The sequence below is a fragment of the Bombina bombina genome, chromosome 1 (genome assembly GCF_027579735.1).
Source record: "Bombina bombina isolate aBomBom1 chromosome 1, aBomBom1.pri, whole genome shotgun sequence".
Taxonomy (NCBI): Eukaryota; Metazoa; Chordata; class Amphibia; order Anura; family Bombinatoridae; genus Bombina; species Bombina bombina.
The window spans coordinates 469,572,308-469,644,396 of NC_069499.1; the positions used below are offsets into that span (position 1 = coordinate 469,572,308).

The window sequence follows — 72,089 nt, forward strand, 5'->3', positions numbered from 1 at the left end:
ACTGTAAACTATATATATATATATATATATCTATATATATATATATATATATATGGATCCCACTGACACCATTTATTATCATATAATTCCCACTGTTATATATATAAACCTACTGCAACCCACTCCCGATGCTAAAACTTACCGGGCCTTGAGGTCACTTTGGTTGAGAACCACTGGTTTACATGGTATATATAAGAGTTAGCTACATGTTTTGGATAGTTTTTAAACATAAAATTAATTTGATTTCTATTTAGCATGTGCTATGTTTTATGAATACAATGGAAGTATACATGTATCTGTGTATATAATCCTTATGGGCAATTGTTTTGCATGCTAAAGTATGTATACCAATTAGTAAGCTTTCATAGTTTCTGCATTGCTTCAAAACTTTATAATATTAGCACCACAAGCTCTTGACAAATCCCTTTAACGTATCTTAAATATTGCAAAAATAACAACTACATTTATGTTAAATGATATTGATTCTATGGGCCGGATTTAATAAGCAGCGGATGCTGCTGAATCTGCCCGAAGTTTCCGGCTTGCTGGAAACTAAAGTTAAGAAGCAGCGGTTGCAAGACCGCTGCTACTTAACTTATCTGCCACCTTTTAGGTGGCGGACTGCAATCATCCCGATCCGATACGATCGCAATGATTGACACCCCCTGCTAGCAGCCAATTGGCCGTGAATGTGCAGGGGATGGCATTGCACAAGCATTTCACAAGAAATGCTTGTGCAATGTTAAATGCAGACAGCCTAATGCTGTCGGCATTTAGAGATGCCGGGCGGACGTGATTCGCTACAGCAAATCATGTCCACCCAGCACTTGATAAATTGGCCCTATGTCTACAATATGAATTATCAGAATTAAAGAGACACGAAACACTGAGATTTTGATATAAAATGTTTGGTTATTAATAGTAAAGCAACTTTAAAAAAAAATTTTTTTTCATTATTTGCCTCCTTTCCTGAAATTCAATTCGTAAAATTGTCGGTTTTACACTTTAGAAAACAAAAAATGTGCACATAGACATCAAAAGCCTAACCCTGCAACACAAGCATTACCTTGCAGAGATTATCAGGAAAGGAACTGTATTGGCCCATCCAAATAAGGCAAGAGGTTGGTGGAGTTTGGCTATTCCAAACCAATTAAATTAAACTAAATTGAATAAAATAATAAATAAATGAAATGATCCGTGTATGCCATGGCATAACACACATAGCCATGTCTCATCTATATGCAAAATAAAGGTGTTCACCATTCATATGCATAATTAAGGGTAGAATGCACATAGAAGTAGAAAATTAAATGATTCAGTGTTGAACCAACACCTTGACAAACTTTGCATACTGGAAGAGTTTTGTTGATACAACATACAAATAAAAGACTTCTCACACAAACAAAAAGAAGAAAATTGTACCAGTCGCCATCCCATCACCATCAGTAGAATACTATTATTTATTTAAAAAGAAAAAGAAAACAAGAATTGTACATGCTAAAATTGTCATTGGTGGAAGTAGACACTTTTATTACAGCCATGTATAACAATTGGAGACAAATACTAATCTAACCAATTCAATATAAAATAGACAATAATACATTAACACAGTATTGTTTATTCATAGCAAAGATAAGGAAAATAAAACAATGTATATATTACACAAAGTAACCAAGTTATATTCTTTATTCAGAAAAATAAACATTTTTATATGCATGCCTAAAATATTATAAAATACATTGCAAAATAAAGAACAGATCTTCAAAGAATGAATTGCAAATTGTTTTATATATAATTACTAGTCATGAATAAATTCATTCATTAAAAACTCTGTGTAAGTTGATGCATAAAGGACACAACCATACAGCTAGTAATAAATAATATTTCTGACTATCTGAACTTATTTTGGCCTTGCTAAAGAGATTAAACATTACCAAGGAAGGTCAGCTGTTAAAATGATGTATGTCCATTGTTACTATGCTTGCACAAACAAACATTATGGACATGAAATAGATTTACATACTGTATACATAAATCTGTTTGGAGCAGACAAAAATAATTCTTGTGCAAGGCTGCATATGAGATGTCTTAAATCTCTTTTTCTACTGTGTTATAGTATATTTTCAATTGCACATACAAAAAATGTTTTAAAAGAAATTAATACATAAATATATATCATGTTGTACATTCCATTTAGAAGCACCTTCGAGACACACAGAACTATGAAAATACACATAAACACACCAAATAGTTTAAACATATTTTCCATACCTTCAATTCTAATATTGATTGCATCAGAAACAAATTCCCCAATACTACAAACACAAGTCATCTTTATCACTTTACCACTAGAGCAAACAAATGTTTTTTTCCCCATTTATTTAAAGGTTTACCTAAGAAGTGGTCACTAAAAGGGAAACTGACAAAATAATAATAAAAATTTCATAATTATGTTAAAATATGAAACTTAAAGATTTTTGATCTATAATTGATCTATGTAAATATTCCTTCTATGCTAATGTTTATGATGCACAATTTATCACTTTATTCAAATAAATAGACAAAGAGCAATATTTGAAAGGATACAAAATATTTCAACACCAGTACAGTGTTACTATTACTTACCAGATTGTTAATTATTATTTTGTTCAATATATTTGTGTTATTTTACAGGCCACCCATATTATTATTATTTAAATGTAAGGTAATATTTTTCTTCTTATAAGTATTAGACTAGAGTTTTATGTGATTATTGATAGGCTTATTAGATAATTTGTTATGCCCCTTAGTAATCTAATATGGTGTATATGATTGTTTTAAGAATATTACACTTTTCATATTTAACATAGATATGAGTCATTTTTCATCATGACTGAAAATCTGAGACAACGAGAACTCAGTAAATAGGCACTCATGTTCCTTCAAAGGGACAGTCTATTACAAAATTTGTATTGTTTAAAAGATAATCCCTTTATTACCCATTCCTCAGTTTGGGACAACCAACCTTGTATCTAAGCCTCTGCAGACTGCCCCTTATTTCAGCTATTTACAGACTTGCATTTTAGCCAATTAGTGCTGGTTCCTGCATAACTCCACAGAAGTGAGCTCAATGTTATCTATATGGCACACATGAATTAGCAATGTATTGCTGTATTGCTGCTAAAAGCTAATAATGATGTATGAGATAAGAGTTTGTCTGTAGTGGCTTAGAAACAGGCAGAAATGTAGAGGTTTAAACATTATAAAGTATATTAATATAACAATATTGGTTGTGCAAAGCTGGGGAATGGGTAGTAAAGGTGTTAAATATCTTTTTAAACAGTAAGAGCTAGATTACAAGTGAGGCGCTAAATGGTTGTGCGCAAGCAATATTGTGTTTTCGCGAGCAGTTTTAATTGCGCTGATATTACAAGTTGAGCTTCAATCCTTAACGCGATCCCAGAGCTGTGTTTAACTGTTTTCTGAAACTAAAAATTTGCACAAAGCAGTTCAAAAATACATTACAAAGTACAGTTACACTCATAATAATACCATCTAATAAAAAATATTCTCAAAAAATATTGTATAAAAAAGTTATAAGGGCTCAAAGATATGAGAACTTGGGTGTTAGAAAAAAAAGCGGCCAAAGGACTTTAACATAGAGATACATACAGATATATTGCTCAAGATGTATATATATATATATATGTTTAACTAAGTATTTACTGTAAATATTTCACATTCCAATGTTCTGCATATAGCAGATTATGTTCTATGTATGTATGTATGTATATATATATATATATATATATATATATATATCAATACCTATATATAATCATCTTTATATATAATTATAAATATATATTTGTTTAAAAAAACATCAGATATATGTAGAATTATTTATTTATTAATAATTAGAACATATTTTGATATGTAAAGAACATTGGAATATGAAATATTAATATTTTCATGTCGGGTTTGCGATAATGAGAATATGTGATGTTGTTTGCGCGAGAGAGTGGGTGTTAGGTTTTTTTTTCAACTTTTTTTGCTCCATTGACTTCTATGGGGGAATGCGAAAATGCGATAGCAATTTTTTACTTTAAGTGAAATATTGGTTACCACTAGCACAAAGTAAGTTTTTTTTAAACTTGTAATACGAACGCAACCCGACTAGCGCAAAAAGCTTAACGCTAGAGGAGTTTTCGCGATTGCAAAAAAGAATTATACTGCGCCACTTGTAATCTAGCCCTAAACATTTTTAAATTGACTGTCCCTTTAAAGGTGTTCAACAACTGAACACTTCAGCATGAAAAGCTAGCATTAAACTCAGCCATCACTAACAAAGCAATTTCAATTTACTAATTTATTATTTTCAATAAATACCTCAATATACTCAATTGTGCAATCCACCTCTATTTTCTAAGCCCTCCATATAAAACAGTGGAGTCCAATGTTTTAAAATGTGAGCAAAGAATTGATTGTTTGTGGGGTTTTTTTTTTTTTTTTTTTACATTAGGATGGCCATTGTATTTGTATTAATAAAAACAAAAATAAGTATATTATGTATTCCATGTACAAACAATGGGTGCAACTGAAAGAACTAATAACATATAATCATATAAATAAAATGTCCTCAAGGTGATTTTTCCAAGTCTGAGAACTGTGAGAACCCTGTCTCATATCTATCTTCAAAGCAATGAAGAGTTTGCTAATGTAACGATAGTGGCTTGCTGTGTCTATTCCAGTATGAAGCCTTTTTGGCTCTTCCAAACAAGACAAGTGGTGGGCAGAGTTTGGCTATTGAAAAAGAATTGTGAAAAGCAAGTTGGGAACATTGCAAGTTATTTACTGTCTTTTGAAAGGAACATGATGCTACTCAAATATTATCTCTTCCAACTTCCACCTGAAAGAGAATGTTTTATAAACGTATTACAATGTTTTTTTCCTGTGTTAATTTTTTTTTTTTTTTGAATGGGGATTGTTTTGTTGATAGTGCAGACTCACCGCCAGCAGCAAGACAGCTCTATTCCAGGAAGTCTGCAGCCGGAAGGGAGGTCATAATAACTTGGTCCTGCCATTCACAACAAGACCTGCCCTACTATAATCCGCCTGAAAAACCTTTAATGACCAGCAACGTACAGGTTACGTCGCAGTCTTTAAGGGGTTAAATAAAAGTTTGCAGCATTGAATTCAAATGTATAAATAATGCACTTTAGCATACATAAATTTGCAGGTTTTTCCTTCCAGCTGCTGGCCTGGCTACCCCATTTCTGCTTATTAGAAATCAGTTGGGGCGTGTCCGGGCTTGGGCTGAAGATGGCCGCAAAACTGAGAGCTCTGGCAGATTAAATTACATTCCGCCATGTAATTAACATAGTTTGATGCATCCAGCACAGAATCTGGGATCATATGAAAGAGGATAGTTTGCTGGTTAAGGCAATACCTTTATTGTGCAACTTTAGGGTCTCTCAGACCGGACTGCTGTAGTTTATTCTCGGCGGCCTCCACGGAGGGAATTCCTCAGCACCCCCCCCGGGGAACCCGGGTATGTGGAGATATTTCCTAAATCTCCCTTTACACTACCTACCAGATTGGAAATGGAGGACATACTGGAAGCTATACAGGGCTGGATAACTGATCTGGACCGCTCAATACAAGCAAGATGCGACCGCCTTTTATCCCACATGGCCCTCATACATACCAAGATGGAGGTATCCGGCGGCGGCAAAGAGGCAAACATAGATCACTCTATGCTATGTGGCAATATGTTAAATGACACAAACCGGTGCATCGCTAAGGATGTGCCTGTTTGCGTGCAGCCGGGATCTTGTGTGAGTTCCTTACCTGCCTTGGGTCCTAACCGGGGAGATGCGGCCGGCTCTCTGGGGAGGGATCGAGGTGAGGTATGAGAAGAGCTGATGACAGGGGAAGGCCTGAATGCTACACTTGAGCTGCTGGTACCGAGACATTTCTATTCACCGGACATGAGACTTTTGGTGCTGAAAGAAGGAGGGGGTTGGATTATGCACTCACCGCCCGTTAACCCGATACAGCTTGAAGGAGTAGTTTCCTGGCTGCTCACAATACCGGGAGGTACTCTGGATTGGGACAGCTGTGTTAGAGTTGGTGTCGGGTGAAGACTTTGCCATGTAGGTGGTATTTGGAGGACCAGGTTTGACCGCCTATCTTTTTCTTGTGAACTGCACCCTCATTTAAGTCTAGTCCTTGGACGCTATCCTGTGAGATAATAGGCTTGAGCTTAGTTGCGTTTACAAATTACGATATGGTATATGTGTATATGTTCATATGGAGAGGAGGGAAGGTCTGGCTCTGCTTAGTTACTAGATGTGCACCAAAGGTTTAGAGCTCATAGTAATGTATTCACTATATGAATGTTAGTTCTCCTCCTCTCTTCCATACATATTCTTTAATAATCATAAAATAAACATATATATGTTAGGAAACTTAAAAAGAAAGAGAAAAAAAAAAAAGGAAAAAAAAGAAAAAAGAAAAATGTGTACGTGCTCTAATTGTGGCCATATAGCAGGGGTTTTGTGTTATTTTTCATTATTTACTTTTGGGTATGCTGATGCCTGAGTAATATCCCTAAGCCCAATAATTCTTAAGCGAGAGGTGTAATTGATATTTAGGACACTAACCTTCCTTTGAAATATAAAACAACCTCTATGTATATAATGCACTGAATCTCTATCTGTAGTTTGACTGTTAGATGTTCTATACCATATATAGCTAATTTAGGCTTTCCTATTACTGCCTCTCAAAGAGTGGTGGCCATACCCAGAAGTTTTGTATATGATGACTCCCTTGTTAAGTGATACCAAAAGTTAATGTTATGTGTTTGATTAATATAATCCTGCAGGGGGAAAAGCTATAATATTACAGAATTATAATTATTATACTTGGTACTTAAACTTATTGGATATGCAGGTCCAAGACAGGTCTGTTTTACTTAAACGCCCTCAGGTTAGAGGTAAGAGAGATTTGAGGCCCACAATTGACCTATACTAGTAGATACGCTGGCAGCCTGTGTTGCTTAACACCCTAGAAAAAATTGCCATTATATTGAGGGTATACAAAGGAGGTGTATGCAGGCCCTATAGGGGCCTGAATAATTTAAAACCCTCAGAGTTTAGAGGAAACACTAATTGTGGTCCAAGAGTGGCCTTCACTGCATAAGATGGTAAAAAGAGATTAATATGATAATGTACAGGTTGCCTGCATCACTTAATATTCTATAATATTATCGTTATTTGGCTAGATATTGGCCCCTATATTATTTCTTTTGCAATTCTAGAAGGGGTCCAAGAGTGGCCCTGTTAACACCCCCCACAAACTTAATCCCCTACTTATATTCAACACTTACGGCCCAAGAGGGGCTAAAAATTCTTAATTGGGGTTTTACATAACTTGTATTTATTTGTTTATTTTAGGGGGCTAATTCAGGGTAAAGAATATAGTACCATAGCATTGGGTCTTAGAGTGGCCCTGTTAACATCTCTCCCAATCATTGTGGCCTAGATTTGTAGTTTGGCGTTAGCCGTGAAAACCAGCGTTAGAGGCTCCTAACGCTGGTTTTAGGCTACCTCCGGTATTTGGAGTCACTCAAAAAAGGGTCTAACGCTCACTTTTCAGCCGCGACTTTTCCATATCGCAGATCCCCTTACGTAAATTGTGTATCCTATCTTTTCAATGGGATTTTTCTAACTCCGGTATTTAGAGTCGTGTCTGAAGTGAGCGTTAGAATTCTAACGACAAAACTCCAGCCGCAGAAAAAAGTCAGTAGTTAAGAGCTTTCTGGGCTAACGTCGGATCATAAAGCTCTTAACTACTGTACTCTAAAGTACACTAACACCCATAAACTACCTATGTACCCCTAAACCGAGGTCCCCCCACATCGCCACAACTCGATTAAATTTTTTTAACCCCTAATCTGCCGACCGCCACCTACGTTATACTTATGTACCCCTAATCTGCTGCCCCTAACACCGCCGACCCCTATATTATATTTATTAACCCTTAATCTGCCCTCCACAACGTCGCCGCCAGCTACCTACACTTATTAACCCCTAATCTGCCGTCCGCACGCCGCCGCCAGCTACATTATCCCTATGTACCCCTAATCTGCTGCCCCTAACACCGCCGACCCCTATATTATATTTATTAACCCCTAATCTGCCCCCCACAACGTCGCCTCCACCTGCCTACACTTATTAACCCCTAATCTGCCGAGCGGACCTGAGCACTACTATAATAAAGTTATTAACCCCTAATCCCCCTCACTAACCCTATAATAAATAGTATTAACCCCTAATCTGCCCTCCCTAACATCGCTGACACCTAACTTCAATTATTATCCCCTAATCTGCCGACTGGAGCTCACCGCTATTCTAATAAATGTATTAACCCCTAAAGCTAAGTCTAACCCTAACACTAACACCCCCTTAAGTTAAATATAATTTACATCTAACGAAATGAATTATCTCTTATTAAATAAATTATTCCTATTTAAAGCTAAATACTTACCTGTAAAATAAATCCTAATATAGCTACACTATAAATTATAATTATATTATAGCTATTTTAGGATTAATATTTATTTTACAGGTAACTTTGTAATTATTTTAACCAGGTACAATAGCTATTAAATAGTTAAGAACTATTTAATAGTTACCTAGTTAAAATAATAACAAAATTACCTGTAAAATAAATCCTAACCTAAGTTACAATTAAACCTAACACTACACTATCATTAAATTAATTAAATAAAATATCTACAATTACCTACAATTAAACCTAACACTACACTATCAATACATTATTTAAATACAATATCTACAAATAACTACAATGAAATAAACTAACTAAAGTACAAAAAATAAAAAAGAACTAAGTTACAAAAAATAAAAAAATATTTACAAACATAAGGAAAATCTTACAACAATTTTAAACTAATTACACCTACTCTAAGCCCCCTAATAAAATAACAAAGCCCCCCAAAATAAAAAATGCCCTACCCTATTCTAAATTACTAAAGTTCAAAGCTCTTTTACCTTACCAGCCCTGAACAGGGCCCTTTGCGGGGCATGCCCCAAGAAGTTCAGCTCTTTTGCCTGTAAAAAAAAACATACAATACCCCCCCCCAACATTACAACCCACGACCCACATACCCCTAATCTAACCCAAACCCCCCTTAAATAAACCTAACACTAAGCCCCTGAAGATCATCCTACCTTGTCTTCACCTCACCGGGTATCACACCGATCCGTCCTGGCTCCGATATCTTCATCCAACCCAAGCGGGGGCTAGACATCCACTGAAGAAGTCCAGAAGAGGGTCCAAAGTCTTCATCCTATCCGGGAAGAAGAGTAGATCCGGACCGGCAACCATCATCTTCCAAGCGGCATCTTCTATCTTCATCCGATGAGGACCGGCTCCATCCTGAAGACCTCCACCGCGGACCCATCTTCATCCGGCGACGTCCAACTGAAGAATGACGGTTCCTTTAAGGGACGTCATCCAAGATGGCGTCCCTCGAATTCCGATTGGCTGATAGGATTCTATCAGCCAATCGGAATTAAGGTAGGAATATTCTGATTGGCTGATGGAATCAGCCAATCAGAATCAAGATCAATCCGATTGGCTGATCCAATCAACCAATCAGATTGAGCTCGCATTCTATTGGCTGATCGGAACAGCCAATACAATGCGAGCTCAATCTGATTGGCTGATTGGATCAGCCAATCGGATTGAACTTGATTCTGATTGGCTGATTCCATCAGCCAATCAGAATATTCCTACCTTAATTCCGATTGGCTGATAGAATCCTATCAGCCAATCGGAATTCGAGGGACGCCATCTTGGATGACGTCATTTAAAGGAACCGTCATTCGTCGTTCAGTCTTCGGCCAGGATGGATGTTCCGCGTCGGAGGTCTTCAGGATGCTGCCGCTCCGCTCCGGATGGATGACTATAGAAGATCCCGCTTGGATGAAGACTTCAATCGGATGGAAGACCTCTTCTGCCCCGCTTGGATGAAGACTTCTACCGGATGGAGGACCTCTTCTTGCTCCGCTTGGATCAAGACTTCGGACCCTCTTCTGGACCGATCGCTGAACCCGGTGAGGTGAAGACAAGGTAGGGAGATCTTCAGGGGTTTAGTGTTAGGTTTATTTAAGGGGGGTTTGGGTTAGATTAGGGGTATGTGGGTGGTGGGTTGTAATGTTGGGGGGGGTATTGTATGTTTTTTTTTACAGGCAAAAGAGCTGAACTTCTTGGGGCATGCCCCGCAAAGGGCCCTGTTCAGGGCTGGTAAGGTAAAAGAGCTTTGAACTTTAGTAATCTAGAATAGGGTAGGGCATTTTTTTTATTTTGGAGGGCTTTGTTATTTTATTAGGGGGCTTAGAGTAGGTGTAATTAGTTTAAAATTGTTGTAATATTTTTCTTATGTTTGTAAATATTTTTTTATTTTTTGTAACTTAGTTCTTTTTTATTTTTTGTACTTTAGTTAGTTTATTTCATTGTAGTTATTTGTAGGTATTGTATTTAATTAATTTATTGATAGTGTAGTGTTAGGTTTAATTGTAGGTAATTGTAGGTATTTTATTTAATTAATTTATTGATAGTGTAGTGTTAGGTTTAATTGTAACTTAGGTTAGGATTTATTTTACAGGTAAATTTGTAATTATTTTAACTATTTTAGCTATTAAATAGTTCTTAACTATTTAATAGCTATTGTACCTGGTTAAAATAAATACAAAGTTACCTGTAAAATAAATATTAATCCTAAAATAGCTATAACATAATTATAATTTATATTGTAGCTATTATTATTTTACAGGTAAGTATTTAGCTTTAAATAGGAATAATTTATTTAATAAGAGTTAATTAATTTCGTTAGATTAAAATTATATTTAATTTAGGGGGGTGTTAGTGTTAGGGTTAGATTTAGCTTTAGGGGTTAATACATTTATTAGAATAGCGGTGAGCTCAAATCGGCAGATTAGGGGTTAATAATTGAAGTTAGGTGTCGGCGATGTTAGGGAGGGCAGATTAGGGGTTAATACTATTTATTATAGGGTTAGTGAGGCGGATTAGGGGTTAATAACTTTATAATAATAGCGGTGCGGTCCGCTCGGCAGATTAGGGGTTAATAAGTGTAGGCAGGTGGAGGCGACGTTGTGGGGGGCAGATTAGGGGTTAATAAATATAATATAGGGGTCGGCGATGTTAGGGCAGCAGATTAGGGGTACATTGGGATAACGTAGGTGGCGGCGGTTTACGGAGCGGCAGATTAGGGGTTAATAATAATATGCAGGTGTCAGCGATAGCGGGGGCGGCAGATTAGGGGTTAATAAGTGTAAGGCTAGGGGTGTTTAGACTCGGGGTACATGTTAGGGTGTTAGGTGCAGACGTAGGAAGTGTTTCCGCATAGCAAACAATGGGGCTGCGTTAGGAGCTGAACGCGGCTTTTTTGCAGGTGTTAGGTTTTTTTTCAGCTCAAACAGCCCCATTGTTTTCTATGGGGGAATCGTGCACGAGCACGTTTTTGAGGCTGGCCGCTTGCGTAAGCAACTCTGGTATCGAGAGTTGAAGCTGCGTTAAATATGCTCTACGCTCCTTTTTTGGAGCCTAACGCAGACTTTACCAGAGTTATTTTTATGGTGCGGCCAGAAAAAAGCCGGCGTTAGCTTTTCGGGTCGTTACCGACAAAACTCTAAATCTAGCCGTGTATGTTTTATAAGTTCTGTTGGCTATATCAAGGACAAGTACAAGCCTGCATATGTTACGCATTGGTCATTGTAATTAGGCTTATTCTAAGTTGGTTGTTTCAATTTGTGTTACCTGTCCTTTTGTGAATGTACTTAGATAAAATGAGGTAATCCACATGGCTAGACAATGCACCTTTAGATTATGATATCCTTAGATTCTACAGCTGTGAGGACATGCTTGTTTGGACTTAATTCGTAAATCCTGATGTATGTCAAATGGGCATGTTGCCATGATGTTTCTTTTAGAAATTGTATTTTTGCTTGTCATATTACCTCAATAAAAAATTACTTTAAAAAAAAAAAAAAAAAAAAAAAAGAAATCAGTTGGCCACTCTAAGTATTTACCATATGCATGGTCACAAAGACTGAGCTACCCAAAATGCAGCTTCAGTCAAGCAGTCATAAGACATGGAATTTAATTTAGCTGCGCATGCACACATGTCTGTGGACGCCACTTTAACAATAAAAGGGAGGCTAACCAGGCTGCCGTCAAAATTTTCTAACGATGTTCTCACGCTTTTAATTACGTAATTGTATTCCACACATTCTTTTCAAATATATGTGGAATGCAATTACATAATTCTGAGCATGCACTCATGAAGGTAGCAAATTTCGATGAGGGAGCAAAATCCGTCAGAACACAGGAGTTACAGTTCTCACTGAACTGCAAAAAGATGCTAAAAATGTTTAACGATTTATAACATTGTTGCTATATAGTAGTCATGGAACATGCACACTTCGGAGTCTTGTCAGATAAATAGGTAAATTTCATAATATATAAATTTGAGCGTTTTTTTAATTGTTCTCTGTGCATAAAATGACTAGTGCGCATTATGTAAGTGCAGGCATACCTCAGAGATATTGTGGGTTTGGTTCCAGACCACCACACTAAAGTGAGTCACACACATTTTTTGGTTTCCCAGTGCATATACAAGTTATGTTTATACTATACTGTAGTCTATTAAGTGTGCAATTAGCATTATGTCTAAAAAAAACTATGTAAATAGCTTAATTAAAGGGACATGAAACCCAAAATTTTTCTTTCATGAGTCTGATAGAGAATACAATTTTAAACAGCTTTCCAATTTACTTCTATTATTTAATTTGCTTTCTTCTCTTGTTATCCTTTGCTGAAAAGTTTCTCCATGAAAGATCAGGAGCAGCAAATAACCTAGGTTCTAGTTGCTGATTGGTGGATGCATATATACCGATTGTCATTGGCTCATGCATGTGTTCAGTCAGCAACCAGAAGTGCATTACTGCTCATTCAACAAAGCATACCAAGAGAACGGAGAAAAATTGTTAATAGGGGTAAATTAGAAAGTTGCTTAAAATTTCCTGCTCTATCTGAATCATGAAAGAAAAAATGTTGGGTTCCATATCCCTTTAACCTCTTAACCCATAATGATGCATAGATACATTGTGCAGTACTTTGCTTATTGTACTGAACGATATATATATATATATATATATATATATATATATATATGTATATATATATATATATATATATATATATATATATATAGTATTAGAAGAAAGAAAGACGAGGAACTGCAGACTCTGTTCCAAAGTGGTTAATTTAATGAACAGTCAAGTGAGAGACACAGTCACAGTGTGCAGGGCTGGATCTGACGCGTTTCCCGCATGCTCACATGCGCTTCATCAGAGATCAGACAAATTGTAGTTTGGGAGTGCTGAAAGCTGAATAAGATAGTCTGGAGACTGATATACAGTATAGCAGAAATACATTTATTTAAAACATATAAAATATATCATTATAAGTAAAATCAGACCCTTTTGAGGTTGAGAAACGCGTCATAAGTATTAAAAGTCATTTTTATTTGAAGTTGTCTGTGTTGTGGTTTATCAATACCAACTGAACAACACACAAAAGATTACACCTTTGCAGCACCTGAAGTCCAGTCAACAGGAGACATATACAAAGTTGCAACCAGGACAAGTGCCTTTGGAGCTTGGCTTCCACAGTGTACTAGCCACGGATAAGTGCTAGCCTGCTCTTTTGCACTGGTCACAGCACAGTGCCACACTATTTGGTAAGCATAATACTTACTTTTATCTGTACCTGCATTCCAGACGGTATCACGCTATTGTAAGGCCCTCTCTCTACTCTTTATATTTTAACAGTTGTTCCACACTCTCTGGGATCAAGAGGAGCAGCCTGACTCACCATACCCATTTGGAGGATACCTTTATCCCTTCAATTTACCACCAGCTTATGGACATTAAACAGGACTAATACGGTAGATCTGATCTACTATATTTAAAGTGTTTGACCTTGTTTTATTGAATATTGTTTTCCTTTTTTTTTAACATCAGCGCTCTTTTATATCCCTTTATTGGGATATGTTCATAAGTAAAATCAGACCTTGGGATGTCTCCCTTTGGGGTTATAAAAAAGAACAAAGTTGTGAAAACAATCAATCTAATATATTTTCTAAAAATGACACCTTGATAGAATAGTAAATTCTCTTATAATTTCACCTTGAATCGGATACTATTTTGTCAACAATTTTGCAACAAGAACGTAATTGTTAAACACTTGATTAAAATAGTAAATTCTCTTATAATTTCCACCTTAAATCGGATACTATTTTATCCACACTTTTGCAGCAAGAACTTAGTTGTTAAACACTTGACATTTCTTTGGCCTTTTTATCTTTTAGTAGTCAACTTAGTTTGCTACTTTATACAAAAAAGAAAGAGCGTTTGTTTCACAGTCCAATACTAAATTATCTTTGGCTGATTAAGTTGTTACAATTAACATGGCAATGTCTCTTAGTATATATTTATGCTGCAGTGATATCCGTGCTTGCAAGAGTTCGGTATATGATTTAATATTTTTAGAAGGGCTTACCGGGTCTTCTGACACAACTGTGTCTAACGATGTCTCGTTCTTTCTTACCGGTCGTGTGTTATGCCTCTCCTTCAAACTTGTATGATACAAGTGTCACCTGAGATAGGAAACCTAGACCACGCTCCTGCATGTATGGGTTTCTTACTCTCTCTCGGCTTGAAGTGACTCTGGCCCCTGTATTTGGATTTTATTTTCCCGGGCAGCTTCTTGAGGCAGGTTTGTGAGGCACGCTCCAGTGTGTATATAAAAACTCAGACTTGAAGTACAAACGGCCGTTTGCTTTAGACTTTATTTCTCTCCGCTCCTCTCGATAGGGGATAGATAAAGTTGTTGTCCAGTTCTTTGAAATGTAGATAACGTCTACGCGTTTCACCAGCAGGCTTTATCAAGATGTTATTTGCATATAATCAAAAGGTAATCATAGGGAAGATCACCTGTGAGGGAGCTTTAAGATAAAATACCTGGCGCTGTTCTTAATATATCTATTTTAGCCAAATCTTTATTTGTCACCATCTGTAACGATCACCTGCTGGTACGGGGGAGGGGGGAGGTGTGGGAGGGAATCCGGGATGCAGGTGGGCCGTATAGCAGCAGAGGGGGGAGGGAGTGGGAGGGCCCTACAACACAAAAAAATAAAATAAAGGGAGGGGAAGCTATGCTAGAAGAATAAGGTGGAGTGGGGGGTGTCCCTAACCAACGATCGTTGGAGAGGGGAGGTATGGGGACCACTACACCACAGATTTATATATTAAAAAAAATAAATAAATATATATATATATATATATATATATATATATATATAAGCAAAGATGAATCAGTTGCACTCTCACAAACACTTTTCCAAGAGCCAGGGTGCTAGAGTAGGTGAAATGTAGTAGAAAAGAAAACAGCACTCTCTGGGCTTAACTTAAACAGATGGTTTAATCGGTAACGTTTCGGGGAATGCTCCCCTTCATCAGACCAACAACATACAAGTGCAACAAACATTTAAAGCTACATAGACCCCTCCCCCTTGTGAAAAAACCGCCAAACCTGGTTGCCATGGCAACTACACAAAAAAAAAAAAATACAAGTGATAAATGGTAAAGCAATATTGATGTCACAGAGCCCACACAAGTAAATATATACACAAATGATCATGATATATGGGCAGCTAAGCTAAGGATCCTTACACTGTACAGTATAGAGCCCCAGAATAATATAGATTAGAACAGTGCTAGTTAGTGTATATCATACACGGAGATCTGATACAATGCCATTCAGCCTTAGGCTGTATACACAAATCCTATTTACCATAATTAGAAGACCAGAGTGTAACCATTAATAACTGTTATATGTGTCAAACCTATCTACTACTGCACATTAAAGTGCTATAGTCACGATCCGGCTATACAGTGATCTATGATCATTACTCCTAAGCATAGTGCAAATATGTTATTAGAACTCCCCATAAGTGACTACCTGGCCGAGTAACAGGCGTTGAGGATAATCTAATCGTCCAACCTGATCATAACTGTGGCCCAGAGCAGACATCGGATGCAGTCCTGTGTCAGAGCTTACAGTGTGCCCCGTATGCCGTACGTATTAAGTAATGCGCATGCGTATCGCGCCGGCCCGAACCGCCCCCGATGAGACCCAACTATGTTCTAATTGGTTCTAGTGGACAAGCCCCCAAAAATATCTATGTGCACTCTTAAACTACGGGGATTTAGCCATAACAGTGGTTAATCTTAGCGCAGCGTCTGTGCTCACATATGGTATACACCCATCTGTGCAGGGGTAAATTAGAAACAAGAAGTCAGGGACAACATAATAGGCCAATGATAGATATGCAAGTTCATATTGTAGATAGTAAAGTGACAAAGCCCGTAATGCATATAGGCCCCCATATAGGATCAGAAGTACTCATACCGCTCAGTCATGGGATCTATATTTTGATTGGTTCCGGTGGGACAAGGCCCACCACATCATAGTGGAATGTCAAAACTATCCGGATGGCACCCACAGAATAAATGCATCAATGAAACCTGAGTCAGATCCAAGCTTACTCCAAGCAGTTGCACGAGCAGTTGAAATAAACATAAATAAAACAAACCATATCTAGAAAAATACATTTTGCAAAACTGAATTACATAATCCCCAGACCCATCATAACTAAACATCACCCATTTCTCCCGGCCAGGAACTCGTAATGCGGCCAGCTCCAAGAAGAGTATGATATGTTCAAGATTAGGAGGGGGTATGGGTTATGTGGACGGAGGATGTATGGCATACACTAGTCCATCTGTGACTCTGGTTAGTCAAAGGACACTAATGGCCGCATGGAGAGTACCCCCAACATCCTATATACGAAGGGCAGGACAAGTCATATGAATCAGAGAAGAGTACTTAGTCCCAACACATCTACATAATACGATTAAATGCACACTGTTTTAGTGCACATGTAGTAGTTAGATATTGAACAATCATAAAAAACAATGCCAGTCTATTCCCATATTCAAACCTCTGGGGTGTATGGTGTCCAATTTAAAGATCCACTCAGCTTCTTTTTGCAGGAGACGAGTGTCTCTATCCCCGCCCCTAGGGAGAGGTGGTACGTGGTCAATAAGCTTAAATCTGAGGTCAGCGACAGAGTGACCCTCCTCCATGAAATGTCTGGCCACCGGCTGATCACTCTTCCCTTTTTCAATTGCTGTCCGGATCGCACTCCTGTGGTTGGCCATCCTTTTCTTGATGTCGTCAGAGGTCTTACCAATATAGAACAGTCCACAGCTGCAATTCAACATATATATGACAAATTCCGTAGTGCACGTCAGATAGTGCCTAATTTTGTAGGTTGTATTGTTGTGTGGATGTCTGAATTGTTTGCATTGTAACATGGAGTTGCAGGTTACACAACTGGGGCATTTGTAGGAACCTCTTTTAGTAATTGGAGTGACTTTACTGTAGCTGTCGATGGGGTCTGTTTTCATCAGAATATCTTTGAGGTTCCTTCCCCTCTTGTACCCAATCCTGGGTGGTCCATGTTGTTGGTAAGGTAATGATGGGTCCGTCTGGATAATCTCCCATTTTTCTTTCAGAGTAATCCCCAGTGTTCTTGTGCTGGGAGTATATGCTGTGACGAAATTCATTCTCTTCTGGTGATCCCTCTTGCAAGACTCCAGATACACCTGAGCCCTTGCTTCCTTTACAATGTTGCTTTTGTATCCTCTGCTGTAGAATCTTGCTTCCATTTCATTCAATTGTATCTCCCTTTTCTCATCAGAAGTATTATTGCGGCAAACTCTCAGCATCTGTGCCCTGGGGATTGCCTTAATGAGTGATCTGGGATGGTAGCTGGAGGCGTGCAGTAATGTATTTCTATCAGTAGACTTTTTAAAAAGAGTCGTTCCAAGTCTGTTGTTAACTTTAAAGATTCTTAGGTCTAGGAAGTCCACTTCATTGTAGCTGGAAACCTCTTTAAGCTGTACCTGTCCACCTACTTCATTCAAGGATCTGACCCATTCACCAAAGGACTCAATCGTTCCTCGCCAGATTATCACGATATCATCAATATACCGCTTGTAGAACTGTACCTGTTGGTTGTCATATACCTTAAATAAGCTCTCTTCAACATACTCCATAAAGAGATTTGCAAACGCAGGTGCCATATTAGAGCCCATGGCCGTCCCCATGAGCTGCAGGTAAAATCTCCTCTCAAATTTAAAATAGTTCAATTTGAGGCATAAGGATAAAAGTTCCACAATAAAACTGGTTGGTGGTCCGACATATGGGCATCTCTCAAGGGAGTTGGTAATTATCTCCATCCCCATTTCATGCGGTATAATGGTGTACAAGCTTGTGACATCAAGGCTGGCAAGTACATCACCTGGTTGAATGTCAGTCAGTGTGGTAAGACACGTGATAAGGGCAGAAGAGTCACGTAAATAGGACCGCATATTCACAACTAGAGGTTGTAGCAGAGAGTCGACAAACTTGGCCAGGGGTTGTAACAATGACCCCCGTGCAGAAACTATGGGGCGACCAGGTGGGTGTACCAATTGTTTGTGTATTTTAGGTAGCGTATACAGTATTGGTCTCACTGGATAGGCTGTAGTCAACCATTCCTTAGTAGTTGAATCTATCCAATTCATGCTTGCTGCATGTTCAATGACTGAATCGATCTGTGCTTTATAAGCAATTGTCGGATCACATGGTAAAGCCATATATGTAGAGCTGTCAGCCAGTTGTCTGTCTATTTCAGTCTTGTAATCCTGATAGTCCTGAAGGACAATTGCACCACCCTTGTCCGCTGGGCGTATGACTATTGTAGAGTCATTTCTCAGGGATTGTACAGCTTCCCAATCACTTGTTGTCATGTTATTTCTTGTGGGACCATGTTCACCCTTTCTTAATCTCTGTTGCACCATGCGGGTATAGGTTTTGATACTTGGATTCGTTGTGGGAGGTTCAAACTTGCTTGATTTCTTAAAGGGGTGTCCGCTATCTTCCAGCACCTTTCCCTGAAAGAAGTCCCCCAATTTCAATTGTCTCTGGAAGCGCATAGAATCAATGTATGTGGTAAAGTCATCCTGTTTAGTTGTCGGCACAAAAGAGAGGCCCTTCATAAGTACTCGTCTTTCATTCTCATTCAGGATATGTTGACTAAGGTTGACAGTCACATCCTCCTCCTTCTGCGTTGTATTGGGGGTCTTCTTCCAAAAACCGCCCCTGCGGGTGTGTGGTCTTCGCCCCTTCCCCTGGAGCGGGTGGTAATGCCTAAAAAAGGCTGTGTATTGTGCTGATTCTCCGTCTCCTGTAGCCGGTCACTGGAATACTCAGTATCTGAGCCAGAGCTAGAGTCCACAGTGTTTAGTTGCCGGTGTGCATAGGTTCTGAATCTCCTTTGTCTTCTTGGCTGGTACTGGGCTCTTTCCACAGGTCCCAGCGTCCACCGGTACACTTTTTTATCTTTATAATCCTCCATGACATAGCCCAGTTTTTTATTTTTAAAGGCAATTAAGGCATTGTTATAGTCACGTAATTGGGTATTGATTTTTTCCATCCAGTTCTCTGACTTGTCTTGTGTTAAGATATGCCCTTTGATCTCCTCCAGATTGCTGATATCCTCCTTTGCTTTTTGCATCTGACTTCTGACTTCTTCGACTACCAGTAAGATTAGGTCCAAGGAGCATTTATTCAATATTGCCACCCATTTCCTGCAAAAATCAGAATTTTGTCTGCCTATGGTAGGCACATTGTTGATTCTAAAGCCCCTTGGTATCAGTCTTTTTCTGTGGTATTCTGAGAGGTAGATGCCATGAAGTTTAAGATCTACCTCTCTTTTCTTTAGTTTGATCAGTTGGTTGTATACAGTCACCGCATTTTCTGCCGGATCATCTGGTAGGATGGTGTCAAACAGTATCCTTGCTGCATCCAAGTCACTCATGGATAGTGTCTCAGCACCCTCCACATCCGCTGGGATGGTTGCTGTGGCCTGCGTGGGTTCAATATGCTCCATTACTGCTTTTAGTGGTGAAACAATCCCCAGTGAATATCCACACCGTGGTGATGATATGAGTTTTAGAACACAAGTCCGGTAATACAACAGAGTGAGGGATCTGAAGTTGACTTTGCTGGTGGGTGCATCAGAATGGTGAATATAAGCAAAGATGAATCAGTTGCACTCTCACAAACACTTTTCCAAGAGCCAGGGTGCTAGAGTAGGTGAAATGTAGTAGAAAAGAAAACAGCACTCTCTGGGCTTAACTTAAACAGATGGTTTAATCGGTAACGTTTCGGGGAATGCTCCCCTTCATCAGACCAACAACATACAAGTGCAACAAACATTTAAAGCTACATAGACCCCTCCCCCTTGTGAAAAAACCGCCAAACCTGGTTGCCATGGCAACTACACAAAAAAAAAAAATACAAGTGATAAATGGTAAAGCAATATTGATGTCACAGAGCCCACACAAGTAAATATATACACAAATGATCATGATATATGGGCAGCTAAGCTAAGGATCCTTACACTGTACAGTATAGAGCCCCAGAATAATATAGATTAGAACAGTGCTAGTTAGTGTATATCATACACGGAGATCTGATACAATGCCATTCAGCCTTAGGCTGTATACACAAATCCTATTTACCATAATTAGAAGACCAGAGTGTAACCATTAATAACTGTTATATGTGTCAAACCTATCTACTACTGCACATTAAAGTGCTATAGTCACGATCCGGCTATACAGTGATCTATGATCATTACTCCTAAGCATAGTGCAAATATGTTATTAGAACTCCCCATAAGTGACTACCTGGCCGAGTAACAGGCGTTGAGGATAATCTAATCGTCCAACCTGATCATAACTGTGGCCCAGAGCAGACATCGGATGCAGTCCTGTGTCAGAGCTTACAGTGTGCCCCGTATGCCGTACGTATTAAGTAATGCGCATGCGTATCGCGCCGGCCCGAACCGCCCCCGATGAGACCCAACTATGTTCTAATTGGTTCTAGTGGACAAGCCCCCAAAAAATATCTATGTGCACTCTTAAACTACGGGGATTTAGCCATAACAGTGGTTAATCTTAGCGCAGCGTCTGTGCTCACATATGGTATACACCCATCTGTGCAGGGGTAAATTAGAAACAAGAAGTCAGGGACAACATAATAGGCCAATGATAGATATGCAAGTTCATATTGTAGATAGTAAAGTGACAAAGCCCGTAATGCATATAGGCCCCCATATAGGATCAGAAGTACTCATACCGCTCAGTCATGGGATCTATATTTTGATTGGTTCCGGTGGGACAAGGCCCACCACATCATAGTGGAATGTCAAAACTATCCGGATGGCACCCACAGAATAAATGCATCAATGAAACCTGAGTCAGATCCAAGCTTACTCCAAGCAGTTGCACGAGCAGTTGAAATAAACATAAATAAAACAAACCATATCTAGAAAAATACATTTTGCAAAACTGAATTACATAATCCCCAGACCCATCATAACTAAACATCACCCATTTCTCCCGGCCAGGAACTCGTAATGCGGCCAGCTCCAAGAAGAGTATGATATGTTCAAGATTAGGAGGGGGTATGGGTTATGTGGACGGAGGATGTATGGCATACACTAGTCCATCTGTGACTCTGGTTAGTCAAAGGACACTAATGGCCGCATGGAGAGTACCCCCAACATCCTATATACGAAGGGCAGGACAAGTCATATGAATCAGAGAAGAGTACTTAGTCCCAACACATCTACATAATACGATTAAATGCACACTGTTTTAGTGCACATGTAGTAGTTAGATATTGAACAATCATAAAAAACAATGCCAGTCTATTCCCATATTTATATATATATATATATAAAAAGTGGTTTATAGGTATTGGCTGGCAGCTGCCAGTACCAAAGATGGCGGACACTAGTTAGAGGGGGAGGGTTACAGAGCTGTTTGGGACATATCAGGGAAGTTGGAGGGTAAGGGGGGATCCTACACTGCAGAAAATATTCGAAAATATAAAAAATATTTAATAAAAAAAAAGGCTGCCAGATGGTGGTGACCAGTGGGGGTGAGGGAGGGAAAGAGAGTTGTTTGGGAGGGATCAGTGGGTGGGAAGTGACAGGTGTGATGGTAATCTCTACATTAAAGGTAAAATTAACCTTACAAGCTACCTGATTAACCCCTTCATTGACAGTAATAATAGAAGTGTGGTGCGCAGCTGCTATTAGCGTCCTTTCATATATGTCTGCTATTTCTGAACAAAGGAGATCCCAGAGAAGCTTTTATAATCATTTGTGCTATGATTGCACAAGCAGTATGTAAATAATTTCAGTGAGAAAACCAAAGTTTGTAAAAAAGTTAGCGGGTTTTTTTTTTTTTTAAATCACATATGACAGGGAAATGGTGGCATGAAATATACCAAAATGGGCCTAGATCAATACCTTGAGTTGTCTATTTACAAAAATATATATAGTTTTGACAGGTAAACAAAAAAACAAGGCTCTATTTCTGTTTAACCTTTTAACGCTGTTAGAACGTTGTATTCCGTCCGAATTTTGCTGGGCTTTAGCGCAGATGGACAGAATACGAATTCCAATTCCAATACTCCACAGCACCAAGGAATTTTATAAATCTTCTTTTATTGTTTTACAGCATTTAAAAACATAGACAGTGTAGATATGCATATCTACACTGTCTATGTTTTTGAATGCTGTAAAACAATAAAAGAAGATTTATAAAATTCCTTGGTGCTGTGGAGTATTGGAATTGGAATTCGTATTTGTGGGCTGGAGGTCGCCAGCTTGTCCACTTTGCACCGTGTCCCAGAAAGGGGATTGCCCATTGCCGGTCTCTATGTGTTTTGATGGACAGAATACAACGTCCTAACCGCTTGGCTTTCCTGGAGCCACTGGCACTTCCCTGATGGGATTGCGGTCTGGAGGGTGTGCCTAGCATCATAGGGACGCCCCCCTGATGCGATCCCCTCATTGAAATCTCGTGATCACGTACACGATCTCAAGATTTCAATTTGTTTACATCGGAACAGTTGTTTTGATGTAGACATGGCATGAAAGGGTTAAATTGAGTGATAGCAAAAATGCAAAAAATTCTCTGGTAATTTGGGCAAGTTCTACTCTGAAAGAAACAGTAGTGAAGGGGTTAAAACATACTTTATTGCTAAAAAAATGCAAAGCATCACCTGAGGCTTCAATAAATCGTAAACTTTTTGCTGGTGGTGTGCATGTATATGTGTGTGTGTATATATATATATATATATACCTGTATATGTATATATGTGTGTGTGTATATACGCACATTTGCTCGACACAGGGTTGGCAAAAAACCTCCAATCTGCAAAAAACACAATATCTGCAAACCGCAGTAAAACGAAGTACACCTGTATTGACCTAGGATACCAATCTAGTATTTTTGTATTGTGTAAAATGTTAAGATTTTGCAATTGGTCTGTGCAAGCTTTGCAAAAGCCAACCACGCAAACTCTTCTAATAACCAATTTATACTGACTCTTAAAGGGACACTGAAACCAATTTTTTTATTTTGTGATTCAGATAGAGCATACTATTTTAAGCAACTTTCTAATTTACTCCTATTATCAAATTTTCCCAATTTTACTCCTATTATCAACCTGGGTTGTCCTTGCTGATTGGACAGCACCAATAAACAAGTGCTGTCCATGGTTCTGAACCAAAAATTTGCTGGCTCCTTAGCTTAGATGCCTTCTTTTTCAAATAAAGATAGCAAGAGATGAAGAAAAATTGAAAATAGGAGTAAAATAGAAAGTTGATTAAAATTGCATGCTCTATCTGAATCATGAAAGAAAAAAAAATGGGTTCAGTGTCCCTTTAATAAATAATTTCAAAGTTATTACAAGATGGAGGGGAGCTACCCTACATATATTCATAGCGAAATCAGTGGCCCAATGGCCATTAACTCTTTGTAAACATCAGTTACTTATTCAAAATTGTCTGATGACCGCTGCTTCATAAATACGGACTGTCTCTTGTGAGAACCTGCAGTCGTAGGCAGGCAAAGGGGTGGATAAATCGACCCCTTACCCTTTGTTTTTAGTTTGTTTACACGATTGTATAAAGACAATTCATCTCTGTGTAACCACATTATATGAATAAGAATTTTATTTAAATAAAACCTATATTTTTATTTTAATATCAATTTATAGCTGTCTGGCAAAAAATAATCTGAATAAGAAACCAAATTGCATGAATAAGAAACAGCTTGAATAAGAAACCAACTTATTTATCGTAGTCTCTCAAATGTAAACTACATTTAAAGCAGAATTTGAAAAACTTTCTGACAAAAAAAAGTCTGATTTTGATTGGGAACATTGTTTTGGAACGTCATTAACTGCTGTTGACGATAAAACGTTTAAGAAATGTTTTAAGTGCTCAGATATATTAGTGTGTGTGTGGTGGGGGGGGGGGGTATACCGCAAGAAAATATTTTTTTTAGTACATGCCATTTTACTAGATTGACAAGCCTATAGCATATTTCCTTACTATATTGTGTGACACTTTAAGACTACAGGTGTATATGTGGGTGTGGGTGTAAATAAATTAATATATATTATTGGTACATTATTTTGAATGAACAAAAATACTTGTATAAACCGTCTAATTACAAACAAAATGGCGCCACCTAGATGACGCGCTCAAAAAAATTGCAAAAACCGGAACTTAACGTTTGGTGGGAGGAGCTTTTACAAAGAAAGGCGGGCGGAGTTAACGCACTAGAGCGTCCTTCCTTGACGTGATTGCGAGCGCGCTTTCTCCCTTTTTCTGTAGTGGTGGACGTGAGCGAACTAGTGGAGAACGATGCCCCGTGGAGGAATGGACGTGAGTAATTTGAATGTTTCTGGTTGCGCTTGAATTTGTTTATAGTTATTGCATAGGGCATGGCTGTTTTTATCTTGTGTATAGATATATATTTTTTTCCCCAATTCCCGCGTATACGTTCCGGCAAGCAAATGTATTCCCCGTTTGGTTGGCCTATAAAGCCGTTCTAATAAAGGGATTTAAATATATTTATGTCTATAGATAGAAGCGGTAGTATACAAGGTTGTGTGCCTCTTAAATTTGTTTATAATGGAGACCACGAGGCTTATTCGCCAGCTACACGGCTAAGGCCTGCAAATGGCCGCCAACAGGAAGCGAGGCGGGCAGTAGGGAAAATGGGAGCTGCATCCATGTTTGGCCTGTAATCGTTATGTAAAGATAACATGCTGCATTGGATTTACATTTTACGTTTGATATTTGACCTGTATGGCTATTTTCGTTTATCGGTTCTTTCAAATTACCATTATGTGGCCCTTAATTATGTCGCCGCCTAGGCTCTGGTTAAAAACGCATGCTTTTTTAGTTTCCCATGAACGAATGAATATATATATATATATTTCCCACCTGCATTTTATAATATGAAAATGTTTTGCGTTTCTTTAGGAATCATGGACTTCAGAAGAACAGGTACCTATATTTCACTTTTGTTAAGTGGTGTTACTTTATACACAGTGGGTTAAACTAAAGACTTGTTATACTGAATAAAGAGCAGCAGTAAAACTGTACGTTAAAGGGCATGCTTAATTGAAGGGACACTATACCCAAACATTTTCTTTCATGATTAAGGTAGAGAATACAATTTTAAAGGGACATGAAACCCAATTTTTTTTTCTTTCAAAATTTAGAAAGAGTACAATTTTAATCAACTTTCTAATTTACTTCTGTTACTTAATTGTCTTAATATACTTTGGTGAAAAGCATATCTAGATATGCTCAGTGGCTGCTGATTGTTTGCTGCACATAGATGCCTTGTGTGATTGGCTCACACATGGGAATTGCTATTTCTTCAGCTAACAATATCTAAGGAATGAAGCAAATTAGATAATACAAGTAAATGGGAATGTTTAAAATGGTATTCTCTACTTGAATCTTTTTTTTTTTGCGGTTTAGTGTCCCTTTAAACAACATTCCAATTTACTTCTATTACCTAATTTGCTTCATTCTTTAGATATACTTTAATGAAGAAATAGCAATGCACACAGTGAACCAATCACAGGAGGCATCTATGTGCAGTTAACAATCAGCAGCTACTAAGCATATCTATATGCTTTTCAGCAAAGAATATCAAGAGAATGAAGCAAAATAGATAATAGAAATAAATTAGAAAGTCGTTTATAATGGTATGCTCTTTCTAAATCATGTATAAAAAAAATTGGTGGGTTTCATGTCCCTTTAAGATAAGCAAATGTAAAATACTTGTGCTTTGTCTTCACGTGTATACCAGGGCTTAGAAAATCCCTTAAAATTAGAATCTTTACATATATTTAAGGGACGCTGAACCCACATTTTTTTTTGTGAATCAGAGCATGCAACCATCTAATTTACTACTATTACATTTTCTTCATTCTCTTGGTATCTTTATTTACAAAGCAAAAATGTAAGTTTAGATGCTGGGCCATTTTTGGTCAACAACCTGGGTTCTTGCTGATTGGTGGATAAATTCACACAAACAAGTGCTGTCCAGGGTTCTGAGCCAAAAATTGTCTGGCACATTAGCTTAGGTGCCTTTTTCAAATAAATATAGCAAGAGAACAAAAAAATAGGAGTAAATTAGAAAGTTGCTTACAATTGCATGCTCTATCTGAATCATGAAATAAAAGTTGGGTTCAGTGTCACTATTATAAGCAAACAGTGCCCTGCTATAATTAAAAATATAATTATTTAATCTATTAAAAAATAAAAAAGGCACACATGATACAGAATATAAACAGTCTGACTTGTTTCGGCTGACAACAGCCTTAATCGTAGACTTAATCATTACACATTTCTGTGCAGCTTAAAGTGATGGTAAAGTTCCGTTAATCGCTATCAAGTATTGCATTAATTGATTAAAATCAATAAGTTTCATTTATCGTTTTTAATAAATGTGGGTTTCAATCAAGTTATAACCTTTATAAAGGCAATTTCTGAACCTCATATACTCAACCCATTATATTTTTTTTCTACCTGTCGATCACGTTTTTTACTAAACCAATTGAAATTTAGGCCATTATGCGGCTGCCACTCCGCGTCATCCGCCCCTTCAAGCAACTGCGCATGCGCTATTTCATTTCTCACGGCATGCCGCCCGTGTAATGCATGCTAATTACAGGTAGGAATCCCTTACTATTTCATCGGCATCTTGTAAAAGATACCGACAAGCGCTTCACTTTACTACTGCGCATTATAAGTAAGAAATTGCAAAACTTCTATTTCCACGCATGCGCAAAAACATTTTTTTTTGGAGCGAGCAGATGGCTGCGGCGTAGGAGTGGGTGGGACCACTCTGTAGTATAAGTAGATATCGGAGCAGGAAGTGTAAGATGCGAAGAGTGGTAAGGGAAAAAGTTTTAAACATTGCGATTTATTGTCAATTTACAAGCTTTGAAAACTTAGCCACTAAGCTTACAAAGTGACAGACAAACTAGTTTGTGTACATAATCTGATAAAATTTACCATCACTTTAAATACACTCCCTCACAATCTAATTGGTACAAAATTCAGCCTGTTCATCTCATTGCAGAAAGTAAAAAAAAAAATTCTGCCTCTGGGGCTAGCCTTCAATAGTGCATTGTTGCTCCTTCAACAAAGGATAAAAAGATAATGGAGCAAAACTGATAAGTAAACTGGAAAGTTGTTTAAAACTGTTCGGTCTTAAACACAAGAAAATTGTGGGTTCAATGTCCCTTTATCATTTAGCAATTTTATGTCCCTGCAATTGACTATTAAAGTGATTGTAAACTTTAAATGGACAGTATACACCAATTTCTATAGAACTGCATGTAATAGAAACTTCTATAAAGAATATGGACAAATACCAATCTAAAAATAGAGTACAAAACCTTTTTAAAAACTTAGAAGTTTTTAAGTTATCACTGTTGATGACTGGGACATTCAGTGAAAAGAGCTGGGCAAAGAATTAGCTCACACCCCTCCCCCAATTTAATGCATATGAAAAGTTGATTAACTTAAACAGGTGTCTGTAAACGTGTACAGTTATGCTCATAAGTTTACATACCCTGACAGAATTTGATTTCTTGGCCATTTTTCATAGAAGATAAATGTTTCTTTCACTCATGGTTGGTGTTTGGCTGAAGCCATTTATTAATCAACTGTTTACTTTTTTTTTTAAATCGTAACAACAAACTACCCAAATAACCCTGATCAAAAGTTTTACATACCTCAGTTCTTAATACAGTGTATTGCCCCCTATCAATGACAGCTTGAAGTCTTTTGTGGTATTTGTGGATGAGGCGCTTTATCTTCTCAGATGGTAAAGCTGTATATTCCTGACACAAAGCCTCCAGTTCCTATAAATTCTTGGGCTGTCTTGCATGAACTGCATGCTTGAGATCTCCCCAGAGTGGCTCAATGATATTGAGGTCAGGAGACTGCGATGGTCACTCCAGAACCTTCACTTTATTCTGCTGTGGCCTTGTGTTTAGGATCATTGTCATGTTGGAATGTCAAAGTATGTCCCATGCGTAGCTTCCATGCTGATGAATGCAAATCTTCCTACAGTATTTTTTTGATAGAAACATAGAATTTGACGGTAGATAAGAACCAAAAAGGCCCATCAAGTCTACCTATATTACTTGTTACTTTTTCCTTAGGATAGCCTTATGCATGTCCAAGGCATTTTTAAATTCTTTTACAGTGTTTATTCCATAACTCCACCACCCTTTCTGGAAAAAAAATACTTCCTCAAATTTCTCCTGAATCTGCTACCCTCTAACTTTAGATTGCGACCACTTGTTTTGGCTTTTTTTGTGTGAAAAATGCTTTCAGCTTCTATTTTATTTAGTCCCTTCATATATTTGAAGGTTTCTAATATCAGTATGATAACATACTGCATTCATCTTGCTATCAATTCTGACCAAATTTCCTGTGCCTTTGTAGCTAAAACATCAGCGATCTACCTCCGTGTTTCACAGTAGGAATGGGATACCTTTCATCATAGGCATTGGCTCCTCCAAATGTAGTGTTTATGGTTGTGGACAAAGATCAATTTTGGTCTCATCACTCCAAATGACTTTGTGCCAGAAGGTTTGAGGCTTGTCTCTGTGCTGTTTGGCATATTGTAAGCGGTATACTTTGTGGCATTTGCATAGTAATGGCTTCTGGTGACTCGACCATACAGCCCATCTTAAAGTGCCTCCCTATTCATCTTGAAACAGCCGCATCACATGTTTTCAGAGAGTCCTGTATTTCACCTGAAGTTATTTGTGGGTTTTTCTTTGCATCCCGAACAATTTCCCTGGCAGTTGTGGCTGAAATTATAGTTGGTCTACCTGACCGTGGTTTTGGTTTCAACATAACCCCTCATTTTCCACTTCTTGTTTAGAGCTTGAATACTGCTGATTGGCATTCTCAATCCCTTGGATATCTTTTTATATCCCTTTCCTGTTTTATATAGTTCAACTACCTTTTCCCTTAGATCCTTTGACAATTCGTTTGCTTTCCCCATGACTCAGAATCCAGAAATGTCAGTGCAGCACTGGATGAAAGATACAAGGGTATTTTAGGAGTTCAGAAACTCATTGACCTTTTATACACACTAATTACAAGTAAATAGCTCACAGGTGAGGATGGTTACCCTTTTAAAAGCAAATCAAATACCTTTTTGTCAACTTGTGTGCATGTTATCAGGCCAAAATCACCAGGGTATGTAAACTTTTGATCAGGGTCATTTGGATAGTTTATTTTTTTTTATGATTTAAAAAGGGTAAACAGTTGATAATAAATAGCTTCAGCCAAACACTAACCATGAGTGAAAAGTTTTTGTTTTATCATTCATATTCTCTGAGAAATGGCCAAGAAATCATAAATTCTGCCAGGGTATGTAAACTTATGAGCACAACTGTATATACACCTAACACTGTGGGGCTTGGTTAGGAGTCTGGGAATCACAATGTTAAGAAAAAATAAGCAACACTACATTGTCAAACACTCCCAGATTGGCCATATAAACAGATCTACAAAACATTTATGCAAAAGAAAATCTAGTGTACACCCCTTTAACCCATGTCATATATAACATTATTTATAAAACTAGGGACAATTTAATTAATTAAAATATTTAATGACACCTGTGCAAAATATCTACCATTTAGTGACAGTAAACATCGCAGCGGTGCACCGCCTGCAACTCATACTAAAATTATTTTTTAGATGACGAATCTGGCTTCATCTAATTGTGTGCCCCCCAAGCTAGACTCCAAAGGGAGCACACACTTGGTTGAAGCCGGATTCATCATCTAAGACGGAAATAAAATATGAAATGCGGACGGAGGAACGTCTCAATGTTTTCCATCACTTAATGGTAAGTATTTTCCAAAGGAAGAGTCATTAAATATTTTAATAAAGTGCCCCTGGTTTTATAAATCTTGTATACTGTGGGTGAAAGTAAAGTTTACAATCACTAAGACTGTCTGTCAAACAATTTCTCTTTTTTTGACATCTCATTACAACTTGCCAACACCATTTGCATGTGTTTTTTAGTTTATAAAGGTTCTTTATTGTGCAATATTGAAGGCAATATATTGCCTTAGCTGCCAGCTTACATTTATTTTTTGCAATTAAGATTCACATTGAGGTAAAACGATGAAATTCCATAGCTAATTCACCCCAATTCTGATTTTCACTTTTCTGTCTGGCTCTTGGAATTGCTTTAGATGATATACTGTGCCAAGGTTTGTTTGTTTTTTTTTCCCCAACTTTTTTTACTCTGTGAAAGTGTACTCTAATATATGAAATTTGTTTTCCCTGTAGGGACATGATCCCAAAGAACCTGAACAGCTGAGGAAGCTGTTTATTGGTGGCTTAAGCTTTGAGACAACAGATGACAGCTTGAGGGAACACTTTGAACAATGGGGAAAACTGACAGATTGTGTAGTAAGTTTCTTGTCTTTAATGTTGGCATGCATATCACGGTTCTTGTTAACCCATGTGACTATTAATTTATATTTTATTTTCTCATAGGTTATGAGAGATCCACAGACAAAGCGCTCCAGGGGGTTTGGTTTTGTGACCTATTCTTGTGTGGAGGAAGTAGATGCAGCTATGTGTGCCAGGCCTCACAAGGTTGATGGTCGGGTGGTAGAGCCAAAAAGAGCAGTTTCCAGAGAAGTAAGGAATTCTACAAATTCTCATGATTTATCTTTTCGGATCACTTTTTACATAATTAATCAATTTATTGTTAAACTAGGATTCTGTCAGGCCTGGTGCACATTTGACCGTTAAGAAAATATTTGTTGGTGGAATAAAAGAAGACACTGAAGAATATCATTTACGAGATTACTTTGAGTCTTATGGAAAAATTGAAACCATTGAAGTTATGGAAGACCGTCAGAGTGGAAAAAAGAGGGGCTTTGCATTTGTTACTTTTGATGACCATGACACTGTTGATAAAATTGTTGGTAAGCATAACAAATCTTAAGCGTTGGCAGATCCAGACACTCTTTAAAATACATTTTAAGTTTTTTGAAATAGACTTGGTTTTGATAATAAATTGTGTGGGGGGAAGGCATATTACTTTCTGTCATTCTCTGCTGACTATGGCCCTTAGAGCATGCAATTGAGAGATGACTTAAGTATTAGCTTGCTCTGCAGGTTCCAAGTGACACATCTACTGTTGGTTTAACCACCTTGCGTGGGGTTTAAACACACTTGGGGACGATTTTAATCTTAAAATTACATGCTCTAATGAACATGTAACTTTCACTGATATATGGCACTTTAGTTGACAGTCAAATGAAATTGATTCAGATACAACATGCACTTTAACCTTTTAAGGACATATGACGGAATTTTTCCGTCATAAAACAATAGAGCAAACTGAAAGCTGTGTCCTTAAAGGGTTAAACTTTACTTTGTTTTGGTTCCTTTGAGTAAATCTATGTAGGCTAAAATGAGTGCTTGTGTCTATGGCAGAAATGTTATACATTGTTTCAATAAACTGCTGTCTAATGGACATGTACACATGCACACTCCTAAGCTCCTCTTGGAATACCTTAAAGTATTCTGAGAGCCTTAAAGGGATATGAAACACAAATTTTGTGATTCAGACTGCATGCCATTTAAAAGGTTGCAAGTTTTATTCTATTAAATTTGCTTAATTCCCATAATCTGTATTGATGATACCTAGGTAGGCATCTAGTGCTCTTCCAAATGGAAAACATTCTTGCAAAACTGCTCCAGACATGGGCCGGCTCCTAATCAGAAGTACCTGCTTTTAAACATAATAGTGGAAGTATAGTGTTTAAAATCACATGCTCTGTTTCTACACCACAGTCCTCCAGTACCACCAACAGGCCAGGTTTTTATTATAGCTGAACTAGAGCACAATTGAAATAAGCTGTGTGAGATGGTTACTGATCAGCTGATTATTTCACCTGGGCACCAGTTCAGCTGTAATGAAAACCTGACCTGTTGCGGGTACTTGGGAGTTGCTTTTCTCCAGCTTTTGTCTCTTGTCAGTTCTGTTAAATTAAACTTTTCTCCCCTTCTCAGTTCAGAAATATCATACTATAAATGGACACAACTGTGAGGTTAAAAAGGCACTTTCAAAGCAGGAAATGCAAACTGCAAGTTCCCAGAGAGGTGAGTATATATTTTGTTCCATTTAATATATTTTAATTTTTTTTTTTTTTGGATTTTTCTCATTTTAACACCCCCCATTTAAATGTTCTCTTTACGATTAGGTCGTGGAGGCGGAAGTAATTTTATGGGCAGAGGTGGAAACTATGGAAGTGGTGGAGGAAACTTTGCCAGAGGTGGTGGATTTGGTAGCAGAGGTAGTTTCACTTTCTTTAAACCAGTATAAGGAGGCATTGGCCATTCAAATGGGTTTGGCAACTGTTCCCACCAAAATAGTCTATAATTTTAGAAATTTGCTTTAGTTGATTTGATTCTGATGAATCTCATTAATTTGGGCTAAAAGTTATTTATATATATTTTATATATTTTTTTAATATTTCTTTCCTCCAACTTAAGAAATAGATCCTTTTAGTCTGCAGGTACCAAGGCTAGCCATAATGTTTGGCAGTTATCAGCTAAAGTTAGGGAAAAGTTTAGTCCAAGTCTTTAATTTATGAAAAAATGTCAAAGTATATTTAAAGGGACATTCTACTTGTGTTTTTGTTTTTAAGATGGAGAACACCTTTACTACAAATTCCCCAGCTTTGCACAAACAATTTTATATTAATATACTTTGTAACCTTTTAAAGATCTGCCAGTTTTTAAGCACCCTGCAGCCTCCTTATCTCAGTTTTTTTATTGGGTTTTTACTGCTACACTTGTTCATATGTGCCATATAGATAAAATTGTGCTGACTCCTGTGGAGTTATGCATGCAGTAGCACTAATTGGCTAAAATGCAAGTTTGTAAAGTATTACTGAGGTAATGAGGCAGTCTGAAACAAGGGAATTGTAGAGGTAAAGTATATTAATATAACTTGGTTATGCAAAATTGGGGAATAGTGAATACATTTATCTATTATAAACCATAACAAGTAGACTGTCCCTTTAAAGTTGCTTCATTACATGTTCATGCTCTAATTAGTTAGTGAAGGGTTCCTAGTCTAAAAATTACATGCTTACACCCCTTCAAAGGGTTACGCACACGGTAGAAATAAATCAGGATCTTCAGCACCTCTGCTCGTCCCAAGCAAAAAATGCTGGAGCTCATCAGTCAGCAACACTAGTTTAAACTGCAGAATGACAGTTTCTGCTTGGGACCTGTAGTCCTCTGGCTCCCAATAGTTACTTCTGTGTTTAACCCCATTGCTTGATTAAACAGTAGTGCAGAGATGCTAGTCTAAAAAGTACATCTAACAATTTAGAACATGACGGTTTTTTTTTTTTACTACTTTGGCCCTTTTTTAAAGAGCTACTTAAAGGGACTGAAGGCTGTAATTTTTTTTTTTTCCTAAGGAGGCGGTGGTGGTGGCGGAGGCGGCGGCTATGGTGGTGGCAGAGGTGGTTATGGTGGCGGTGATGGATACAATGGTTTTGGTGGAGATGGTGAGTGTGCGCTCAGATGTAACACTTGTAAATATTGCTAATCAACCAAATACTCCTTTTTACACTTACAAAATGTACAATTTATGAATATTTGGGTGAATAGGTTTACCAAGAATGTAACTGGAAACTTCTAACCTTTTTTTTTTTTCCCATTTCTTCCTAGGTGGTAACTATGGTGGTGGTAGTAGTGGTCCTGGGTATGGTGGTAGAGGTTATGGTGGCAGTCCAGGCTATGGAAACCAAGGTGGAGGATATGGTGGTGGTGGCAGCGGCGGCGTAAGTGGTACCGGTGGTGGATACGACGGCTACAGCGAAGGAGGAAATTTTGGAGGCAGTAAGTGCTGTTAATATCTTTTTTACTTTAGTTAATGGTTAAACCCTGCCTTAATATCCCTAGTACTTTTTAATATTTCTAAAACTAGCAAGCTCTGGTCTCAGATTGGCTATTCTTATAATTTGGTTTTAAAGGACTAGTAAACAGTAGATTTGCATAATCCATAAATGCATGATGAAGGCAATGTAATGGCACTTTCTAAAAAATCTGACATTCAGGCTAATAAGTTGTCCATTTCTACTCCTGTTTCGTGTGACTGCCATCAACAAATCACAAATGCATATCTATATTCTGTGAATTCTTGCACATGCCCAGTAGGTGCTGTAAATATAAAGACTGCACATTTTGTCAATGGAAGTAAAACTGGAAAGTTGCCTAAAAATTGCATACTCTATCTGAATCATGATTTTAATTTTGTCTTGAGGTTCCCTTTTTAAATAGACATACCCAATTTCTTCAGCTCACAAATGCTGTGTGGTTATTTTTCAGCTGCGGGGGATTCTGCTGAACAGCAGTGCTGAAGTCATGCTTTTGCTTTACTGTGATCTTATGAAATTTCACTAAAATCTCTTGAGATTTAATAGTAAACTTAGTAAGCAAATAAAATAACTTTGCCTGCACATGCCAGATGCATGCTCCCTTGCAAGTCCTGGGACTAGACTCCTGATAGGCTGCTTAAAGGGACATGGAACTCCAAATTTTTCTTCAATGATTCTTAGCATGTTTTAATTATTTACTTTCTTTGCTCTCTTGGTATTTGTTGAAAAGAATGTATGTTAAGGAGCTGGCACATTTCTGGAGCACTATATGGCAGCGGTTTTGCAAGGATTTTATATTTTTTTTAATCCATTTTGCAAGTGATAAATAAAGCTTGGGATATAGTAGTTTTCCAATATTTTGTTATAGAACAATGAACTGGCCAAAAACTCCCCTCAATAGAAAATGTGGTTTGTAGGATCAGGTCAATATCTCTCCTTAACCACTTGGTAACTGATACCCGTATCCAACATCTCCTTACATAACATTCCCACCATGTGGCTTCTGAGGAAATTGAGGTAAACTTTATACATGTTTTGTTTCTGGTTTGAATAAAGCGGTTTGTAGTTCTTGATTGACAATCCTCTTAAACTAATCCAGTTTTAAGTGCTTGCCTTGCAAAGTATTAGTCTGACCTTGGTATCAAACCTTGGTATCAAAAGGCCCCCCCAACAGGCCAGGTTTTCAGTAATACCATGTTTGAAAACGGGTAAAATAACAGTTTACTAACCAGCTGATTATTTCACCTGTTCTCCTATCCATTAATAGTAGTAAACATTCCTGTCCCTTAAGTCTTTCCATCTCTTATTTTTCAGGTAACTATAATGAATTTGGGAACTATGGTGGGCAGCAACAATCAAGTTATGGCCCAATGAAAGGAGGACAAAGTTTTAGCGGAAGAAGCACAGGAAGCAGTGGTGGCAGCGGCCCCTATGGTGGTGTGTAACGTTTTTGTGTGTACTTAGAATTGCTGTGCTCTTGGTTGTACATGTTAAATGTTTAGATATATGCATTTCCTTAGGTGGCTATGGATCTGGTGGTGGTGGTGGTGGAGGTGGTGGCAGCAGCTACGGAAGCAGAAGGTTTTAAGACACAAAAGGTAATGCATATTAGATGTCATGTCAGTGCAAAAACCATACTGGTTGAAGATTCAACTGATTAACAATTTTCTTGTCATCATTCAACAGGCTACAGTTCTTAGCAAGAGAGCGAGGAGTTGTCAGGAAAGCTGCAGGTTACTTTGAGACAGTCGTCCATGTGCATTAGAGGAACTGTAAAATCTACCACAGGAGGAACGATGATCCATAGTCAGAAAAGTTACTGCAGCTTAAACAGAATACATTTCTTGTTCAGGACTGTCTTAGCCACAGTTTGCAAGTGCAGCTGATAATTAATGCAATGTAGTGTTGATTTAGATGTACATTCCTGAGGTCTTTTTATCTGTTGTAGTTTTGTCTCCATTTACCTATTACATCAGGTATCTTCCCTGTAAATTTGTGCTAGTGGTACCAGGAATAAAGAATTAAGGACTTTTTAACTTTTAAACTTGTGTAGTTCAGTATTTTCACACTTGCCAGAGCATAGTTATGCTCAAAATAAACGTGCTTTTTTATTTTTAAGATTTTTAGTGTCAGCTTTATTTTTCAAATGTAGCTTGTGTGGATTTCTTTCCATATACAAGGTTGTGTATAATTTTTTTTTTTTTTTTTTTTACCTCATCATACTGAGGTATTCATTACTGGGTTTGCAGACCCTTTATGATTAAGATGGTCCAGCCTCCACTTACCCCAAAATAGTTCTCCAGCCTCTGAAGTGTCTGGCAGGCAGCTTTTTAAAATATGTCTATCCAAACCTCTTCTAGATAAAATCATAATGACCTTTAACTTTAAAGACAGGATCTATAATTTGGATCATGACATACAAAGTAGAAACTAACAATCTTATTAACCTGCTCCAGTTTTCATAGCGTGAACTTGCACCAGTATTTGTTTTTTTTCTTAAAATGGGTTTGTCTCCTTGTCTTGCTGACTACCGCTATCAGAACTGCACTTATCTTGAGTGGTATTTTGTACCATTAACCATTCTTTGAACAAAAATCATGTTCCTCTGCCAATGTATGACCACTTAGACACTAATTTCCCTTTTTAAGTTACATGTTCCTGGCCACTTGAACTTGAGTTTGATTTAATTAGGGATGTGCTTAGTTCAGTGAATGCTTGAAATCTTTTAATGCATAGTTATATGCTTATCTTGCTGGAATGCCCCATCTGTGTGATTTCTGCTAATAAATTGTTATATCTGTGAACCTTCCTTATGTCTGCTAAAATTACAACTTGTATTTCTCCAAGCTAAGGTTTGATATGCTGTATTTTCAAATGTATAGTTAGATCGGTCTCTAAAGGCTGGACAATTTAACAAGCTGCAAACAATGATGGTGCAGTGTTAAAAATTAGTCTGCTCCTGAATTTTTTTTAAACTTGTGCTACCTCTTAAAGGGACACTGAACCCAAATTTTCTTTCGTGATTCAGATAGAGCATGCAACTTTCTAATTTACTAGTAATTTTTCTTCGTTCACTTGCTATCTTTATTTGAAAAATGCATCTAAGCTTTTTTTTGGTTCAGGCCTCTGGACAGTGCTGTGTTTTTTTTTTTTTTTTTTTTAAATTGGTGGATAAATTTATCCACCAATCATTAAGAATAAACCAGGTTATTCACCAAAAATGGGCTGGCATCTTAACTTACATTCTTGCATTTCAAATACCAAGAGAATGAAGAAAATATGACAATAGGAGTAAATTAGAAAGTTGCTTAAAATTGCATGCTCTCTGAATCACAAAACTGAAAAATTTGGGTTCAGTGTCCCTTTAATAAGAAGCTTTGACATGTTTCTAGGGCTATTCACTTGATTACAATGTATTCAGACCTCTACTATACTTCAATTTATAGGTTAGTAAGATAGAAGCAAAAAACCCTTGTTCTTTCTGGCTAAAAAATTCCAAACCTGGAAGAACTGGTTGTGAAAACCTGTTGCAGACTTTGATTTGAGCAATGCTTCTGTTTTTGATGTGATAAATTAATTCCTTATGTAAGATTAAAGGTAGGCATGTGCATTCGGTTTTGGATGCGGAACAAGGTGTTTTCTTGTGGGATTTGTCTTTTCGGAACTTGATTCTTGTGAAATTGCAAATCCAGATTTTAGTCTTGCACTTTCACAAGAAAAGCTACTTGGGTCACCACGTTGGGCATTTCTAAAGGGACAGACAAGTGGATGATTTAACTTACGCATTGTGTAGGTGAAGTTAATACATTTAATATTGCAAATCATCCCTTTTTTAATTGCACCTCTAGCATTCAACAATGGTGTAGTCTACTTAACCTGGAGTGTGGTTTCCAAAGCAGACTGTACTGAGTGCTGTCCTGATTTAATTGGCTTCCCTGTTGAAGTAGATGTGTTGCCGATTTACTTTAAATCCCTGCTGCTGATCTTGGTATAAAGTGATAGTAAATCCAAGCGTTTAAAAACTAGAATTTACCATCTCTAAAGAATAAACCGGACTTTCAGTGACAAGTTTTCAAAAAAGGTAAAGTCACTGTACTGCGGCTCCTGGCTAAACACTTCACTTAAGTCCAGTTTATTTTTTTATTGATAGTAAATCCTAATGTTTGAAATCAAGCAATGGACTTAGTCATGGTAAATAAGTATTTAGAGTATCTAGACTGAATTCCCCCCCTTTGGTGTTTACCAAAATGCTTTTCTTTTACAAGATATGACGAATCCACAGATTTCATCCTTATGGGATTACACCTCCTGGTCAGCAGGAGGAGGCAAAGAGCACCACAACAGAGCTGTGTATATAGCTCCTCCCACCCCAGTCATTCTCTTTGCCTGTGTTAGTGATAGGAAGAGGTGAAGTGTTTAGATTCTTCAATCATGGTTTTTTTTTTTTTTTTTTTTAAATGGTGCCAAAGTGTACTCTTTGACTACCGGCAGCTTCTGGAAGAACCAATTATGCTGGGAACTGGTGAGGTGTTACACTCACTGCGCCTCCCCTATTGGTGCTGCCTGGATATGGACTTAGTGAATTTGCCTAAGACCCTTCCTTATTCACAGGACCTCTGGAGGAAATAGCAGACCTCTTGACACTGTGGGTAATTTCATGATCTTACTTACCATGGAGGTAGGTGCAGTCTCTTTATTTCTGGGGCTTAAGGCAGATACTCAGAACTGACTGTGCTCTGTTATTGTGTTTTGGGGGTTAAGGACTCTGGTAAGGGTCTCCCTGTACAGTATGTTTGGATGTCATTAGGTACCAGAATGACAACCCACACATAGTTTATTTTGCCAAACAGCCCGGCACACTTTAGCCAGAAGCGCTGGGAGATAATATGCTTCTCCGATGTAGAGTACAATAGCGGGCATATTTCTGTTACATAGAAACAGATTTGCAAATAGTGTTTTTGGCTGACGCTGGGGCTATTACATTGCGGTACATGGCGGGCAAAACTGAGTTAAAGGGACAGTCTACACCAGAATTGTTGTTGTTTTAAAAGATAATCCCTTGTTTACCCATTCCCTAGTTTTGCATAACCAACAGTTACATTTTATATATTTGTTACCTCTTGTATCTAAGCCTAGCAGACTGCCCCTTTGTTCTTTTGACAGACTTGCAGTTTAGCCAGTCAGTGATGGCTCCCAGGTAACTTCACGAGCACAGTGTTATCTATATGAAAAACATGAACTAACACCCTCTAGTGGCGCAAAACCTGTTAAAATACATTCTTAAGAGGTGGCCTTCAAGGTCTAAGAAATTAGCATATGAACCTCCTAAGATGAGCTTTCAACTAAGAATACCAAGAGAACAAAGAAATTGGTGATAAGAAAAAATTGGAAAATTGTTTAAAATTACATGCCCTATCAATCATGAAAGCTTTTTTTTTTTGGACTAGACTGTCCCTTTAAAATTACTTTACTGTTTTCCTGGGTTCTGTGTTTGTTTCTGCCCATGATGGGCGGGACTTGATTTTGTGCGCTGTAGCGTCCTGCTGAACAAGTGCTTGGAGCTTAGAAGTATAGTTGTGCAGCCCCCTAAGTCCATTTGTCATGATAGCTACAAATGTTCCTAGGCACGCTGATTGGAGGGGATCGGTTGTCGCATGGAGGCAGGTAGGAGCCGCAGCGGAGCTGTGGCAGGGTGACTGAGTCTCTGGGACTTTTTTTTTTTTTTTTTTTTAACAAATGGGGCCCATGTGAGGTGTATGTATAATTGATCCGCACCTAACTGCTGTTGCTAATCCTTTTTGATAAAACGTTTGCTAATCAAAGGCACAGTACACATCTGCTGCACTAATAGTTTTGATTGTTACAAGGGACTTGACCAAGCTTGTACTTTGCATTTGCTTCTATGGAGGACATTGAGCAAAATACATGTCCCATGTGTTAAGATGCCATTGTGGAACCCCCTGTTACACTTTGTGACACTTGTGTTGTGAGCCTTGCAATGTAGAGAAATATTTTTTAATAAAGATGTCTAAGGAAGGTGCTCAGACTGATGAGATTCAGGGTATGCCGCAACTTTCTCCCCAAGCGTCACAGCCTTTAACGTCCGCTCAAGCGACGCCATGTTCTTCATCAGCGTCTGCTTCTTTCACCTTGCAGGATATGGCTGCAGTGATGTCATCTACTCTCAGATGTGTTATCTAAGTTGCCAATATTACAGGGCAAACGCAGCAGGACAGAAACACATATTCCTGCGACTTCTGATGCTTTGATTGCTATTTCCAATATACCCTCCCAGGCATCAGAAAGGGTCTCCCTACCCCCTAATTCAGAGGGGGGACTATCTGACTCAGCGAGTGCATTACCCCAGACAGATTCGGACGTCACATCCTTCAGATTTAAACTTTAACATCTCCGCCTGTTACTGCGGGAGATTATGATGACTCTGGACTGTGACTATTGTGGTACCTCCAGAGAAATTGTGTAAGATGGATAAATACTTAAAATCCTTCTTACTGATGTTTTTCCGGTTCCTAAAAGAATGACGGAAATTGTTACACGGGAATGGGAAAGACCGGGTATTCCTCTCACCTTCCCCTATTTTTAAGATGTACCCTATATCTGACACCGTTCGGGACTCTTGGCAAACGATCCCTAAGGTGGAGGGAGCTATTTCTACCCTGGCTAAACGTACGACTATCCCTATTGAGGACAGTTGTGCATTCAAAGACCCTATGGATAAAAAGTTGGAGGGTCTTAAGAAGCTTTTTGTTCACCAGGGATATTTAATGCAACCGACGGCCTGCATTGTACCAGTCACAACTGCGGCCGCCTTTTGGTTTGACGCTTTAGAGTCTCTTTAAAGGGACAGTTCACCCAAAAACTTTCTCCCCTTTAAATTATTCCCAATGATCTTTTTTTACCTGCTAGTGTATTAAATTGGTTGCAAGTAGCTCCTTTAGTCATATTTCAGCATTTGAAATGGCTGATTTAGCTTGTGATTTCCCAACCTATACTGAAAGTTTTGATACTGGCGTATACGCTATTGACAAGCCTAAGTAAAAACAGCCAGCAGAAGAGATTACATTCCCAGTGGGATGCAAGATAGTTAAGTAATAAAATGATTTTCCATTGTTCTCTCTATCTATTGAGCTATGGTGTTCCAGGCAAATATAAGATAAGGAAGAAAGTCTGTGTACATAAAGTGATAACATAATGAGATCTGATGTTACCTGAAGCTCAACCCATTGTCATAGGCTGTGGTTTCAAAGCACAAGAAGGAATGGAGAAAGGGGTGTCGGCAAGTTCCTTAAAGGGACACTTCTGCTTTGTCTAGTCTGTTACACAAGCGTCTGTCGGATGTTCCAGACGTTTAATCTTTTTGTCAGGCTTTAACTAGAATCAGGCCTGTGTTTAGACCAATTGCTCCTTCAAGAGGTTCTGTTTGAACCTATGCATTCCATAGATATTAAGTTATCTTGGAAAGTTTTATTTTTGGTTGCTATTTCTTCTGCTCGCAGAGTTTCTGAGCTTTCAGCTTTACAATGTGATTCTCCTTATCTTATTTTCCATTCTGATAAGGTGGTCTTACGTACCAAACCTGGTTTCCTTCCTAAGGTTGTTTCTAATAAGAATATTAATCAGGAAATTGTTGTTTCCTTGTGTCCTCATCCTTCTAAGGAGCGTCTGTTACGTGGTTCGTTCCCTGAAGTTTAACTTGCAGGCGACTAAAGATTTTCGTCCATTTGTTCTGGAAAACGTAAGGGCCAGAAAGCTACGGCTACCATTCTTTTTGACTGAAGAGTATCATCAGTGTTGCATATGAGACTGCTGGACAGCAGCCTCCTGAGAGAATTACGGCTCATTCTACTAGGGCTGTGGCTTCAGCAGAAGCATCATTTTTAAATGCCCATGAGGAACAGATTTGCAAGGCTGCAACTTGGTCGTCTCTTCACACTTTTTCCAAATTTTACAAATTAGATACTTTTGCCTCGTCCGAGGCTGTTTTTGGGGGAAAGGTTCTTCAAGCAGTGGTGCCTTCAGTTTAGGTTCCTGTCTTGTCCCTCCCTTTCATCCGTGTCCTATAGCTTTGGTATTGTATTTCATAAGTAAGGATGAAATCCATGGACTAGTCATATCTTGTAAAAGAAAATTTATGCTTATCTGATAAACTTAACACGATATGAAGAGTCCACAGCCCACCCTGTTTTCTAAGACAGGTCTCTATTTTTGTTAAACCAGTCACCTCTGCACCTTGGCTTTTCCTTTCTCTTCCTAACTTCGGTCAAATGACTGGAGTGGAAGGGAGAAGCTATAGATACAGCTCTGCTGTGGTGCTCTTTGCCTCTTCCTGCTGACAGGAGGCATAAGTAAGGATGAAATAAGTCCCATAAGTAAGGATGAAATCCATGGACTCGTCATATCGTAATTTTTTTTTATCAGGTAAGCATAAATTTCCTTTGTTTTTGGGTGGTGTAAAAGCAAACTTGTTTCTTTTCAAGTTGTAGTTTAACAATATACCAGTATAAATGTGCTGTGCTAACTTAAAGCCCAAAATAGATATTTGACTTGGAATGTTGGTATGTAGTAACTGAATCTAGTTGGTTTACAAGTCAGTGTAGCACGGTTAGCCTTGGGAAGTCTGCAAAGTGCATTTCAAGTTCTGACAATTAGAAATTGATCAACCATCAGAGCTAAATTACATGAAAAAGTGGGTTCTATGACAGTAAAATTAAATGTTAAAAAATTCTGCACAGTACAGAATTATATAACCTCTTAGCAACTGCATTCAAAAGGATTTTAGCTGTCAAAAGTTGTACTTACTGGTTCTCTCATGATGTTCTAAGTCTTATTCAAAAGCACTTCAGTGTGCTCTGTCACGCTATTGAATGTACTGCACTTGCGCCACATTCAGTTCAATAGCGTGTTTGGGTGCGCTGTGATTAGTGTGCCCGCGGAGCACTTTTGAGAGACCTAATCAGAAGATCATGGAGACAACAGGAAATTGCAAACAGCTGAAATTCTTTGATTTTGCAAGTTGTCACTAAGATAGTGGTATAATATTCTGCACATGGTGTAGATCTTATATAACTATTTTTTTTTGGGACAGTAAACTTTAATAAAAAAAAACTGCAATATATTTATAGCTAAACTTTTTATGGAAATATGTAAACGGTGTTAATAGTCCCTTTAAAATTTTCAGACATACCAGATGAGCAAGGTACAGAGAAGTAGAAAACAAGTCTGGTCCCCACCATTAAAAAAAGCATACAAAACGTTGTGGAGCTTAAAAATAGTCATCCATCTTAAAGCTTGTATAGATGGATTTTTATTTTGATTATGTATAAGCATTTCAAGGTTTTACTCGGTCTATAACAGGGCAAACAAGGTTTGAGAAACCATTGTTTTTATTATAAATGTCAAGAACCTCACGTTCTTTGAAAGAATTTAGAGGATTTGGAGTGCATACTAAAGGCTTTAAAATTTAAATTGCAACGGGTAATGCAAGTACTTTGCTCTTGCTTTCTTACTACCCTCAATTAAACTATTGTAATTATGTGGGGATGCTCAACCCCTTTTCATCACGCTGAATGGACATTAACAAATGCAGTGTTATCTGAAAATTGGCAGCGGGGTGGTATTATGTACTACTTTTTTCATTATTGTAGCATTTTCTGTTAATGCTACTCAAGCTATCCAAAGCACACTTAATGTTATATAGCATAAATGGATTTAATAATTTTTGCAACAAAAAATGTTTAAATCTTGGCTAGTTTTAGCTTAATTGTCCTAAATTTTATTTGGGTGTCATGACCAATAAATGGGTCCTGGGAGAATACTGCAGATTAGTTTCTCGTCATTTAGCTTACGCAAGTAAAAAAAATTACATGTAGTTGAGGTTTTTTTTTCTCCAACCAAAAAATATTCAATGTATTCAAAATGTAAATTAATGTGTCCATAAAATAGTGTCACCATGTTGTAAATTGGGTTTAATTCTCTGATGCAGATTGCCAGTGTACAACTTGTGACAGAATATAGCTGTGTTAAGTCTGCAGTTTGCACCTCCACTTTTAACAGTAATTTTCAGAATTAAATTGCAGGGAAGGGAGACAAAGTTTCTAATATGTACTTTTTTTTTTTTCTTTTTTTTTTTTTTTTTGACTTATCAAGGCTGTATATAACACTCATGACAAAAAAGGCAATTGATGGGTGGAGTTTGGCTATAGAATTTTTTTTTTTTTAGAAAAATAATTTTTACTCTACTTGGATGATATGATCTGTAGCAATAAAACATGTCTAAACTACAAGATATTTACTGTCCTTTTTAATGGGCACACCACCCAGCTGAGTTTACTGACCTAGCTAAAATTTTAGTAACCAATATATTTTCAATGTTCATGTGCAAATTATCATTAAATATGTTTAAATGTGCTTTGAATAGCTTATCCCCTTCACAACTGGAATTGCCAGAGTACCAGAATTTACTGCTTCCCCCCCCTCTACCAGTCATTCAAAAAAGCTTTAGATTTACCTATGAAGGTATAGGTCTGGGCTCATTTTGGTATATTTGATGCCACTATTTGGTCTCCATGTACAGTCATATGTTAAAAAAAGACACTTTTTTTGCAAAGTCGTGTAAATGTCAATGAGAAACCCAGTCAAGACAAATGGTTGTAAATGCTTTTCCGGGATCCCCTTTGTAATTTCTTTTTGGCAATTTCTGTACAAAGCCATTGACTGCTAATGGAATGCCTCTAATTGCAACTGCATGCCTTACTAGAAATTCCTGGTGGTAAAGGAGTTATCAGTTGGCTTGTAAGGTTAATTTATGATGCAGAATAGATTACCCTGCCACTTGGCTTATCCTTCCCAAACATCTTTTTCCTGCCACTGGTCACTACCATTTTAGGTGCTGGCAGATAGTATTCAGTTTAGTTGGGGGGGTTCTCTGCAGTGTAGTGATTTCCACAACAAACAGCTCTTAAACTCTCCCAATAGTGGTGGCCACCTTACCCAGTTTTATTTTTTGTATGGTGCCCCTTACAATTTTGTCGTAGGGTAGCTTCCCACCCCTTCAAAAAAAAAATCTGCAGCGTAGGATCCCTCCACCTCTTTGCTGTCCTCCCCGCTGGCACAAGTATTAGATGTTTGACTGTTTCACTGTAACAATCTGGTATTTGCCTTTGTGGTAACGGAGCACAGATTGTGTACTGTTACCATATGAAGAACTATGCCTGCAGCTCTTGGCTGTCAAGTGTTTGCTAGAGTTTCATGAGACTGTAACGTATATCTTACGTGGTACGATGGGCCTTGTACCACTACTTAAATCTACATACCTTAACGCAAAATAACAGAAAATGTTATAATAATTAAATTTCACTGCCTCACATGGCTACTTCATAATGCCACCTGGCTGGCAACATTTTCTATGGAGGACACTGCTGAAAGGGTTCATTAATTAAATGCTACATATGATTTTTATCAAAAGGCTGCTGACACTGAGCCGATGATAAAAACTCACTGGCTACAATATTTGTATTCGAGCTTTGTCAGCTGTTGTAAAATAGCTTTGCTTGTGCTATTTAAAGGGATATAAAACCCACATTGTCTCTCGTGATTCAGATCAAGCATGCAACTTTCTAACTTTTTTTTTCCTCATCTTTGAAAAAGCAGGAATATAAGCCCTCCCACTTTGGTAGCTACAATTAGTCACCAAGCACTACTCGGGGTCAGAACCAATCAGCAGGTCTAACTCCTAAGCTTACATTCCTGCTTTTTCAAATGGATATCAAGAGAATGAAGAAAAATTAATAGGAGTAAATTAGCAAGTTGCTTAACATGCTCTATCTGAATCTCAAAATAAATTTTGGGTTTCAGATTTGTAATCTTATAAAGATACAAATCTACAGTGCATTGTTTTTGTTATAAAGAATTCATGGTCAGTGGTAAAATTGAGTTGAGATTGTGGGCGTTGTAATAAAAGGGAACAAAGTGAGATTTGCCTTTCTATAGACCAATGAATTAAATGAGACATCTCTAGTACAGGACTTCTACAGCCTTTTACAGTATGGACGCAGTCAGCATTTATAAAGGAGTTGCAAACAGCAACAGCTTCAACTTCCTGAGAAATGAAAGCAGCAGATACTATGCTGGTAGTGAGCAGCTATACCAAGGCTAGTTACAACTGAAATAACGAAGACAGTCTAGCAAGAGAGCAACATCATTTTTGGAGTCTTCTATAATGATAGCTACTACAGGTGTGACCCAAAGTCTATAGGTCTAGCATTGAGACCTGAAAGCAAGGGCCCTAAGAATAGGTAAGGTGTTCTTTCATCTTCTAACCTAGAGTGGGCACTACTTTTAATGCAAGATTGTACTAACTGACTTTTCTTTTTGTTTTTAGGTAATCTGCCATCGCTTACTGCAGTGAAAAACTAGCAGTTTATTGGATGGAATATTTTTTAGGTGAGTTGAAAGTTACAATAGCAAAACAGTTTAGTCATGTTGATACCTGCACTATAAGGATAGTCTAGAATACCTAGCCAAATGTTTGGACCCTCATTATTGGTAGTTCAGGCATTCTTGGTTTGTGTCTTGTGGACAATGAAACATTTTTGTAATTCAAAAGCAAGCAGACTTCAAATAGTGATACTTTTTTACTTTTATTTTATAGCAATTCAAGCCTCTTACCCTCTACAGACAAACCAAAGAAGAGAACATCAAACTTGGAGTCTGGTTTTTAATAAATCTGCATCAGCAATACTGTCAACTGTATTTTAACATCACTTCAGCTGTAAAAATTTTTTTTTTTTTTTTTACCAAGTGTATAATTGTGTGTATTGTGTATTTTTTGTATATTGAGATTGTCTTGATCTATTACCACGTTCAATTAGTGTTTTGGCAAATGGTAAAAATTGTTCAAAACAAGATTGAGTTATGCTTTCTGTAAACTTTTTTTTTTGGGGGGGGGGGGCAGAAAATTTGAGTTATGCGTTTACAATAAAGGCTTAGCTTATTTTTTTCTGGTAATTGTCAGAGCTTTATTTGATCTTATACTGCTGTTTAATCTATACTGGGCAGCTGAGTTATGTATCTTATGAGAGCTGTAAAATGAAAAGCACCTGCATTGGTCACTAGTAAAGAAACCTGCTATATTTAATATCTTTGGCATTTTTACTTTAAACTAACTTTAGCCACCTACACTTATTTAAAGGGACAGTCTACATCTTAGTCTTTTAGATTAAGCTGCAAATATCCTGCACGCTTTCTATATCATGCAGTAAAAAACTGAATTTGATGCTCTAGGAGAGGAAGAGGAGTCTGTGCACAAAGCAGCAGGCATCGCTCCCCTGCAGCTACTCTAGTGGCGGTTGTTCTCTCCAGGAATCCCTTCTGTAAAGGGGGGGGAGGAAAAACGCTGCAGCCACTTTTTTTTTTGACAACCTGGTGATTCCTCTCACAGCGTAAAATACCATCAGCGCTGAGAGAACTTTTATACCCAGAGCCTGATACAGAAGGCTGACTGATCAGGTTCCCTTTATGGTTGAAGATCTAAATAGGGGGACTCCCCCATCACAGCCTGGTCTGTGAGAGGGGTAGACAGCCAGAGCTACCTGCAACCAGCCATTGGGAATCACCGATAGCTGACCTGCACTCACCCCCAACATCTAAACTGGGACATATCTAGCACTTACTGAATTAGCTGTAAACGCTGCCTACCTGTCCACCCTCCCCACCCACCGGTGCTGCGTGTGGGGAGCCGGCAAGTTCACACTGCTATAGAGACACAGTCCCGGAACAACCCCTCCTGCTGACTACTTCGCCTCCCCACCGATGTTGCGTGGAGTCGTCAACGATCATAGGCCGCAATTCTGAGAGCGGGCACGCCGGAGACAAGCAGCCGTAGCGAAGAGAGGTCAGCGTCTCTGATCACGCAGTGACAGGTTCTGGCAAAGTCCTACTGAGGCTACACTGGCATAATATCGTAAAGGCACACTTTTTCTCTTAAGTGTATCCAGTCCACGGATTATCCATTACTTGTGGGATATTCTCCTTCCCAACAGGAAGTTGCAAGAGGATCACCCACAGCAGAGCTGCTATATAGCTCCTCCCCTCACTGCCATATCCAGTCATTCTCTTGCAACTCAACAAAGATGGACGTAGTAAGAGGAGAGTGGTGTATTATAGTTAGTTTTTTAACTTCAATAAAATTTATTTTTAAATGGTACCGGAGTGTACTGTTTCATCTCAGGCAGCATTAGAAGAAGAATCTGCCTGTGATTTCTATGATCTTAGCAGAAGTAACTAAGATCCATTGCTGTTCTCACATATTCTGAGTGAGGTAACTTCAGAGAGGGAATGGCGTGCAGGTTTTCCTGCAATAAGGTATGTGCAGTTAATATTTTTTAGGGATGGAATTTGCTAGAAAATGCTGCTGATACCGGATTAATGTAAGTAAAGCCTTAAATGCAGTGATAGCAACTGCTATCAGGCTTATTAATAGAGATACATACTCGTATAAAAGTGTAATATAAAACGTTTGCTGGCATGTTTAATCGTTTTTTTATATGTTTGGTGACAAAACTTATTGGGGCCTAGTTTTTTTTCCACATGGCTGGTTTGATTTTTTCCTAGAAACAGTTCCTGAGGCTTTCCACTGTTGCAATATGAGTGGGAAGGGCCTATTTTAGTGCTTTTCTGTGCAGATAAAAATACTGACAGACATTCAGCTTCTTCCTGCATGATCCAGGACATCTCTGAAGGGCTCAAAAGGCTTCAAAGCCGTGTTTGAGGAGGGTAACAATCACAGTAGACTGTGGCAGTTGTGACTGTTTAAAAAACGTTTTTGTCATTTATTCTGTTTTTGTTATTAAGGGGTTAATCATCCATTTGCAAGTGGGTGCAATGCTCTGCTGACTTGTTACACTAACAAAATTGTTACAGTGTATGTAACTGCCTTTTTTCACTGTTATTTCAAATTTTGTCAATTTGTTTCTCTTAAAGGCACAGTAACATTTTTTATATTGCTTGTTAACTTGCTTTAAAGTGTTTTCCAAGCTTGCTAGTCTGTACAAACATGTCTGAAACAGAGGATACTTGTTCATTATGTTCAAAAGCCATGGTGGAGCCCCATAGGAGAATGTGTACTAAATGTATTGATTTCACCTTAAACAGTAAATATCAGTCTTTATCTATAAAAGAATTGTCACCAGAGTGGTCTGTCGAGGGGGAAGTTATGCCGACTAACTCTCCCCACGTGTCGGACACTTCGCCTCCCGCTCAAGGGAGGCACGATAATATGGCGCCAAGTACATCAGGGACGCCCATAGCGATTACTTTGCAGGACATGGCTGCAATCATGAATAATACCCTGTCAGAGGTATTATCCAGATTGCCTGAATTGAGAGGCAAGCGCGATAGCTCTGGGGTTAGACGAGATACAAAGCGCGTACATGCTGTAAGAGCCATGTCTGATACTGCTTCACAATATGCAGAACCTGAGGACGGAGAGCTTCAGTCTGTGGGTGACGTCTCTGAATCGGGGAGACCTGATTCAGAGATTTCTAATTTTAAATTTAAGCTTGAGGACCTCCGTGTATTGCTTGGGGAGGTATTAGCTGCTCTGAATGACTGACACAATTGCAGTGCCAGAGAAATTGTGTAGGCTGGATAAATACTATGCAGTGCCGGTGAGTACTGATGGTTTTCCAATACCTAAAAGGCTTACAGTAATTATTAGTAAGGAGTGGGATAGGCCCGGTGTGCCCTTTTCCCCACCTCCTATATTTAGAAAAATGTTTCCAATAGATGCCACTACACGGGACTTATGGCAGACTGTCCCTAAGGTGGAGGGAGCAGTTTCTACTTTAGCAAAGCGTACCACTATCCCGGTTGAGGACAGTTGTGCTTTTTCAGATCCAATGGATAAAAAAATTAGAGGGATACCTTAAGAAAATGTTTATTCAACAAGGTTTTATTTTACAGCCCCTTGCATGCATTGCGCCTGTCACTGCTGCGGCGGCATTCTGGTTTGAGGCCCTGGAAGAGGCCATCCATACAGCTCCATTGACTGAAATTGTTGACAAGCTTAGAACTCTTAAGCTAGCTAACTCATTTGTTTCTGATGCCATTGTTCATTTGACTAAACTAATGGCTAAGAATTACGGATTTGCCATCCAGGCGCGTAGGGCGCTATGGCTCAAATCCTGGTCAGCTAATGTGACTTCAAAGTCTAAATTACTCAACATTCCTTTCAAGGGGCAGACCTTATTCGGGCCTGGTTTGAAAGAAATTATTGCTGACATTACTGGAGTTAAGGGTCATACCCTTCCTCAGGACAGGGCCAAATCAAAGGCCAAACAGTCTAATTTTCGTGCCTTTCGAAATTTCAAGGCAGGTGCAGCATTAACTTCCTCTGCTTCAAAACAAGAGGGAACTTTTGCTCAATCCAAGCAGGCCTGGAAACCTAACCAGTCCTGGAACAAGGGCAAGCAGGCCAGAAAGCCTGCTGCTGCCTCTAAGACAGCATGAAGGAACGGCCCCCTATCCGACAACGGATCTAGTAGGGGGCAGACTTTCTCTCTTCGCCCAGGCGTGGGCAAGAGATGTTCAGGATCCCTGGGCGTTGGAGATCATATCTCAGGGATATCTTCTGGACTTCAAAGCTTCTCCTCCACAAGGGAGATTTCACCTTTCAAGATTATCTGCAAACCAGATAATAAAGAAAGAGGCATTCCTAAGCTGCGTACAAGATCTCCTTGTAATGGGAGTGATCCATCCAGTTCTGCGGACGGAACAAGGACAGGGGTTTTATTCAAATCTGTTTGTGGTTCCCAAAAAAGAGGGAACCTTCAGACCAATTTTGGATTTAAAGATCCTAAACAAATTCCTCAGAGTTCCGTCATTCAAGATGGAAACTATTCGAACCATTTTACCCATGATCCAAGAGGGTCAGTACATGACCACAGTGGACTTAAAGGATGCCTACCTTCACATTCCGATTCACAAGAATCATCATCAGTTCCTGAGGTTTGCCTTTCTAGACAGGCATTACCAATTTGTAGCTCTTCCATTCGGGTTGGCTACAGCCCCAAGAATTTTTACAAAGGTTCTGGGCTCACTTCTGGCGGTCCTAAGACTGCGAGGCATAGCGCTGGCTCCTTACCTGGACGATAACCTGATACAGGCGTTAAGCTTTCAAATTGCCAAATCTCATACAGAGAGAGTTCTGGCATTCCTGAGGTCGCATGGGTGGAAAGTGAACGAAGAAAACATAATTTATGTAAGAACTTACCTGATAAATTCATTTCTTTCATATTAGCAAGAGTCCATGAGCTAGTGACGTATGGGATATACATTCCTACCAGGAGGGGCAAAGTTTCCCAAACCTCAAAATGCCTATAAATACACCCCTCACCACACCCACAATTCAGTTTAACGAATAGCCAAGAAGTGGGGTGATAAACAAGTGCGAAAGCATAGAAAATAAGGAATTGGAATAATTGTGCTTTATACAAAAATCATAACCACCACAAAAAAAGGGTGGGCCTCATGGACTGTTGCTAATATGAAAGAAATGAATTTATCAGGTAAGTTCTTACATAAATTATGTTTTCTTTCATGTAATTAGCAAGAGTCCATGAGCTAGTGACGTATGGGATAATGATTACCCAAGATGTGGATCTTTCCACACAAGAGTCACTAGAGAGGGAGGGATAAAATAAAGACAGCCAATTCCTGCTGAAAATAATCCACACCCAAAATAAAGTTTAATGAAAAACATAAGCAGAAGATTCAAACTGAAACCGCTGCCTGAAGTACTTTTCTACCAAAAACTGCTTCAGAAGAAGAAAATACATCAAAATGGTAGAATTTAGTAAAAGTATGCAAAGAGGACCAAGTTGCTGCTTTGCAAATCTGATCAATCGAAGCTTCATTCCTAAACGCCCAGGAAGTAGAAACTGACCTAGTAGAATGAGCTGTAATCCTTTGAGGCGGAGTTTTACCCGAATCAACATAGGCAAGATGAATTAAAGATTTCAACCAAGATGCCAAAGAAATGGCAGAAGCTTTCTGGCCTTTTCTAGAACCGGAAAAGATAACAAATAAACTAGAAGTCTTTCGGAAAGACTTAGTAGCTTCAACATAATATTTCAAAGCTCTAACAACATCCAAAGAATGTAACAATTTCTCCTTAGAATTCTTAGCATTAGGACATAATGAAGGAACCACAATTTCTCTACTAATGTTGTTGGAATTCACAACTTTAGGTAAAAATTCAAAAGAAGTTCGCAACACTGCCTTATCCTGATGAAAAATCAGAAAAGGAGACTCACAAGAAAGAGCAGATAATTCAGAAACTCTTCTGGCAGAAGAGATTGCCAAAAGGAACAAAACTTTCCAAGAAAGTAATTTAATGTCCAATGAATGCATAGGTTCAAACGGAGGAGCTTGAAGAGCCCCTAGAACCAAATTCAAACTCCAAGGAGGAGAAATTGACTTAATGACAGGTTTTATACGAACCAAAGCTTGTACAAAACAATGAATATCAGGAAGATTAGCAATCTTTCTGTGAAAAAGAACAGAAAGAGCAGAGATTTGTCCTTTCAAGGAACTTGCGGACAAACCTTTATCTAAACAATCCTGAAGAAACTGTAAAATTCTTGGAATTCTAAAAGAATGCCAAGAAAAATGATGAGAAAGACACCAAGAAATATAAGTCTTCCAGACTCTATAATATATCTCTCTGGATACAGATTTACGAGCCTGTAACATAGTATTAATCACAGAGTCAGAGAAACCTCTTTGACTAAGAATCAAGCGTTCAATCTCCATACCTTTAAATTTAAGGATTTGAGATCCTGATGGAAAAAAGGACCTTGCGACAGAAGGTCTGGTCGTAGCGGAAGAGTCCACGGATGGCAAGAGGCCATCCGGACAAGATCCGCATACCAAAACCTGTGAGGCCATGCCGGAGCTACCAGCAGAACAAACGAGCATTCCTTCAGAATCTTGGAGATTACTCTTGGAAGAAGAACTAGAGGCGGAAAGATATAAGCAGGATGATACTTCCAAGGAAGTGATAATGCATCCACTGCTTCCGCCTGAGGATCCCGGGATCTGGACAGATACCTGGGAAGTTTCTTGTTTAGATGAGACACCATCAGATCTATTTCTGGTAGCTCCCATATTTGAACAATCTGAAGAAATACCTCTGGGTGAAGAGACCATTCGCCCAGATGCAACGTTTGGCGACTGAGATAATCCGCTTCCCAATTGTCTATACCTGGGATATGAACCGCAGAGATTAGACAGGAGCTGGATTCCGCCCAAACCAGAATTCGAGATACTTCTTTCATAGCCAGAGGACTGTGAGTCCCTCCTTGATGATTGATGTATGCCACAGTTGTGACATTGTCTGTCTGAAAACAAATGAACGATTCTCTCTTCAGAAGAGGCCAAGACTGAAGAGCTCTGAAAATTGCACGGAGTTCCAAAATATTGATCGTAATCTCACCTCCTGAGATTCCCAAACTCCTTGTGCCGTCAGAGATCCCCACACAGCTCCCCAACCTGTGAGACTTGCATCTGTTGAAATTACAGTCCAGGTCGGAAGCACAAAAGAAGCCCCCTGAATTAAACGATGGTGATCTGTCCACCACGTTAGAGAGTATCGTACAATCGGTTTTAAAGATATTAATTGAGATATCTTTGTGTAATCCCTGCACCATTGATTCAGCATACAGAGCTGAAGAGGTCGCATGTGAAAACGAGCAAAGGGGATCGCGTCCGATGCAGCAGTCATAAGACCTAGAATTTCCATGCATAAGGCTACCGAAGGGAATGATTGTGACTGAAGGTTTCGACAAGCTGAAATCAATTTTAGACGTCTCTTGTCTGTTAAAGACAGAGTCATGGACACTGAATCTATCTCGAAACCCAGAAAAGTTACCCTTGTCTGAGGAATCAATGAACTTTTTGGTAAATTGATCCTCCAACCATGATCTTGAAGAAACAACACAAGTCGATTCGTATGAGATTCTGCTAAATGTAAAGACTGAGCAAGTACCAAGATATCGTCCAAATAAGGAAATACCACAATACCCTGTTCTCTGATTACAGACAGAAGGGCACCGAGAACCTTTGTAAAAATTCTTGGAGCTGTAGCTAGGCCAAACGGCAGAGCCACAAACTGGTAATGCTTGTCCAGAAAAGAGAATCTCAGGAACTGATAATGATCTGGATGAATCGGAATATGCAGATAAGCATCCTGTAAATCTATTGTGGACATATAATGCCCTTGCTGAACAAAAGGCAAGATAGTCCTTACAGTTACCATTTTGAACGTTGGTATCCTTACATAACGATTCAATATTTTTAGATCCAGAACTGGTCTGAAGGAATTCTCCTTCTTTGGTACAATGAAGAGATTTGAATAAAACCCCATCCCCTGTTCCAGAACTGGAACTGGCATAATTACTCCAGCCAACTCTAGATCTGAAACACAATTCAGAAATGCTTGAGCTTTCACTGGATTTACTGGGACACGGGAAAGAAAAAATCTCTTTGCAGGAGGTCTCATCTTGAAACCAATTCTGTACCCTTCTGAAACAATGTTCTGAATCCAAAGATTGTGAACAGAATTGATCCAAATTTCTTTGAAAAAACGTAACCTGCCCCCTACCAGCTGAGCTGGAATGAGGGCCGCACCTTCATGTGGACTTAGAAGCAGGCTTTGCCTTTCTAGAAGGCTTGGATTTATTCCAGACTGGAGATGGTTTCCAAACTGAAACTGCTCCTGAGGATGAAGGATCAGGCTTTTGTTCTTTGTTGAAACGAAAGGAACGAAAACTATTATTAGCCCTGTTTTTACCCTTAGATTTTTTATCCTGTGGTAAAAAAAGTTCCTTTCCCACCAGTAACAGTTGAGATAATGGAATCCAACTGAGAACCAAATAATTTGTTACCCTGGAAAGAAATGGAAAGTAGAGTTGATTTAGAAGCCATATCAGCTTTCCAAGTTTTAAGCCATAAAGCTCTTCTAGCTAAAATAGCTAGAGACATAAACCTGACATCAACTCTGATAATATCAAAAATGGCATCACAGATAAAATTATTAGCATGCTGAAGAATAATAATAATATTATGAGAATCATGATCTGTTACTTGTTGTGCTAAAGTCTCCAACCAAAAAGTTGAAGCTGCAGCAACATCAGCCAAAGATATAGCAGGTCTAAGAAGATTACCTGAACACAGATAAGCTTTTCTTAGAAAGGATTCCATTTTCCTATCTAAAGGATCTTTAAACGAAGTACCATCTGACGTAGGAATAGTAGTACGTTTAGCAAGGGTAGAAATAGCCCCATCAACTTTAGGGATTTTGTCCCAAAATTCTAATCTGTCAGACGGCACAGGATATAATTGCTTAAAACGTTTAGAAGGAGTAAATGAATTACCCAATTTATCCCATTCTCTGGAAATTACTTCAGAAATAGCATTAGGAACAGGAAAAACTTCTGGAATAACCACAGGAGATTTAAACACCTTATCTAAACGTTTAGAATTAGTACTTCTTTAAGTAAAGAACGAATAAATTCCATTTTAAATAAATATGAAGATTTATCAGCATCAATCTCTGAGACAGAATCCTCTGAACCAGAAGAGTCATCAGAATCAGAATGATGATGTTCATTTAAAAATTCATCTGTAGAGAGAGAAGTTTTAAAAGATTTTTTATGTTTACTAGAAGGAGAAATAACAGACATAGCCTTCTTGATGGATTCAGAAACAAAATCTCTTATGTTATCAGGAACATTCTGCACCTTAGATGTTGAGGGAACTGCAACAGGCAATGGTACATTACTAAAGGAAATATTATCTGCTTTAACAAGTTTGTCATGACAATTAATACAAACAACAGCCGGAGGAATAGCTACCAAAAGTTTACAGCAGATACACTTAGCTTTGGTAGTTCCAGCACTAGACAGCGATTTTCCTGAAGTATCTTCTGACTCAGATGCAACGTGAGACATCTTGCAATATGTAAGAGAAAAAACAACATATAAAGCAAAATTGATCAAATTCCTTAAATGACAGTTTCAGGAATGGGAAAAAATGCCAATAAACAAGCTTCTAGTAACCAGAAGCAAAGAAAAAATGAGACTGAAAAAATGTGGAGACAAAAGCGACGCCCATATTTTTTGGCGCCAAATAATACGCCCACATTGTTTGGCGCCTAAATGCTTTTTGGCGCCAAAAATGACGCCACATCCGGAACGCCGACATTTTTGGCGCAAAAGGACGTCAAAAAAATGACGCAACTTCCGGCGACACGTATGACGCCGGAAACAGAAAAGATTTTTTGCGCCAAAAAAGTCCGCGCCAAGAATGACTCAATAAAATGAAGCATTTTCAGCCCCCGCGAGCCTAACAGCCCACAGGGAAAAAAAGTCAAATTTTTAAGGTAAGAAAAAATTATTGATTCAAACGCATTATCCCAAATATGAAACTGACTGTCTGAAAATAAGGAATGTTGAACATTCTGAGTCAAGGCAAATAAATGTTTGAATACATATATTTAGAACTTTATAAATAAAGTGCCCAACCATAGCTTAGAGTGTCACAGAAAATAAGATTTACTTACCCCAGGACACTCATCTACATGTTTGTAGAAAGCCAAACCAGTACTGAAACGAAAATCAGCAGAGGTAATGGTATATAAATAAGAGTATATCGTCGATCTGAAAAGGGAGGTAAGAGATGAATCTCTACGACCGATAACAGAGAACCTATGAAATAGACCCCGTAGAAGGAGATCACTGCATTCAAATAGGCAATACTCTCCTCACATCCCTCTGACATTCACTGCACGCTGAGAGGAAAACCGGGCTCCAACTTGCTGCGGAGCGCATATCAACGTAGAATCTAGCACAAACTTACTTCACCACCTCCATAGGAGGCAAAGTTTGTAAATCTGAATTGTGGGTGTGGTGAGGGGTGTATTTATAGGCATTTTGAGGTTTGGGAAACTTTGCCCTTCCTGGTAGGAATGTATATCCCATACGTCACTAGCTCATGGACTCTTGCTAATTACATGAAAGAAAAGAGTTCTCTATCTCCTCTCACGAGGGTTTCCTTCCTAGGGACTCTAATAGATTCTGTAGAAATGAAAATTTACCTGACGGAGTCCAGGTTATCAAAACTTCTAAATGCTTGCCGTGTTCTTCACTCCATTCCGCGCCCCACGGTGGCTCAGTGCATGGAAGTAATCGGTTTAATGGTAGCGGCGATGGACATAGTGCCATTCGCGCGCCTGCATCTCAGACCGCTGCAATTATGCATGCTCAGTCAGTGGAATGGGGATTACACAGATTTGTCCCCTCTACTAAATCTGGATCAGGAAACCAGAGATTCTCTTCTCTGGTGGTTATCTCGGGCCCATCTGTCCAAGGGTATGACCTTTCGCAGACCAGATTGGACAATTGTAACAACAGATGCCAGCCTTCTAGGTTGGGGTGCAGTCTGGAACTCCCTGAAGGCTCAGGGTTCATGGACTCAGGAGGAGAAACTCCTCCCAATAAATATTCTGGAGTTAAGAGCAATATTCAATGCTCTTCTGGCTTGGCCTCAGCTAGCAACAATGAGGTTCATCAGATTTCAGTCGGACAACATCGACTGTGGCTTACATCAACCATCAAGGGGGAACCAGGAGTTCCCTAGCGATGTCAGAAGTCTCCAAGATAATTCGCTGGGCAGAGACTCACTCTTGCCACCTGTCAGCGATCCATATCCCAGGTGTAGAGAACTGGGAGGCGCATTTTCTAAGTCGTCAGACTTTTCATCCGGGGGAATGGGAACTACATCCGGAGGTGTTTGCTCAATTGGTTCTCCGTTGGGGCAAACCAGAATTGGATCTCATGGCGTCTCGCCAGAACGCCAAGCTTCCTTGTTACGGATCCAGGTCCAGGGACCCAGAAGCGGCACTGATAGATGCTCTAGCAGCGCCTTGGTTCTTCAGCCTGGCTTATGTGTTTCCACCGTTTTGCTCCCTCGTCTGATTGCCAAAATCAAACAGGAAAGAGCATCAGTGATATTAATAGCGCCTGCGTGGCCACGCAGGACCTGGTATGCAGACCTAGTGGACATGTCATCCTTTCCACCATGGACTCTGCCTCTGAGACAAGACCTTCTAATACAAGGTCCTTTCAATCATCCGAATCTACTTTCTCTGAGACTGACTGCATGGAGATTGAATGCTTGATCCTATCAAAGCGTGGCTTCTCCGAGTCAGTAATTGATACCTTAATACAGGCACGAAAGCCTGTCACCAGGAAAATTTACCACAAGATATGGCGTAAATATCTTCATTGGTGTGAATCCAAGAATTACTCATGGAGTAGGGTTAGGATTCCTAGGATATTGTCCTTCCTCCAAGAGGGTTTGGACAAAGGATTATCAGCTAGTTCTTTAAAGGGACAGATTTCTGCTCTGTCTATTCTTTTACACAAGCGTCTGGCAGAAGTTCCAGATGTTGAGGCATTTTGTCAGGCTTTAGTTAGAATTAAACCTGTTGCTCCTCCATGGAGCTTAAACTTAGTTCTTCAAGGGGTTCCGTTTGAACCCCTTCATTCTATTGATATCAAACTTCTTTCATGGAAAGTTCTTTTTCTGATGGCTATTTCCTCGGCTCGAAGAGTCTCTGAGTTATCTGCCTTACATTGGGATTCTCCTTATCTGATCTTTCATTCAGATAAAGTTGTTCTGCGTACAAAACCTGGGTTTTTACCTAAGGTGGTTTCTAACAAGAATATCAATCAAGAGATTGTTGTTCCATCATTATGTCCTAATCCTTCTTCAAAGAAGGAACGTCTTTTGCATAATCTAGACGTAGTCCGTGCCTTGAAGTTTTACTTACAGGCTACTAAAGATTTTCGCCAAACATCTAACCTGTTTGTTGTTTACTCTGGACAGAGGAGAGGTCAGAAGGCCTCAGCAACCTCTTTCTTTTTGGCTTCGGAGTATAATCCGTTTAGCCTATGAGACTGCTGGACAGCAGCCTCCTGAAAGGATTACAGCTCATTCTACTAGAGCTGTGGCTTCCACCTGGGCCTTTAAAAATGAGGCCTCTGTTGAACAGATTTGCAAGGCTGCAACTTGGTCTTCCCTTCATACTTTTTCCAAATTTTTCAAATTTGATATTTTTGCTTCTTCGGAGGCTGTTTTTGGGAGAAAGGTTCTACAGGCAGTGGTTCCTGCCTTGTCCCTCCCATCATCCGTGTACTTTAGCTTTGGTATTGGTATCCCACAAGTAATGGATGATCCGTGGACTGGATACACTTAACAAGAGAAAACATAATTTATGCTTACCTGATAAATTTATTTCTCTTGTAGTGTATCCAGTCCACGGCCCGCCCTGTCCTTTTCAGGCAGGTCCAAAATCTAATTAAACTACAGTCACCACTGCACCCTATGGTTTCTCCTTTCTCGGCTTGTTTCGGTCGAATGACTGGATATGGCAGTGAGGGGAGGAGCTATATAGCAGCTCTGCTGTGGGTGATCCTCTTGCAACTTCCTGTTGGGAAGGAGAATATCCCACAAGTAATGGATGATCCGTGGACTGGATACACTACAAGAGAAATAAATTTATCAGGTAAGCATAAATTATGTTTTTCCACACATTACCACGACAGAAAAGGCTGGAATCCTGAGTTGACACTACGCTGGAGTAGTAAGTGTTAGGTAACGGCTTATACCGCTACCCATTGATAAAAAGAAAAACAAAGCAAGAGATTACTGGGGGAAAGGGTCCCTAAAGCAAAGCACTTCAAGCTGATTAGAAACCCATAAAAGGGGTAATTTAGTAACCCGGTAGATACCAATTGACTACACCTTTTTTTTTTTTTCCTGCATTGGAACCCTTAATAAATAGAACCTCAAGAAAGCGGAAAGAAAGAGGGGAATAAAGGAAGGAGAAGAAATAAGAGGGGCGAGGAAAAGGGAAAAGGAAGATAAAAGGGGGGAAAAAAAAATAAGATGAACTGAACCCATACGACTATCTGAACTTAAGTGTTGATATTTAATGTAATTCAATCTTCCTTGTGCACAGCGGCAAATTATTGCTCTTGCCTTCTGTTGACTATTTCTATTTGCTTTATTTTGCGATCTTTCCTCTTTTCTCATTTGTTTTTCTTTTTCCCCTCTTATAAGTTACTTAGTATAACTTCAACTGGGTCAGAAGATGGACCTTATTAGACAAAAAGATACATGTGTTTAATTGTGCTTTGGCTTACTGACAACATTGTTGCCACCAGAAACAATTGTGCTTAAGTTACATAAGGGATCTATGTTCAGCTCAAAGGGTATATGTCTCAGAACAATTAGTTCAACTTTATATTTAAAGCTCATCGAAAGGTGTGGGCTAAGCCAACATAATATATCTCAGGTTCTGGGCAACAATTGAAGTATCCCCCCCCCCTTTTTTTTTTGACACTTGCTCAAATTCATAGGCAATTGATATATTGCTTCTTTTCCAACGTAAATGACTGAATTTTAAAAAAAAAAAAATCATAATACAGAGGTAAAAACTGGTGGCAGAGTTATACCCAAAAGGTTGTTTTTTTTTCTTAGGTTGGCCTCTGATTGGACATTAAGAGTTGAAAATGTCACATTGTTAACCTTTTCTTTGTTTATTAGGCTGCTATCCTTCACAGCTGGACTGATTTATTTCTGTGCTCACAGGGCTGAAAAATCTCACTCCTTGGAGAAAGTCTTTTTCTCCGCTTGATCTTAGTTGATTTAAACACCCTGCAGGCTTAAAAGCAGTTTCTCCCAAGCTATGCTCCATTCAGGAGGTTAACTTGCTAAGCTACCTAAGAACACTGCAGCATCAAAAGTTATGTTTTCTGTTGGTGTAGACCTATGTACTTAGTCTCAGAATGTGCTAGACTGTATTAAGGGAAGTTTTTTTTTTTTTTTTTTTTTTTTTTTTTTTTTTTTTTTTGTTTTTTTTTTCTTGCATAATAAGTATCACCCACTCTACTCGCTCATAAATTTTGAGCAACATTGCATATTCTTAAGGTTTAAGATATTACAAATGTTATCGTGGTCCTCACTACAATTAAGAGTATTTACTGAGCCTTGGCGATTGAACAAATCACCATTTGAATTTTTTTTTTTTATAGTGTACACTCAGACAGGTGTGCATAATATTTTCATATTGGCTGACTTGCTAGGAGATTACCTAGGGAGTACATTGAAGAAGGAACAGCTATATTAAACTACTGATTGTAGACTCAGATTTGCACCCCCTTGTAGATAGGTCACTATTGGGGATACTGCAGGCAAACAGTTAGTCTTGAGGTTATAAAGCTTTTTAGACCCTGCGTCCTTGATTTTCAGCACCAGATCACATTAAGCACTTTGGCATATTTTGGTTTCAAAAGTTGAGTGTTATTAACTCTCCTCTTCTCTTTATTCGCACTTCACCTTTTTTTCACGAAATAGGCACCATCGAATAAGAGGCACTTTAGCACTTTCCCTTCGTATTTCACTTTATTCGCACTTCACTTATTTCTCGAAATAGGCATCACTGAACAAGAGGCACTTTAGCACCCGCTATTCACCCCCACTTTTTTTTTTCTCTCCCACTCTACCCACGATCAGGCTCAATTTACACGAGCACCCCTAGTATCTTCTTTTTGTGTCACCCAGCACACTTGTACATATTTTTTTTTTTGTATGGATAAATACATCACCTCCCCATCACTCACGAGCAAGATTAATCCAGGCATGGCAGCCAAAAATAAGGATTGCAGGAATAAGAATCCTCTGGGACATCTGCAGATCCCCCTACAGAAATGACCCCCTCAAAACTTCAAAATTTACTGACTTCATACGAAACGCAAAGTCTTGTCGCCAATATATTAGAAGCCATCACTTCAAAATTTGACTTACTAAAAAACGAAATTAGACAGGATATCTCACTACTGACCTTAGAGGTCAAACAATTTTCTAAAAGAATCCAAGAAGCAGAACAGAGAATATCAGACCTAGAAGATACAACAAGCTTACACTTCAGATTTTGAAACTCCAAGCTAAAGTCGAAGATTTAGAAAATAGATCAAGGAGGAATAACCTCAGGATTATAGGCTTTCCAGAGTCAGCCAAACAAGATGAGCTCATGCATGTCATGACGCAATTGCTAAAAATTCCCCCAACACAATCACTCATTCCTATTGAAAGAGTTCACAGACTGGGGAGAGCTCCTGATACCTCAACCAACTTGACTAGACCTAGACCAATTATTGCAAAATTCCTGAATTATCAGGACAAAATGATGTTCCTTCAGTACTATCGTAAAAACCAACCCATTTTCCATAACGGAAATAAAATTTTGTTATTCCAGGATTTTTCTATAGAGACCTCCTTAAAAAGGAGAGAGCTCTCCCCGGTCTGTGGCAAGATGTTGAGGATGGGCTGGCAGGCCACAGTCATCTTCCCAACCAGACTCACTCATACTTGCAGGTCAAACGTTCTTTTTTGATTCGGCAGCTGAAGCTGAGAAAAAAATAGCTGAACATGGGGCTAATTGATAAACTTATATTAGATGGACAGATAGCAAGAATTAACGACTGCATTTTAAACTATGCTGCCTTTAGGGGCAAGTTTTTCTCCCCCTTCCCCCCCCCCTTCCTCTCTCCCTTCTTTTTGTTCTCACTCTTCCTCCTCCCCTTCCCCCTGCATCAGCCCCCCGCTCCTTATGATCAACCTATACACAATGATTGCCTTGGAGAGGCCCACAAATAATTTCATGAATAAAGATATTAAAATTACCTCATGGAATATAGGTGGGATTGTATCACCCATTAAACGAAAAACAATATTGGCGCACCTACAAAAAACTAATATCCTCATAGCTTTACTCCAGGAAACACACCTAAACACAGAGGAATCGCTAAAGCTGAAATCATCCTGGGTGGCCGAATGCATTTTTGCTCCCTCAGTTAACAGGAAAAAAGGAGTTGCAATTCTTATAGGGAAGAAATTAAACTATGAGAAATTAGACACACTGATTGACCCGGACAGCAGATTTATAATACTAAAATTGAAAATCTTAAATTCGATATACACCATTTGTAATTTGTATGCGCCCAATACAATCGAATATGGGTTCTGGGTTCTCTCCAATCAAAAATCTTGCAAATAGCAGAAGGTCATGTAATTATAGCAGGGGACTTCAACATGTCCCCCAGGGCCCCATTAGACAGGCTGAGATATGGGGTGACGCAGAATATAAATAAGAACGATAGTCTGGAAAGCAAACTATTTAAATCTATCACGCGTAATCTAGCAGTCAGGGACATCTGGAGGGTGCAGAACCCAGACAGTAGAAACTATACATGTTACTCTAAAACATCTAAATCCTTATCGAGAATTGACCTCATATTAATTAACGATAGTCTCTATCACAGGAGGGTCAAAGCATACATCTCAGAAATTTTGATATCTGACCATGCACCAATTATGCTGGATATCCCAGATCTGAAAGTCGGTTTCAGAAGACAGGGTTTTTATTATCCTAAGTATCTCAATAAAAATGTAAAGTTCAGAAATTGGCTAAAGGAGAAGTGGGAAAATTACCTCCAAAATAATAAAGATTCAGTTTCTAGTCCAGTGATTCTATGGGAAGCAGCAAAAGCGGTACTGAGGGGAGACATTATTGCATACACGGCAAATATCAAACGGGAAGCCCGCCTGAGAGAAAGACAAGTAATCGCCATGGTAATTAATGCTTATAACAGATAGCTGAACTTATCCTCTGATGAGAACTGGAAGAGATACATTAAAGCTAAGGAGGAAAGAGATACTTTTTTCATTCTTAACACAAGCGGACCTAAGATATCAATCTAATCTCTATAAATTCGGTAATAGATCAGGTAAGTTATTGGCTAAACTGGTAAAGAATTCGAGAGCCTCAAAAACAATTGAAGCACTACAAGTCAACAGTAAATTGCTCACCTCACCAGAGGAAATAGCTGAATCCTTTTTTCAATATTATAAATCAATTTACGCGGTCAATCCAGTAAATACAACCATAAGGGAAAGATTCTGGGAAGATATCTCCATCACGAAAATATCCCATGAATTCAATCTGACATTGAACTCCCCAATAACAGAGCTGGAAGTAAGCCAGGCAATTCAAACATTGAAAGGGGAGAAAGCGCCAGGTCCTGACTCTTTACCAAATGAATTCTATAAAAGTTTGGACAAAGCACTTACTCCACAACTGACTATTCTTTTTAATTATCTGTTTCAGCAGAACACTCAAATACCCCCTAGTTTTCTAGCATCACATACTATCCTTATACCTAAAGCTGGTAAAGACCCACAACGCAGAGAATCTTACAGACCTATTGCATTGCTAAACACGGATTATAAATTATTCGCTTCATTCTTGGCCAAAAGAATGCAAAAAGGCTTAGCTGAGGTTATACATAGTGATCAAGTGGGGTTTCTTCTTAAGCGGAGCTCCTCATCTAAAATCAGACAACTTCTCATATCTATTGATTATTTTAGAAACAACGAAAGGAAGTCTGTTGAAAGTCTTCCGGATGCAGCGATAATAGCGATTGACGCTGAGAAGGCGTTCGATCGAGTCTGCCATGACCACATTTTAACTACATTGAAACAGTATGGTTTCAAAGATAAATTTTTGAACTTAGTTAACAATTTATGTACTCAGGCATCATCAAAACTAGTTATACATGGGCAAGAGTCAAAGAGCATTCGCCTGGAGCAGGGCACGAGGCAGGGCTGCCCGCTCTCCCCTCTTCTGTTCGATCTGGCGATCGAACCCCTAGCTATTAAAATTAGAAAGTATGTAGAAGGTATTAAGATCTATAATCAAGAGTTGAAGGTGGCTCTATACGCGGATGATCTGTTAGTGTATGTCTCCAACACCTCCCGGAATATCCCAATACTGCTTAACATAATTGAATAATTTGGCCATTTTGCAGGGTATAGAATGAATAAACAAAAATCAGAATTACTCTGGCTAAAAAAGACAGATACCTCATATTCAAATAACCCACTTAAGACAGTTCTTAAATCACTTAGATACTTGGGGATCCTAGTCTCGGCCAACCCCCAAGAATGGTATTCCTTAAATATCACGCCAACTTTCGTACGTGCTACCACACTCATGAGAGATTGGCAGAATTTGCCTCTCTCTCTGGGAGCATTGCTCTATATAAAATGGTAATTCTGCCAAAGATATCTTACATACTTCAAAATCTCCCGCTTTTCGTAAAATCACAAGACATTAAAAAATGTAACATGGCGCTTCGGAAATTCATATGGCAGTCAAGGAAACCTAGAATCTCCCTGCAGAGGTTATATTTGGCAAAGCAATTTGCTGGGCTGGCTCTCCCAAATTTATATCTTTATAATCTAGTTTTCCTGGGCCGCATCGCGGCAGACTGGGTGGCAGAAGCTGATTACTTCACGGATAATGGGTTAGAGAATAGCATAATTTATCCTTAATACCTAAGCAGGTGAAAAACCTCAAAACACTATATGTAATAATTCAGGCATGGAAGAAGATTGGGATACTATTGGGAATAAACACTATTTGTGTTGCTGGTGGTTCCAGCATGGCCACACAGGTTTTGGTATGCGGATCTGGTTCGGATGTCCAGTTGCCCGCCTTGGCCACTTCCGTTACGGCCGGACCTACTATCTCAAGGTCCGTTTTTCCATCAGGAACTCAAATTATTAAATTTGAAGGTATGGAAATTGAACGCTTAGTTCTAAGTCATAGAGGTTTCTCTGACTCAGTGATTAATACTATGTTACAAGCTCATAAATCTGTCTCTAGAAAGATTTATTATAGAGTTTGGAAGACTTACATTTCATGGTGTTCTTCTCATAAATTCTCCTGGCATTCTTTTAGAATTCCTAGAATTTTACAGTTCCTTCAGGATGGTTTGGATAAGGGTTTGTCTGCAAGTTCCTTGAAAGGACAAATCTCCGCTCTTTCTGTTTTATTTCACAGAAAGATTGCTATACTTCCTGATATACACTGTTTTGTGCAGGCTTTAATTCGTATTAAGCCTGTCATTAAGTCAGTTTCTCCTCCTTGGAGTCTTAATTTGGTTCTGAAGGCTTTACAGGCTCCTCCATTTGAACCTATGCATTCTTTAGACATTAAACTACTTTTCTTGGAAAGTCTTTTCTTTTGGCCATCTCTTCTGCTAGAAGGGTTTCTGAGTTATCTGCTCTTTCTTGTGAGTCTCCTTTTCTGATTTTTCATCAGGATAAGGCAGTTTTGCGGACTTCTTTTCAATTTTTACCTAAGGTTGTGAATTCTAACAACATTAGTAGAGAAATTGTTGTCCCTTCCTTATGTCCTAATCCTAAGAATTCTTTGGAGAGATCCTTACATTCTTTGGATGTGGTAAGAGCTTTGAAATATTATGTGGAAGCTACAAAAGATTACAGGAATACTTCCAGTCTATTTGTTTTATTTTCTGGTCCTAGGAAAGGTCAGAAGGCGTCTGCTATTTCCTTGGCTTCTTGGTTGAAACTTTTGATTCATCAAGCTTATTTGGAGTCGGGTCAGGCCCTGCCTCAGAGAATTACAGCTCATTCTACTAGATCAGTCTCCACTTCGTGGGCTTTTAAGAATGAAGCTTCAGTTGATCAGATTTGCAAAGCGGCGACTTTTCTTTGCATACATTTCCTAAATTCTTCGTTTTGATGTATTTGCTTCTTCGGAGGCAGTTTTTGGTAGAAAAGTTCTTCAGGCAGCTGTTTCAGTTTGATTCTTCTGGTTTTGATTTAAGTTTTTTCTTTCAAAAATGAAAATAAACTTATTTTTTTTGGGTTGTGGATTAATTTTTTTCAGCGAAATATGGCTGTTTTTATTTTTATTCCCTCCCTCTCTAGTGACTCTTGAGTGGAAGACTCCACATCTTGGGTATTGATATCCCATATGTCACTAGCTCATGGACTCTTGCCAATTACATGAAAGAAAACATAATTTATGTAAGAACTTACCTGATAAATTCATTTCTTTCATATTGGCAAGAGTCCATGAGGCCCACCCTTTTTTATGGTGGTTATGATTTTTTGTATAAAGCACAATTATTTCCACATTTCCTTTGTTGATGCTTTCTACTCCTTTCTTTATCACCCCACTGCTTGGCTATTCGTTAAACTGAATTGTGGGTGTGGTGAGGGGTGTATTTATAGGCATTTTGAGGTTTGGGAAACATTGCCCCTCCTGGTAGGATTGTATATCCCATATGTCACTAGCTCATGGACTCTTGCCAATATGAAAGAAATTAATTTATCAGGTAAGCTAAATATGTTTTTTTTATTCCCATGCGGTTCGTATCATGGCTCCGGTGTTACCTAAAACAGCTTGTGTTTGCAATCCCACAAGCGGTTTTAGGAGTGCCATTCACGAAGGTCTATTCAGTGACTCGTGGGGACAGGTAGGCGCTGTGGCGAGGTGCAAGTGGTTAATTTAGTCTTTAAGGCTTTATACATAATTTGACTGTTCAGAATACAGGACAACCTTCTAAAAGTCTTTTGGTGTGTCCCTGTTATTGCAGGTTTATTGCGGAGCAGTAAAAAACTTTGCGGTTTTAATTTTTAAAGGTACAGTACATCGTTTTCAACAAAATTTCTAAAAGTGTTTGTTTTTGTTTTAATCACATTTAAAATGACCAATATTGCTATTGCTGGTTTGTTTTTTGTCATGACTGACCTTCAGGAAGGTACATGCTCTATGTGTTTAGATGCCAATGTGGAACCCCCTATTACTTTTTGTCCCTCATGTACTGAGAGGGCTTTACAGTTTAAAGAACACATTTTTTTTAATGCAAGTGTATCCAAGGATGTTTCTCAGCCTGATGAGACTCAGGGTATGCCGCAACCTTCTCCCCAAGCGTCACAACCTTTAACGCCCGCTCAAGCGACGGCGTGTTCTTCAACTGCGTCCACTTCATTCACTCTGCAGGATATGGCTGCAGTTATGTCATCCACTCTTACAGAAGTCTTATCTAAGTTGCCAGTGTTACAAGGCAAACGCAGTAGGACAGAGGCCCACGTGGTCCCTGCGACTTCTGATGCTTTGATGGCTATCTCCGATGTACCCTCCCAGGGCTCTGAATTGGGGGGTAGGGAGGCCCTGTCTGAGGGGGAACTTTTTGACTCAGGAAGTGCTTTACCCCAGACAGATTCGGAAGTGATATCTTTCAGGTTTAAGCTTGAACACGTCCGTCTGTTACTACGGGAGGTTTTGATGACTCTGGACGACTGTGACTCTATTGTGGTCCCTCCAGAGAAATTGTGTAAGATGGACAGATACTTGGAGGTCCCTTCTTATTCTGATGTTTTTCCGGTTCCTAAGAGAATTTCGGAAATTATTGCTAGGGAATGGGAAAGACGGGTATCCCGTTCTCCCCTTCCCCTATGTTTAAGAAAATGTACTCTATAGCTTACACTGTGCGGGATTCTTGGCAGACGATCCCTAAGGTGGAGGGAGCTATCTCTACCCTGGCTAAGCGTACGACTATTCCAATAGAGGACAGTTGTGCTTTCAAAGACCCCATGGATAAGAAGTTGCATGGTCTTCTCAAAAAACTTTATGTTCATCAAGGGTTTCTTTTGCAACCGACGGCCTGCATTGTAACAGTCACAACTGCGGCCGCTTTTTGGTTTGACGCTCTAGAAGAGTCCCTTAGGACTGAGACTTCTTTAGAGGAAATACAGAATAGAATTAAGGCCCTTAGGCTGGCTAATTCTTTTATTACGGATGCTTCTTTTCAGATCGCCAAATTGTCGGCTAAGAATGCAGGATTTGCCATCTTAGCACGAAGAGCCTTATGGTTAAAGTTTTGGTCTGCGGATGTATCCTTAAAATCTAAGCTATTGGCTATTCCCTTCAAGGGAAAGACCCTGTTCGGGCCGGACTTGAAGGAGATCATTTCTGATATTACAGGAGGTAAAGGTCACCTCCCTCAAGATAAAACATATAAGCAAAGGGCTCGACAGAGTAATTTTCGTTCCTTTCGAAACTTCAAGGGAATTTCCTCTTCCACTAAACAGGAAGGGAATATCTCTTGCAAGGTGTATCCAGTCCACGGATTCATCCGTTACTTGTAGAATATTCTCATTCCCTACAGGAAGTGGCAAAGAGAGCACACAGCAGAGCTGTCCATATAGCTCCCCCTCTAGCTCCACCCCCCAGTCATTCTCTTTGCCGGCTCTAAGCACTAGGGTCTCTCTACGGGAGGGTAAAGTGAATGTGGTGTTAGATTTGTAGTTTTATATCTTCAATCAAGAGTTTGTTATTTTTAAATGGTACCGGTTTGTACTATTTACTCTCTAGCAGAAAAGTGATGAAGAATTCTGCTGAGGAAAATGATTTTAGCATGTTGTAACTAAAATCCACTGCTGTTCCCACACAGGACTGAGGAGTACCAGAAAACTTCAGTTGGGGGGAACAGTTTGCAGGCTTGACTGCAATGAGGTATGTTCAGTCATTTATTTCTAGACAAGACTGAGATATTGCTAGAAGACTGACGAGATCCCCATGTGGGGAGGGTAAGCTATGTTCTGAGACTTAGTATAGAATTGAATGCTTACATGACAGGGCTAAATAGGCTGGTTGACACTAAGGCAGGGCAATCAATTATTTATTAAGAAATACTCATTGGAGACACCTTTTTAAGCACTTTGGAGTGTTTTACTGGGGTTATTATCCACATGGCACAAATTTAGTCAATTAGAAGTGATTTTTGTAGGCCTCACAACTGTGGAGTGGCAGGGGCCTATTTTCGCGCCTCAGATGCGCACTTAGAATTGAGAGACTGTTTCATGCTGCTTCACATGGAGGGTCCAGCTGCTGATTGAGGGCCTAGAAGAAGCTTTATTTCCCCAAAACTGATCCCTAAGGGCAGGTAGGGCCACAGCAGTAAGCTGTGGCAAGGTGCTGTAGTTCATTAACCGGTTGTTGGCTTTAGGCTGCTCCGGTTTGGGCATTAAGGAGTTAATCATTCTGAAACTTGCTGTGCAATCATATTTAAGCCTTAGGTACAAAAGGATTGGTGCATTTTTCACTGTTTTGTAAAATTGTGTGCTCTTTTTATTTCTTAAAGGCACAGTAACCTTTTTTTTAAATTGTGTTTTTTATTTGATTAAAGTGTTTTCCAAGCCTGCTTGTGTTTGCTACTAGTCTGTTAAACATGTCTGACACTAAGGAAAATCCTTGTTCAATGTGTTTAGAAGCCATGATGGAACCCCCTCTCAGAATGTGTCCCAATTGCACTAATATGTCTATACACTTTAAAGATCATATTGTTGCACTTAAAAGTGTGGCCCTAGATGATTCTCAGACTGAAGTTAATGAGGATAGTCCGCCTACCTCTCCCCATGTGTCATAACCAGTTACGCCCGCTCAAGCGATGCCTAGTACTTCTAGTGCGTCTGCCCCTATTACATTGCAGCAACTAGCGACAGTCATGGATAATTCCCTTGCGGCCTTTCTATCCAAACTGCCAGTTTTTCCTGCAAAGCGCGATAGCTCTGTTTTAAGAACAGATTATGAGCAGTCTGAAGCTTTGGTAGCCCTATCTGATGTACCCTCTCAACACTCCGAAGTGGGGGTGAGGGATTTGATGTCTGAGGGAGAAATTTCCGACTCAGGAAAGGTTTCTCATCAGGCAGAGTCAGATTCATTAGCGTTTAAATTTAAACTGGAACACCTCCGCGTATTGCTCAGGGAGGTATTAGCCACTCTGTATGATTGTGACCCTATGGTGGTCCCAGAGAAATTGTGTAAAATGGACAAGTACCTAGAGGTCCCTGTATACACTGATGCGTTTCCGATCCCTAAAAGGGTTGCGGACATTGTTAATAGGGAGTGGGACAGACCAGGTGTCCCTTTTGTTCCCCCCCTATTTTTAAGAAAATGTTCCCCATAACTGACCCCAGGTAGGACTCATGGCAGACGGTCCCTAAGGTAGAGGGGGCTGTTTCTTCACTTGCTAAGCGCACAACCATACCAATTGAAGACAGTTGTGCTTTTAAAGATCCTATGGATAAAAAATTAGAAGTTTTACTTAAGAAAATTTTTGTTCAACAAGGTTTCCTTCTCCAACCTATTGCCTGCATTATTCCTGTAACTACTGCAGCGGCTTTCTGGTTTGAGGCGCTGGAGGAGTCGCTCCAGACGGAGACCTCATATGACGAAATTATGGATAGAATTAAGGCTCTAAAGCTAGCTAATTCTTTTATCAGAGACGACGCCTTGCAATTAGCTAAGTTAGCGGCAAAAAATTCAGGTTTCGCCATTATGGCGAGCAGAGCGCTTTGGCTCAAGTCATGGTCGGCCGATGTGTCGTCAAAATCCAAATTATTAAATATCCCTTTCAAGGGAAAGACCCTTTTCGGGCCAGAATGGAAAGAAATTATTTCAG

At 38.9% G+C, this 72,089-nt stretch overlaps 1 protein-coding gene across 4 annotated transcripts; it reads left to right on the forward strand.

The window, feature by feature from the left end:
• The first annotated feature begins 24,885 nt into the window (after positions 1 to 24,885).
• On the forward strand, positions 24,886 to 36,726 carry HNRNPA3 (heterogeneous nuclear ribonucleoprotein A3). Of its 4 annotated transcripts, XM_053698488.1 has the most exons (12): positions 24,886 to 25,015; positions 25,619 to 25,642; positions 30,986 to 31,108; positions 31,196 to 31,342; positions 31,422 to 31,632; positions 32,726 to 32,815; positions 32,917 to 33,009; positions 34,147 to 34,236; positions 34,400 to 34,570; positions 35,923 to 36,045; positions 36,129 to 36,206; positions 36,295 to 36,726. In XM_053698488.1, the coding sequence occupies exons 1-11, from the start codon at positions 24,995 to 24,997 to the stop codon at positions 36,194 to 36,196; spliced, it is 1,161 nt and encodes a 386-aa protein (XP_053554463.1). In that variant the 5' UTR covers positions 24,886 to 24,994; the 3' UTR covers positions 36,197 to 36,206; positions 36,295 to 36,726. The 4 variants fall into 4 exon arrangements, with proteins under 4 accessions (XP_053554463.1, XP_053554464.1, XP_053554465.1 ...); XM_053698489.1 differs by lacking the exon at positions 34,147 to 34,236; XM_053698490.1 differs by lacking the exon at positions 32,917 to 33,009.
• The last annotated feature ends 35,363 nt before the right edge of the window (positions 36,727 to 72,089 follow it).

Excerpts from the sequence above, each read along its gene's own strand:
- HNRNPA3 (XM_053698488.1), top strand. The coding sequence starts at position 24,995 with ATGCCCCGTGGAGGAATGGAC. Across the intron at positions 31,109-31,195 it reads GAAAACTGACAGATTGTGTA|GTTATGAGAGATCCACAGAC; the intron begins GTAAGTTTCTTG and ends ATTTTCTCATAG. Across the intron at positions 36,046-36,128 it reads TGGCAGCGGCCCCTATGGTG|GTGGCTATGGATCTGGTGGT; the intron begins GTGTGTAACGTT and ends GCATTTCCTTAG.